This window comes from Triticum urartu, chromosome 4 (genome assembly GCF_003073215.2).
Source record: "Triticum urartu cultivar G1812 chromosome 4, Tu2.1, whole genome shotgun sequence".
Taxonomy (NCBI): domain Eukaryota; kingdom Viridiplantae; phylum Streptophyta; class Magnoliopsida; order Poales; family Poaceae; genus Triticum; species Triticum urartu.
In genome coordinates this window covers 9,476,214-9,548,302 of record NC_053025.1, presented here as the reverse complement: position 1 = coordinate 9,548,302, position 72,089 = coordinate 9,476,214, and the positions used below count along the sequence as shown (strand labels likewise).

At 43.8% G+C, this 72,089-nt stretch overlaps 1 protein-coding gene and 1 pseudogene across 1 annotated transcript; one reads left to right on the top strand and one right to left on the bottom strand.

The window, feature by feature from the left end:
- The first annotated feature begins 25,789 nt into the window (after positions 1-25,789).
- Positions 25,790-28,716, top strand: LOC125553386 (fe(2+) transport protein 1-like). Its single transcript, XM_048717176.1, has 2 exons — positions 25,790-26,569; positions 27,924-28,716. The coding sequence occupies exons 1-2, from the start codon at positions 25,913-25,915 to the stop codon at positions 28,377-28,379; spliced, it is 1,113 nt and encodes a 370-aa protein (XP_048573133.1). The 5' UTR covers positions 25,790-25,912; the 3' UTR covers positions 28,380-28,716.
- A 2,075-nt stretch (positions 28,717-30,791) lies between these two features.
- On the bottom strand, positions 30,792-33,942 carry LOC125553385 (annotated as a pseudogene).
- Between the last annotated feature and the right edge of the window lie 38,147 nt (positions 33,943-72,089).

The following is a 72,089-nucleotide window of genomic DNA, read 5'->3' as shown; positions in this document are numbered from 1 at the left end:
TATCTACTTAATGAAACATAAGTCTGAAACATTTGAAAAGTTCAAAGAATTTCAGAGTGAAGTTGAAAATCATCGTAACAGGAAAATAAAATTCCTACGATTTGATCGTGGAGGAGAATATTTGAGTTACGAGTTTGGTGTACATTTGAAAAAATGTGGAATAGTTTCGCAACTCACGCCACCCGGAACACCACAGCGTAATGGTGTGTCCGAACGTCGTAATCGTACTTTACTAGATATGGTGCGATCTATGATGTCTCTTACTGATTTACCGCTATCGTTTTGGGGATACGCTCTAGAGACGGCCGCATTCACGTTAAACAGGGCACCATCAAAATCCGTTGAGAGGACGCCCTATGAACTGTGGTTTGGCAAGAAACCAAAGTTGTCGTTTCTGAAAGTTTGGGGCTGCGATGCTTATGTGAAAAAGCTTCAACCTGATAAGCTCGAACCCAAATCGGAGAAATGTGTCTTCATAGGATATCCAAAGGAAACTATTGGATACACCTTCTATCATAGATCCGAAGGCAAGACTTTTGTTGCTAAATTCGGAAACTTTCTGGAGAAGGAGTTTCTCTCGAAAGAAGTGAGTGGGAGGAAAGTAGAACTTGACGAGGTAGCTGTACCTACTCCCTTATTGGAAAGTAGTACATCACAGAAACCTGTTTCTGTGACACCTACACCAGTTAGTGAGGAAGCTAATGATAATGATCATGAAACTTCAGAACAAGATACTACTGAACCTCGTAGATCAACCAGAGTGAGATCCGCGCCAGAGTGGTACGGTAATCCTGTTCTGGAAGTCATGCTACTAGATCATGATGAACCTACGAACTATGAAGAAGCGATGGTGAGCCCAGATTCCGCAAAATGGCTTGAAGCCATGAAATCTGAGATGGGATCCATGTATGAGAACAAAGTATGGACTTTGGTTGACTTGCCCAATGATCGGCAAGCAATTGAGAATAAATGGATCTTCAAGAAGAAGACTGACGCTGACGGTAATGTTACTGTCTACAAAGCTCGACTTGTCGCAAAAGGTTTTCGGCAAGTTCAAGGGATTGACTACGATGAGACCTTCTCACCCGTAGAGATGCTTAAGTCTGTCCGAATCATGTTAGCAATTGTCGCATTTTATGATTATGAAATTTGGCAGATGGATGTCAAAACTGCATTCCTGGATGGATTTCTGGAAGAAGAGTTGTATATGATGCAACCAGAAGGTTTTATCGATCCAAAGGGAGCTAACAAAGTGTGCAAGCTCCAATGATCCATTTATGGACTGGTGCAAGCCTGTCGGAGTTGGAATAAACGCTTTGATAGTGTGGTCAAAGCATTTGGTTTTATACAGACTTTTGGAGAAGCCTGTATTTACAAGAAAGTGAGTGGGAGCTCTGTAGCATTTCTGATATTATATGTGGATGACATATTACTAATTGGAAATGATATAGAATTTCTGGATAGCATAAAGGGATACTTGAATAAGAGTTTTTCAATGAAAGACCTCGGTGAAGCTGCTTACATATTAGGCATTAAGATCTATAGAGATAGATCAAGACGCTTAATTGGACTTTCACAAAGCACTTACCTTGACAAAGTTTTGAAGAAGTTCAAAATGGATCAAGCAAAGAAAGGGTTCTTGCCTGTGTTACAAGGTGTGAAGTTGAGTAAGACTCAATGCCCGACCACTGCAGAAGATAGAGAGAAAATGAAAGATGTTCCCTATGCTTTAGCCATAGGCTCTATCATGTATGCAATGCTGTGTACCAGACCTGATGTGTGCCTTGCTATAAGTCTAGCAGGGAGGTACCAAAGTGATCCAGGAGTGGATCACTGGACATCGGCCAAGAACATCCTGAAATACCTGTAAAGGACTAAGGATATGTTTCTCGTTTATGGAGGTGACAAAGAGTTCATCGTAAATGGTTATGTTGATGCAAGCTTTGACACTGATCCGGACGATTCTAAATCGCAAACCGGATACGTGTTTACATTAAACGGTGGAGCTGTCAGTTGGTGCAGTTCTAAACAAAGTGTCGTGGCGGGATCTACGTGTGAAGCGGAATACATAGCTGCTTCGGAAGCAGCAAATGAAGGAGTCTGGATGAAGGAGTTCATATCCGATCTAGGTGTCATACCTAGTGCCTCGGGTCAAATGAAAATCTTTTGTGACAATACTGGTACAATTGCCTTGGCAAAGGAATCCAGATTTCACAAGAGAACCAATCACATCAAGAGACGCTTCAATTCCATCCGGGATCTAGTCCAGGTGGGAGACATAGAGATTTGCAAGATACATACAGATCTGAATGTAGCAGACCCGTTGACTAAGCCTCTTCCACGAGCAAAACATGATCAGCACCAAGGCTCCATGGGTGTTAGAATCATTACTGTGTAATCTAGATTATTGACTCTAGTGCAAGTGGGAGACTGATAGGAAATATACCCTAGAGGCAATAATAAAGTTATTATTTATTTCCTTATATCATGATAAATGTTTATTATTCATGCTAGAATTGTATTAACCGGAAACATAATACATGTGTGAATACATAGACAAACAGAGTGTCACTAGTATGCCTCTACTTGACTAGCTCGTTATCAAAGATGGTTATGTTTCCTAACCATGAGACAGAGAGTTGTATTTGATTAACGGGATCACATCATTAGGAGAATGATGTGATTGAACATGACCCATTCCATTAGCTTAGCACCCGATCGTTTAGTATGTTGCTATTTCTTTCTTCATGACTTATACATGTTCCTATGACTATGAGATTATGCAACTCCCGTTTGCCGGAGGAACACTTTGTGTGCTACCAAACGTCACAACGTAAATGGGTGATTATAAAGGTGCTCTACAGGTGTCTCCAAAGGTACATGTTGGGTTGGCGTATTTCAAGATTAGGATTTGTCACTCCGAATGTCAGAGAGGTATCTCTGGGCCCTCTCGGTAATGCACATCACATAAGCCTTGCAAGCATTACAACTAATGAGTTAGTTGCAAGATGATGTATTATGAAACGAGTAAAGAGACTTGCCGGTAACGAGATTGAACTAGGTATTGAGATACCGACGATCGAATCTCGGGCAAGTAACATACCGATGGCAAAGGGAACAACGTATGTTGTTATGCGGTCTGACCGATAAGGATCTTCGTAGAATATGTGGGAGCCAATATGAGCATCCAAGTTCCGCTATTGGTTATTGATCGGAGACGTGTCTCAGTCATGTCTACATTGTTCTCGAACCCGTAGGGTCCGCACGCTTAAGGTTTTGATGACAGTTATATTATGAGTTTATGCATTTTGATGTACCGAAGTTTGTTCTGAGTCCCGGATGTGATCACGGACATGACGAGGAGTCTCAAAATGGTCGAGACATAAAGATTGATATATTGGAAGCCTATATTTGGATATCGGAAGTGTTCCGGATGAAATCGGGATTTTACCGGAGTACCGGGAGGTTACCGGAACCCCCCGGGAAGTATATGGGCCTTAGTGGGCCTTAGTGGAAGAGAGGAGAGGTGGCCAGGGCTGGGCTGCGCGCCCCTCCCCCCTAGTCCGAATAGGACAAGGAGAGGGGGGCGACGCCCCCCTTCCTTCTCTCTCTCCTCTTTCCCCCTTCCCGAATCCTATTCCAACTAGGAAAGGGGGGAATCCTACTCCTACTGGCGCGCCCTCCTCCTGGCCGGCCGCACCCCCCCCCTTGATCCTTTATATACGGAGGCAGGGGGCACCCCATAGACACAAGTTGATCCATGTGATCATATTCTTAGCCGTGTGCGATGCCCCCTTCCATCATAATCCTCGATAATATTATAGCGGTGCTTAGGCGAAGCCCTACGACGGTAGTACATCAAGATCGTCACCACGCCGTCGTGCTGACGGAACTCTTCCCCGACACTTTTCTGGATCGGAGTACGGGGATCGTCATCGAGCTGAACGTGTGCTAAAACTCGGAGGAGTCGTAGTTTCGGTGCTTGATCGGTCGGGCCGTGAAGACGTACGACTACATCAACTGCGTTGTGCTAACTCTTCCGCTGTCGGTCTACAAGGGTACGTAGATCACACTCTCCCCTCTCGTTGCTATGCATCACCATGATCTTGCGTGTGCGTAGGAATTTTTTTGAAATTACTACGTTCCCAACACTGAACTTATCACAAGCAAATACAACCGGTAAAAGTTCTTTTTCAGTAGTAGCATAATTTCTTTGAGCATTGTCTAGAGTCTTACTAGCATAATGGATAACATTTAATTTCTTATCAACTCTTTGCCCTAGAACAACACCTACAGCATAATCGCAAACATCACACATAATTTCAAAGGGTAAATTCCAATCAGGTGGCTGAACAATAGGTGCAGAGACTAATGCTTTCTTAAGTATTTCAAATGCTTCTACACAATCATCATCAAAGACAAATGGTATATCTTTTTGTAATAAATTAGTCAGAGGTCGAGAAATTTTTGAGAAGTCCTTAATGAACCTCCTATAAAATCTAGTGTGACCAAGGAAACTTCTTATACCTTTGATGTCCTTGGGACATGGCATCTTTTCAATAGCATCAACCTTGGCTTTATCAACTTCAATACCTCTTTTAGAAACTTTATGCCCCAAGACAATACCTTCAGTAACCATAAAGTGGCACTTTTCCCAATTCAAGACAAGATTAGTTTCTTCACATCTCTGCAAAACTCGATCAAGATTGCTCAAGCAATCATCAAAAGAAGATCCATAGACGGAAAAATCATCCATGAAAACCTCACAAATCTTTTCACAAAAGTCAGAGAATATAGCCATGATGCATCTTTGAAAGGTAGCAGGTGCATTACATAAACCAAAAGGCATACGTCTATAAGAAAAAGTACCAAAAGGGCATGTAAAAGTAGTCTTTGATTGATCTTTAGCCGACACAGGTATTTGAGAGAAACCAGAATAACCATCTAGAAAGCAGTAATGTGTATGTTTGCATAATCTTTCTAGCATTTGATTGATAAAAGGTAAGGGGTAATGATCTTTCTTAGTAGCCTTATTTAATTTGCGGAAATCAATTACCATCCTATAACCTGTAATAATTCTTTGTGGAATCAATTCATCTTTATCATTAGGAACAACAGTAATACCTCCCTTCTTAGGGACACAATGAACATGACTTACCCACTGACTATCAGCAACGGGATAAATTATACCTGCCTCCAGAAGCTTTAGTATTTCTTTTCTTACCACTTCTTTCATTTTAGGATTCAGACGTTGTTGAGGATCACGAACTGGCTTGGCATCTGCTTCCAAATTTATTTTATGTTGACATAGAGTGGGACTAATGCCCTTAAGATCATCAAGAGTATATCCAATAGCATCACGGTGCTTCTTCAGAGTTTTCAATAGTCTTTCTTCTTCATGCTCTGAAAGGTTAGCACTAATAATAACAGGGTATATCTTCTTTTCATCAAGATAAGCATATTTAAGATTATCAGGAAATAGTTTAAGCTCAAACACGGGATCACCCTTAGGTGGAGGGGGATCCCCTAGGATTTCAACAGGCAAATTGTGTTTCAGAATTGTTCCTGTTTAAAGAATACTTCATCTATTTCCCTTCTTTCATTCATAAACATATCATTCTCATGGTCTAGCAAATATTGTTCTAAAGGATCACTATGAGGTACAGCAATAGAAGCAAGACCAATAATTTCATCCTTACTAGGCAATTCTTCTTCACGGTGTTGTTTACTAAATTTAGAGAAATTAAATTCATGAGTCATATCATCAAAGCCGACAGTAACAACATCCCTTGTGCAATCTATGGGAGCATTAACAGTATTCAAGAAGGGTCTACCAAATATAATGGGACAAAAACTATCTTTTGGGGAACCAAGAACAAGAAAATCAGTAGGATATTTAGTTTTCCCACACAAGATTTCAACATCTCTAACAATTCCCATTGGAGAAATAGTATCTCTATTAGCAAGTTTAATTGTGACATCAATATCTTCTAACTCAATAGGTGCAATGTCATGCATAATTTCGTTGTATAAGTCAATAGGTATTGCACTAGCACTAGCACCCATATCACATAAGCCATGATAACAATGATCTCCTATTTTAACAGAAATAACAGGCATGCCTACCACATGTCTAGGTTTATCTGTACCACGGGGTTTAGCAATTCTAGCAGTTTCATTACAGAAGTAAATAACATGCCCATCTACATTATCAGACAAGAGATCTTTAACAATAGCAATATTAGGTTCTACTTTAACTTGCTCAGGAGGTGTATATGTTTTAATATTGTTTTTACGAACCACAGTTGAAGCTTTAGCATGATCCTTTATCCTAACAGGGAAAGGTGGTTTCTCAACATAACAAGTAGGAACAAAAGGATCATTATAAGTGACAGTCTTTTCTTCAACTTTAATGGGTGCAGCTACTTTTACTTCTACGGGAGGATGATATTTAAACCACTTCTCCTTAGGGAGATCAACGTAAGTAGCAAAATATTCACAGAAAGAAGCTACTATCTCAGAATCAAGTCCACATTTAGTGCTAAACTTACGGAAAATATCGGTATCCATAAAAAATTTAACACAATCAAACATAGGTGTCATACCTGACTCCTTACCTTTGTCGAGATCCCAATCTTCAGAGTTGCGTTTAATTCTATCCAATAAATCCCATCTAAATCCAATAGTCTTCATCATAAAAGAGCCAGCACAAGAAGTATCGAGCATGGTGCGATTATTTTCAGAAAGCCAAGCATAAATTTTTTGAATAATCATTTCTCTTAAGAGCTCATGATTGGGGCATGAATATAACATTGATTTAAGCCCCCCCAAGCTTGAGCGATGCTTTCTCCTTCGCGAGGCCAAAAATTATATATATAATTGCGATCACGATGAACAAGATGCATAGGGTAATACTTTTGATGAAATTCCAATTTCAATCTTCTATAGTTCCATGATCTCGTATCATCACATAGCATATACCATATCAATGCGACTCCCTTCAAAGATAAAGGGAAGACCTTCTTCTTAGCAACATCATTGGGTATACCCGCAAGCTTAAATAATCCACAAACTTCATCCACATATATTAGGTGTTCATCAGGAAATGCTTTGTTCATACTTACTGTGAAAGTCCTCTCAACAATAATAACATATTGGATCATAAAACTATCCCTCAACATGCAACAAAGAGTCACTCCAAAGTCACTAATAGCGGAGAACGAACGAAGAGATTATGGTAGGGTACAACCACCTCAAAGTTATTCTTTCCAATCAATCCGTTGGGCTATTCCTATAAGTGTCACAAACAGCCCTAGAGTTCGTACTAGAATAACACCTTAAGACACAAATCAACCAAAACCCTAATGTCACCTAGATACTCCAATGTCACCTCAAGTATCCGTGGGTATGATTATACGATATGCATCACACAATCTCAGATTCATCTATTCAACCAACACATAGAACCTCAAAGAGTGCCCCAAAGTTCTACCGGAGAATCACGACGAAAACGTGTGCCAACCCCTATGCATAGGTTCATGGGCGGAACCCGCAAGTTGATCACCAAAACCATACATCAAGTGAATCACGTGGTATCCCATTGTCACCACAGATACGCACGACAAGACATACATCAAGTGTTCTCAAATCTTTAAAGACTCAATCCGATAAGATAACTTCAAAGGGGAAACTCAATCCATTACAAGAGAGTAGAGGGGAGAAACATCATAGATCCAAACTATAATAGCAAAGCTCGCGATACATCAAGATCGTATCACCTCAAGAACACGAGAGAGAGAGAGAGAGATCAAACACATAGCTACTGGTACATACCCTCAGCCCCGAGGGAGAACTATGACCCACAAGTATAGGGATCTATCGTAGTCCTTTCGATAAGTAAGAGTGTCGAACCCAACGAGGAGCCGAAGGAAATGATAAGCGGTTTTCAGCAAGGTATTATCTGCATGTACTGAAATAAGTGGTAACAGATAGTTTTGTGATAAGATAATTTGTAACGAGCAACAAGTAACAAAAGTAAATATAGTGCAGCAAGGTGGCCCAATCCTTTTTGTACCAAAGGACAAGCCTGGACAAACTCTTATATAAGTAAAAGTGCTCCCGAGGACACATGGGAATATCGTCAAGCTAGTTTTCATCACGTTCATATGATTCGTTCGGTACTTTGATAATTTGATATGTGGGTGGACCGTGCTTGGGTGCTGTTCTTACTTGAACAAGCATCCCACTTATGATTAACCTCTATTGCAAGCATCCGCAACTACAACAAAAGTATTAAGGTAAACCTAACCATAGCATGAAACATATGGATCCAAATCAGCCCCTTACGAAGCAACGCATAAACTAGGGTTTAAGCTTCTGTCACTCTAGCAACCCATCATCTACTTATTACTTCCCAATGCCTTCCTCTAGGCCCAAATAATGGTGAAGTGTTATGTAGTCGACGTTCACATAACACCACTAGAGGCTAGACAACATACATCTCATCAAAATATCGAACGAATACCAAATTCACATGACTACTAATAGCAAGACTTCTCCCTTGTCCTCAGGAACAAACGTAACTACTCACAAAGCATATTCATGTTCATAATCAGAGGGGTAATAATATGCATAAAGGATCTGAACATATGATCTTCCACCAATTAAACCAACTAGCATCAACTACAAGGAGTAATTAACACTACTAGCAACCTACTAGCACCAATCCCGGACTTGGAGACAAGAATTGGATACAAGAGATGAACTAGGGTTTTGAGATGAGATGGTGCTGATGAAGATGTTGATGGAGATTGCCCTCTCCCGATGAGAGGAGCGTTGGTGATCGATGGCGATGATTTCCCCCTCCGGGAGGAAGTTTCCCGGCAGAACAGCTCTCCAGCCCTAGATTGGTTCCGCCAAGGTTCCGCCTCGTGGCGGCGGAGTTTCGTCCCGAAAGGTTGCTTTATTTTTTCTCGACGAAAGACTTCATATAGCAGAAGATGGTCATCGGAGAGCCACCAGGGGGCCCACGAGGTAGGGGGCGCGCCCTAGGGGGGCCCACCCTCGTGGAAAGGGTGTGGGCCCCCTGGTCTTCATCTTTGGCGAGGATTTTTCATTATTTATTATAAGGTATTTCGTGGAGTTTCAGGACTTTTGGAGTTGTGCAGAATAGGTCTCTAATATTTGCTCCTTTTCCAGCCCAGAATTCCAGCTGCCGGCATTCTCCCTCCTTATGTAAACCTTGTAAAATGAGAGAGAATAGCCATAAGTATTGTGACATAATGTGAAATAACAGCCCATAATGCAATAAATATTGATATAAAAGCATGATGCAAAATGGACGTATCAAGGGAGAACTACTCCCTCCTCGTCATGGAGAGCACCGGGATGATGAAGATGGCCACCGGAGAGGGATTGCCCCCTCCGGCAGGGTGCCGGAACGGGTCTAGATTGGTTTTCGGTGGCTACGGAGGCTTCTGGCGGCGGAACTCCCGATCTATTGTGCTCCCCGATTTAGGGTATATGGAGATATATAGGAAGAAGTACGTCAGGGGGGCCACGAGGGGCCCACGAGGGTGGAGGGCGCGCCCCCTGCCTCGTGGCCTTCCTCGTATCCCCTGACGTGCACTCCAAGTCTTCTGGGCTTCTTCTGATCCAAAAATAAGTTCCGTGAAGTTTCAGGTCAATTGGACTCCGTTTGTTTTCCTTTTTTGCGATATTCTAAAACAAGGAAAACAGAAACTGGCACTGGGCTCTGGGTTAATAGGTTAGTCCCAAAAATAATATAAAAGTGTATAATAAAGCCCATAAACATCCAAAACAGAGATATATAGCATGGAGCAATTAAAAATTATAGATACGTTGGAGACGTATCAGCATCCCCAAGCTTAATTCCTGCTCGTCCTCGAGTAGGTAAATGATAAAAACAGAATTTTTGATGGAGTGCTACTTGGCATAATTTTAAATGTAATTCTTCTTAATTGTGGTATGAAATATTCAGATCCATAAGATTCAAGACAAAAGTTTAATATTGACATAAAAACAATAATACTTCAAGCATACTAACTAAGCAATTATGTTTTCTCAAAATAATATGGCCAAAGAAAGCTATCCCTACAAAATCATATAGTCTGGCTATGCTCTATCTTCACCACACAAAATATTTAAATCACGCACAACCCCGATGACAAGCCAAGCAATTGTTTCATACTTTAGTAATCTCAAACCTATAAACTTTCACGCAATATATGAGCGCGAGCCATGGACATAGCACTATGGGTGGAATAGAATATGATGATGGGGGTTATGTGGAGAAGACAAAAAAAGAGAAAGTCTCACATCAACGAGGCTAATCAATGGGCTATGGAGATGCCCATCGATTGATGTTAATGCAAGGAGTAGGAATTGCCATGCAACGGATGCACTAGAGCTATAAATGTATGAAAGCTCAACAAAAGAAACTAAGTGGGTGTGCATCCAACTTGCTTGCTCACGAAGACCTAGGGCACTTGAGGAGGCCCATTGTTGGAATATACAAGCCAAGTTCTATAATGAAAATTCCCACTAGTATATGAAAGTGACAAAACAAGAGACTCTCTATCATAAAGATCATGGTGCTACTTTGAAGCACAAGTGTGGAAAAAGGATAGTAGCATTGTCCCTTTTATTTTTTTTATTTTTTTTGGCCTTTCTTTTTTTCTTTTTTTATTTGGCCTTTTTTTGTTGGCCTTTCTTTTTTATTTGGCCTTTCTCTTTTTTGGGACAATGCTCTATTAATGATGATCATCACACTTCTATTTATTTACAACTCAAAGATTACAACTTGATACTAGAACAAGATATGACTCTATATGAATGCCTCCGGCGGTGTACCGGGATTGCGATGAATCAAGAGAGACATGTATGAAAAATTATGAACGGTGGCTTTGCCACAAATACGATGTCAACAACATGATCATGCAAAGCAATATGACAATAATGATGCGTGTCATAATAAACGGAACGATGGAAAGTTGCATCGCAATATATCTCGGAATGGCTATGGAAATGCCATAATAGGTAGGTATGGTGGCTGTTTTGAGGAAGATATAAGGAGGTTTATGTGTGAAAGAGCGTATCATATCACGGGGTTTGGATGCATCGGCGAAGTTTGCACCAACTCTCAATGTGAGAAAGGGCAATGCACGGTACCGAAGAGGCTAGCAATGATGGAAGGGTGAGAGTGCGTATAATCCATGGACTCAACATTAGTCATAAAGAACTCACATACTTATTGCAAAGATCTACAAGTCATCAAAAACCTCGGCACTACGCGCATGCTCCTAGGGGGATAGATTGGTAGGAAAAGACCATCGCTCTTCCCCGACCGCCACTCATAAGGAGGACAATCAAATAACACCTCATGTTTCAAATTTGTTACATAACGTTTACCATACGTGCATGCTACGGGACTTGCAAACTTCAACACAAGCATTTCTCAATTTCACAACTACTCAACTAGCACGACTTTGATATTATTACCACCATATCTCAAAACAATCATCAAGTATCAAACTTCTCTTAGTATTCAGAACACTCATAAGATTTTTTTACTAATCTTGAATACCTAGCATATTAGGATTATTTAAGAAAATTACCATGCTATTTGAGACTCTCAAAATAATCTAAGTGAAGCATGAGAGTTCATCTATTTCTATATAATAAAACCACCACCGTGCTCTAAAAGGATATAAGTGAAGCACTAGAGCAAATGACAAACTACTCCGAAAGATATAAGTGAAGATCAATGAGTAGTCAAATAATTATGAAACTATGTGAAGACTCTCTAACATTTAATAATTTCAGATCTTGGTATTTTATTCAAACAGCAATCAAAACATAAGTAAGTAAAACGACGCTCCAAGCAAAACACATATCATGTGGCGAATAAAAATATAGCTCCAAGTAAAGTTACCGATGAATGAAGACGAAAGAGGGGATGCCTTCCAGGGCATCCCCAAGCTTAGGATTTTGGTTGTACTTGAATATTACCTTGGGGTGCCTTGGGCATCCCCAAGATTAGGCTCTTGCCACTCCTTATTCCATAGTCCACCGAATCTTTACCCAAAACTTGAAAACTTCACAACACAAAACTTAAAGTAGAAAACTCGTAAGCTTCGTTAGCGAAAGAAAACAAAACACTACTTAAAGGTACTGTAATGAACTCATTATTTATTTATATTGGTGTTAAACCTACTGTATTCCAACTTATCTATGGTTCATACCCTCCGATACTACTCATAGATTCATCAAAATAAGCAAACAACACATAGAAAACAGAATCTGTCAAAAACAGAACAGTCTGTAGTAATCTGGATCAAACGTATACTTCTGGAACTCATAAAATTCTCAAATACATTTCTGGACGTGAGGAATTTATCTATTAATTATCTGCAAAAATAATTAACTAAATAGCACTCTCCAAATAAAAATGGCAGCAATTCTCGTGAGCGCTAAAGTTTCTGTTTTTTTTACAGCATGATCAACAAGACCTTCCCCAAGTCTTCCCAAAGGTTCTACTTGGCACAAACACTAATCAAATGCATAAAAACACATCTAAACATAGGCTAGATGAATTATTTATTACTAAACAGGAGCAAAAAGCATGGAATAAAAATAAAATTGGGTTGCCTCCCAACAAGCGCTATCGTTTGACGCCCCTAGCTAGGCATGACGATTTCAATGATGCTCACATAAAAGATAAGAATTGTAACATAAAGAGAGCATCATGAAGAATATGACTAGCACATTTAAGTCTAACACACTTCCTATGCATAGGGATTTTGTGAAAAAACAACTTATGGGAACAATAATCAACTAGCATAGGAAGGCAAAGCAAGCATAACTTTGAAACTTTAAGCACATAAGGAGGAAACTTGATATTATTGCAATTCCTACAAGTATATATTCCTCCATCATAATAATTTTCAGTAGCATCATGAATGAATTCAACAATATAACCAGCACCTAAAGCATTCTTTTCATGATCTACAAGCATAGAAATTTTATTACTCTCCACACAAGCAAAATTCTTCTCATGAATAATAGTGGGAGTAAACTCAACAAAATAATTATCATGTGAGGCATAATCCAATTGAAAACTAAAATCATGATGACAAGTTTCATGGATATCATTATTCTTTATAGCATACAAGTCATCACAATAATCATCATAGATAATAACTTTGTTCTCATAATCAATTGGAACCTCTCCCGGAATAGTGGATTCATCACAAAATAAAGTCATGACCTCTCCAAATCCACTTTCATGAATATAATCATCATAAATAGGAGGCATGCTTTCATCATAATAAATTTGCTCATCAAAACTTGGGGGACAAAAAATATCATCTTCATCAAACATAGCTTCCCCAAGCTTGTGGCTTTGCATATCATTAGCATCATGGATATTCAAGGAATTCATACTATTGCAATCATGCTCATCATTCAAATATTTAGTGCCAAACATTCTAATGCATTATTCTTTTGGCACTTGAGCACAATTATCGGAATCCTTATTCTCACGAAAGACATTAAAAAGATGAAGCATATGAGGCATCCTTAATTCCATTTTTTGTAGTTCTCTTTTAAACTAGTGATAAAACAACAAACTAAAAGACTCGATTGCAAGATCTAAAGATATACCTTCAAGCACTCACCTCCCCGGCAACGGCGCCAGAAAAGAGCTTGATGTCTACTACACAACCTTCTTCTTGTAGACGTTGTTGGGCCTCCAAGTGCAGAGGTTTGTAGGACAGTAGCAAATTTCCCTCAAGTGGATGACCTAAGGTTTATCAATCCGTAGGAGGCGTGGGATGAAGATGGTCTCTCTCAAGCAACCCTGCAACCAAATTACAAAGAGTCTCTTGTGTCCCCAACACACCCAATACAATGGTAAATTGTATAGGTGCACTAGTTCGGCGAAGAGATGGAGATACAAGTGCAATATGGATGGTAGATATAGGTTTTTGTAATATGAAAATATAAAGACAGCAAGGTAACTAATGATAAAAGTGAGCGTAAACGGTATTGCAATGCGTTGAAACAGGGCCTAGGGTTCATACTTTCACTAGTGCAAGTCCTCTCAACAATAATAACATAATTGGATCACATAACTATCCCTCAACATGCAACAAAGAGTCACTCCAAAGTCACTAATAGCGGAGAGCGAACGAAGAGATTATGGCAGGGTACGAAACCACCTCAAAGTTATTCTTTCCAATCAATCCGTTGGGCTATTCCTATAAGTGTCACAAACAACCCTAGAGTTCGTACTAGAATAACACATTAAGACACAAATCAACCAAAACCCTAATGTCACCTAGATACACCAATGTCACCTCAAGTATCCAGGGGTATGATTATACGATATGCATCACACAATCTCAGATTCATCTATTCAACCAACATATAGAACCTCAAAGAGTGCCCCAAAGTTTCTACCGGAGAATCATGACGAAAACATGTGCCAACCCCTATGCATAGGTTCATGGGCGGAACCCGCAAGTTGATCACCAAAACATACATCAAGTGAATCACGTGGTATCCCATTGTCACCACAGATACGCACGGCAAGACATACATCAAGTGTTCTCAAATCTTTAAAGACTCGATCCGATAAGATAACTTCAAAGGGGAAACTCAATCCATTACAAGAGAATAGAGGGGGGAAGAAACATCATAGGATCCAAATATAATAGCAAAGCTCGCGATACATCAAGATCGTATCACCTCAAGAACACGAGAGAGAGAGAGAGATCAAACACATAGCTACTGGTACATACCATTAGCCCCGAGGGAGAACTACTCCCTCCTCGTCATGGAGAGCACCGGGATGATGAAGATGGCCACCGGAGAGGAATTCCCCCTCCGTTAGGGTGCCGGAACGGGTCTAGATTGGTTTTCGGTGGATACAGAGGCTTCTGGCGGCGGAACTCCCGATCTATTGTGCTCCTCGATCGTTTTAGGGTATATGGAGATATATAGGCGGAAGAAGTACGCCAGGGGAGCCACGAGGGGCCCACGAGGGTGGAGGGCGCGCCCAAGGGGGGTGGGCGCGCCCCCTGCCTCGTGGCTTCCTCGTAGATCCCCTGACGTGCACTCCAAGTCTTCTGGGCTTCTTCTGATCCAAAAATAAGTTCCGTGAAGTTTCAGGTCAATTGGACTCCGTTTGGTTTTCCTTCTCTGCGATATTCTAAAACAAGGAATAAACAAAAACTGGCACTGGGCTCTGGGTTAATAGGTTAGTCCCAAAAATAATATAAAAGTGAATAATAAATCCCATAAACATCCAAAACAGAGGATAATATAGCATGGAGCAATCAAAAATTATAGATACGTTGGAGACGTATCAGGGTCCTCCCAATTCGGCTTCCCCCTTTCCTATTCCTATTCGGAGTAGGAAGGTAAGAGGGGGAAGGGGGAATCCTATTCCTTTTTTCCTTACCTTCTTCCCCTTTCCTTCTCCAATTTGGCCAGCCCATATGGGGAGCGTACCAGCCCCTTTGTGGCTGGTGTGTTTTCCCTCTTGACCAATAAGGCCCATATCTTTTGCCGGGGGTGCCCGGAACCCCTTCCGGTGACCCGATAAGTACCCGGTGCATCCCGAAACACTTCCGGTGTCCGAATACCATTGTCCTATATATCAATCTTTACCACTCGACCATTTTGAGACTCCTTGTCATGCCCGTGATCTCATCCAGGACTCTGAACAACATTCGGTCATCAAATCACATAACTCATATAATACAAAACTGTCATCGAACATTAAGCGTGCGGACCCTACGGGTTCAAGAACTATGTAGACATGACCGAGACACCTCTCTGGTCAATAACCAATAGCGGAACCTGGATGCTCATATTGGTTCCTACATATTCTACAAAGATCTTTATCAGTCGTACCGTAATGACAACATAAGTTATTCCCTTTGTCATCAGTATGTTACTTGCCCGAGATTCGATCGTCGGTATCTTCATACCTAGTTCAATCTTGTTACCGACAAGTCTCTTTACTCGTTCCATAATGTATCATCCCGCAACTAACTCATTAGTCACATTGCTTGCAAGGCTTATTATGATGTGCATTACCGAGAGGGCCTAGAGATACCTCTCCGATACTCGGAGTGGCAAATCCTAATCTCGATCTATGCCAACCCAACAAACACCTTCGGAGATACCTGTAGAGCATCTTTATAATCACCCAATTACGTTGTCACGTTTGATAGCACACAAGGTATTCATCCGGTATCCGGGAGTTGCATAATCTCATAGTCGAAGGAATATGTATTTGACATGAAGAAAGCAATAGCAATAAAACTGAACGATCAACATGCTAAGCTAACGGATGGGTCTTGTCCATCACATCATTCTCCTAATGATGTGATCCCATTCATCAAATGACAACACATGTCTATGGTTAGGAAACTCAACCATATTTGATTAACGAGCTAGTATAGTAGAGGCTTACTAAGGACACGGTGTTTTGTCTATGTATCCACACAGGTATCAAGTTTACGGTTAATACAATTCTAGCATGGATAATAAACATTTATCATGATATAAGGAAATATAAAATAACAACTTTATTATTTCCTCTAGGGCATATTTCCTTCAGGGCCTAGCTATGGAGGAACGTCCGAATCGACCGTTTTTTGCGAGCCAGGCTCGCTCGAGCCACATGTGGCGAGAGCCTGCATGCCTGGGGAAGCGCGGGAGACGAAGCGATGACTCATAACCCCCCATGCCCCTCCTGTCACCCCCTCGTCAGTTCACACCCACTCCCTCTCTCTCACCTCACCGCCCGTTCGGTTTCCCCGATGGACACATGATACATCAACACTTTTCCTCTTGTTTTGGACTCTAATTTGCATGATTTGAATCAAACTAACCCAGGCTGACGCTGGTTTCAGCAGAACTACCATGATGTTGTTTTTGTGCAGAAATAAAAGTTCTCGGATTGAAACGAAACTTTGCGAGGAATTTTTATATGAATATAGATGATTTCTGGAGCCAAGAACCACCGAAGGGGGCACCTGGGTGGGCACAACTCACCAGGGCGCGCCCCTCCAGGTGCGCCCAGGTGGGTTGTCCCCACCTGGTGGCCCTGCAGACCCTGAAATGACACTATAAAATCACATATTTCCAGAAAAAATCAGGGAAGAAGAATTATCGCGTTTCACGAGATGGAGCCGTCGTCACCTCCTGTTCTTCACCGGGAGGCCAGATCTGGAGTCCATTTGGGGCTCCGGAGAGGGGGATCTTCGATCTTCGTCATCACCAACCCTCCTCCGTCACAAATTCCATGATGCTCTCCACCGGGAGTGAGTAATTCCTTCGTAGGCTCGTTGGTCGGTGAGGAGTTGGATGAGATTCATCATGTAATCGAGTTAGTTTTGTTCGGGCTTATCCCTAGTATCCATCATGTTCTGAGATTGATGTTGCTATGACTTTGCCATGCTTAATGCTTGTCACTTTGGGCCCGGGTGCCATGATTTCAGATCTGAACCGTTATGTTATCACCATTATATCCATGTTCTATATACGTTCTTGCAAGTTATAGTCACCTACTACGTGTTATGATCCGGCAACCCCGAAATGACAATAGTCGGGACACTTCCCGGTGATGACTGTAGTTTGAGGTGTTCATGTATTCACCGTGTGTTAATGCTTTGTTCCGGTTCTCTATTAAAAGGAGATCTTAATATCTCTTAGTTTCCAATAGGACCCCGCTGCCACGGGAGGGTAGGACAAAAGATTTCATGCAAGTTCTTTCCATAAGCACGTATGACTATTTACGGAATACATGCCTACATTATATTTATGAACTGGAGCTAGTGTCGTATCGCCCTAGTTTGTAACTGTCACATGATGAATATCATCCAACAAATCAGCGATCCAATGCCTATGATTTTCCTACATATTGATCTTGCTAAGTTACTACTACTGCTGTTATTATTGTCACTGCTACAAAACTATTGCTATCACTGTTACCGTTACTATTGCTGTTGCTACTACTATCAAAATTATCATACTACTTTGCTATTGATCACTTTGTTGCAGATAATTAATCTCCAGGTGTGGTTAAATTGACAACTCAGCTGCTAATACTTACAAATATTCTTTGGCTCCCATTGTGTCGAATCTATAAATTTGGGTTGAGTACTCTACCCACGAAAAATGTCGCGATCCCCTATACTTGTGGGTTATCACCACGCAGCCATCTCGCCATGCCCCACCCATTCCGGTCATCGCCGGTAGCAATCCCATCGAAGAGAGGTGGATTGCCGACCTCTCCGCAGCCGAAGTAGATCTGGCGACGGCACTGTGAGCTCCCTCCCCTTTCTGCACCATGCCGCCGCCCCAGGCCAATGCAGCGCCGACGTTGGTCGCTCTGGCTTCGCCACCGGAGCCGGTAGACCTCTCCTTCGGCTAAAACCACCCACCGACGCCGTCCTTTGTAGGGCCCTCTTATGGGGTTATTTTTACCCCCATACAGGGGTTTTCTCCTCTGCGTCCGGTGCAAGGGGAGGGGAGCTCCAGGACGCCGACATCATCTTCGAGCCGGCGCAGGACGAGGAGCACTGCCGCGGCCCTCGAAATGGCCGGGTCCTCTTCATCAGCGGCGACAACACCCCTCTTCCTGCCCGGCTTTTCACCATGGCCGATGTACGCTACACCGGCAACCCCCGCTATAAGCTCTCAAATCTCTCTTTGCTTCGTACTTAGGGTTGTTAAGGTAGTTCTAAGTGTGTTAGATTAGATTGTGGCCCGTACATTGGACCCGATTCGATCCAATTCAAACCGATTTGACCAGATTCGATCAGAATCTATTGTTTTGGGGATGAACCAGAGTGTATGCATACTTTGTTCATCCCACATGGCTAGATTGTTCATAGTGCAATGTTAGTTTGCATAATTTTAGCACCATATTGTTACTTTTTACTACCAAATTATTAGTTTGTAGTGGCACATTGTTACTTTGTACTGCCACATCGTTAGTTCTTAGTGTTGTTACTAGTGTATATGATACTGTTCTTGCTACTATTGTTAGTTCTTAGTGCTCCTCTTGCTCTTGTTGCTAGGGTACGTGAGTGCATGTGGCATGCAAGTGGGACACACCTGAATGCCAAAAATAATAGGTGCAAGTAGGACATGTGAGTGGTGCCTTGATCTGATCAGTGTTAGCACTGATAACTGTAAGCATTGATCAGAGTAGCACTGATCATGTGTTAATAGTGATCATTGTAAGATGTGTTTAGTGAGCATAGATGATGCCTACTTGTTAGTTTTGATCATATGTCATATGTTGCTAACTGATGTCCATCTTGCTGACAATATAATGAAGACGGAGTGGGACAGAGCCGGCGATGGTGCGCAGGTCGTCGCAGGCGCGGAGGGGGCAGAGGACCTCATCCCCACCATCCAGTGGCTGAAGAGGGTGGTGCTCCCTGGCAGGGTGGACTACATGAGGATGTCGTTGAGCGCTGGCAGGTGGCTGAGGACCGGCCACGAGGAGGGTGCACGGGAACCTATCAGGTTCTACGTGCAGACCAGTGACGAGGAAGACATCGCCATGCTCATCACCCCACGTAAATTCAGGCCGGTGATGAAGCAATGACCGGTCAGCGGCGACCTTGTAGTCTTCAAGCTCTCCAACAAGTGGCCGGTGATGAAGCAATGGCCGGTCAACATCGTCAGCCTCTATGCCAACAAGTGGTGAGAGTTCTGGGTCCAGGTGCAGATGTTCAAGGGGCACATAGTGTTGTGGCGTGGCTGGGAGTACTTCTGCTGCTGACACAAGATCGTCCCCGGTGACCTTGTAGTCGTCAAGCTCTCCGGCATGGGGCTGAAGGTGCAGATCTTCAACGCCAACAACTCCAACATCTGCATGGTCCGGTGCTCTACGCACAGATGCGTTGGCGACATCACTCAGGCCCTCTAGTTCGGCTGTCAAGTCTGAAACTCTGAACCGAAGTAGTTTAGGTTATGTTTGAACTTGTCTTTTGCTGTGAACATGTCCATATTTTGCCCAGGGAGCAGCACCCTAGGGTCCAGGAGGGGCATGGGATGCCCCCCTCTTTAAACTTATGTCTAGTACTGTTATTATCCTACTTATGCCTAGCTTAGCTACCTATTTTCATGTTTTGTGCTCTGTTCTTCATGTTCTTCTGCTGCTGTTCTTGTGTTGATCATCCCCTCTATGTTGTGTGTTGTCAAATGGGTGGTAAGTCCACCACATTTAAAAGGGATGAGCAGATCAAGTACTTGCACACAACCAAACAACTGTGCTTTGCATCTGCTCACACCCCAAGCACAAGCACAGGCAACCAAACAACATGCACCCACCCAGGCCTTGATGCAATGTAGGCAACCAATCAACATGCAAATGTTGGTTTTTTGCTTGCATATGCTCAGCCAGGCCCTACTGGGACAAGTATGCAAAGTGGCAAAAAACGATGCAGGTAACTAAACGCATCCCAAATACTTTGTGTCTAGCGGGCATCAACAATAGGATTGCTACAATGTACGTGAGATGCTAGATCAAGTAAGCTTAATTACTACTTCTGGGACTAAGGAGCAATGCATAGACACACACAATTGAATGACGGTCTATGGTTTTAATAAAAAAATATACGGTAATGTTCCTTGGCGAACGTTCACTGGGAAAAAGTTGCCACTTTCGAACGATTTTAAAGGTATTTTTAGTTATGTGCGGGTGACAGTTTTATCAAAGCGGCATGCCATTTTTTCTCGAAAGATGGTAATTTTGGGTCTTTAACCCAGAAAATGTCATGTCGTTCTAAAAAAACTGTCACCCACGCAATTAAAAATGCCATGAAAACATTCGCAAATGCCATATTTTCCGGCGAACGTTCGTCAGAAAAGAGGGTCCAAAATATAATGACTATATGCAATCATTCAACATATTAATTTTCTGGGTAGGCATATGTGCCCGTGGCGTCTTTGACGAGACCAGCAACGACACAGAGTTGACCAACAGCGGTGGCATATAAACGCACGAAACAGAAGCATCTATCTATCCACATCCATCTATATCCGCATGACAAAATAAAAAGTCAGCTCCATTATTTTCTCAGAAAACAGGGTTGTTTATGATTTTGCCACAAGTCACAGAAGCTTACTATAGCGCTATCACGAACAGTTCAAACATATACACAAGTCCAAATAGCTTATCTATGTATCCGCTGCTTATATTTCTCATTATGCTGTCATCCATCGTCCAAATTTTTTTAGAGATCGAGGGTCTAAAGTGACTGCAGAACTAACAAGACAGAACTTGTCCTTTGCATAGCGCAATCACGACGTCATTTTGAGCTAAGACAGAACTGACACTATCCTAGTAGTACAACATATATAGCGCAAAGTCAAAACAGGGTTAGTAGGAGTGGTACTAGCATTATATAACCACTATAATATAATTATAATGGAAGCCGCAGCCGGCCGACACGAACAGCTCAACCGCACGGTGCTGTGCACCCATCGAGCCTAGATTAGCTTAATCGTCTCACAAATTCCTTGAGCATATCGTCGTACCCGCATCCGTCCCAAACTATACGGAGATGCTTCATTTTTCTCTTTTTTATGGCATGAGATGTGCCTGATGTTGATTTGATGCACGGCTTGCCGCAAATGCCCTAGAGACCACTGAGAAAAATATAGTAAATCAATCAATCGATACTTGTACAAAGTCAGCTGCTAAGATTTGATCGAGCCATCAAGGGCAGTTAGTTACCCACGTCATGCGGAAGCAGCATGATTAGAGTCGGCCGGGTGTACTGGTGTGCCTGTGGGATGTACTCTACTAGCCGTGTACTTCAATTGTACTCAGGGTGTACTTCAAAAGTTGCTTTCAAGTTCGACGCTTGGAGGTAGGTAGTGAGCATTGTAAAGTTTGTACAATAATAAAACCATTATCAGCTGCTGGCACCATGCGAGGGAAAAAACAAAAATGCTAGACTTACGCGCAAATTCTTATGTACTGAGCTTACGTGCCGACTTGTCCTATTCTTATTTGTCAAATTTTTATGTACGGTGTGTCCCGGCGGGATGGTTTCGTGACTTCCTGTAGGTGTAGCATTGCTCGAAAAAAAAAAGATATGCTCTGTTTGCTGGATGATTGTAACAAGCTAAAGGAGACTGATCTTAGTTCTATGTGTGCAAAATGCCACTGTTGTTGCTCCTGAGCTCATGTGGATTCTGAATTTTCGATTTTTGTGTTTGTGTTCTGGGGTCTGTTTAGTGTTTATTGACTATGAGCCCACTGCCCACGTGAGTCCATTATCGACGCCTCGTTAAGAGGCGCTATGCTTTCCTTTTAGATTCAACAGGTTGCTAAGCGCGTGGTTCCATTAATGAAATTGACTGTCGTGTCTCCTTCACAACAACAACAGCAGCAAAAGCTTACAAGTAGAGTTAAATGGTCCGTATATTAACAGCGAAATCTACCACTTTTGTAAGGCTGAGGAGAAGAAGCAACAAATGTACTTAACTGTTTGGTTGCGACGTTGCTATCTTTCCATTCATTGCCTTGAAAGTTGAGGAATAGTGATCAAAGAAGCATTGGAGATGGAACGGACAAAAATTTAGTAGTTATATAACTAGAATTTTCACGAGAGGGTGGCTAACTCGGTTCTCTAACGCTGCCATGTTCCTGCTTCCCTTCTTCAAGTTCTCATAGGAGAGCGCAAATGTTTATACTTTTACTAGTCCAAATATTTTTCAAGATCCGGCTATTTAAGTCGGACGGCGAGGCAACCCTAGCCCCGCTGCCATTTCCCTCCTCTCCCTCTTCCAGTTCAATCCAAGATCGTCCTCTACCATGGTCTGGCAGAAGATTATCATATAACATGTTGACGTGATTTCCTGCAAATGCACATGGTTTAGTTGTAGCCTTTTCGAAGTAAGAGTATAGATCCCACATGGACCACAGGAATTTAGCGTTGCTTCTTGTTGTGAATTATGGATTTGTGCATGCAAGTGATTGTAGACTACAAACAAAGTGGGGCCGGAAGTAAATAGTGATTTTGATGTAGAGCGATCTGAAAGTAAATAACATATAAGTAAATAGAAAACAACAACACGAGTAACAAGTGGAAATCATAGAGGGTTAAGGTGTCCTCAGGGTGTCTGGAATCCCCATTGGTATGTTTCTAGCGCAACTTATGCATCTACATAATATGATCCGGATACTTGAGCCACTCTTGATGATTATGCTGGGCGGAGCCGGGTACAGTACACATTCTAGTCTGAGTAGACTTCGTGCCACACACGCCATCACCATAGTCTCCCACCTGCAGGTTATGACCAAGGTAATTAAGAGTTACCCCATGGACGCGGCCTCTCTAAGGGTTCTTCATAAACCCCCTATCAATTGCAAAGGCTTTTTATTGTCACCTTGAATTACCTTCACATCCCAATCTCTACAACGACAATGATACACTTCGTGGCCTTTCGGCGATAATGCTGAGTAGGGACCCTTCACATCATCCACGAAGTTTATTAAACTAAGCATTCAACAGAGGATCTCATATCCAATATAACGTTTCAGCTTCTATACATACCAAGGTTCATCCATATCCCCAAGAATCAGGGTCTACTCACACATGGAGACAACAAACATCATAAGGATGGTGATGGAAAACATGAATGAATCACACACGTAACAACTAGGGTTCCTGATGTTACAATGAGATGGATGTGGATGATGATGGCAGTGGTGATGATGTTGTAGCCCCCTTGTGCTCGGTGGTGAAGATGGCGATCTCCTCCTTGCTAGTTCCTCCTCCGGATGATCTCCGGAGGCTAGGGTCCTACCTTCTGGACAAGTTTCTGCTGTCTCTGCGCGTCTGATCCCTGATCCGATTTAATACGGTGGAAGTAGTGGACAAGGCAGCGGCACATGAGTATCATACAACCGCCCATATGAGCGGGCGTGCTTGTATGGAGCGTCGTCTTTTGCTCCGGAGGCTCCACAACAACTCCTCCTTTGGCTGCTTTTCACCATTCTTTTATGGTAGATGATTATCACATTAAATACATGATTTCACTACCATTTTCAGAGATTCCTTTCCTAAATTATTATTTGCTCCAAAAGATGTTACACGGAATACCGACAAAAAGAGGTGCGCGAACGCGATAAAACTCCACAAAGCCTACCATGAAGGCACAAAATAAGTATTGAAATCCTCACATAAATTGGACACATCATCACACTTGAGCACCGAACGGAGATCCAAGCCAAGATGCTCGCCTCGAAGGAGGCACACAACGCCTGCGAGCTTGCGGTGATGGAGGAGGAGGAGCGGGTGCCAAAAGAGGACGTGCCAAAGGAGAAGCTGCCAGAGGAGGAGGAGGAGGAGGACACTGCCATGGAGGATACGCGGACGAGGTGCCGGGCATGGAGGTCCCCGATGTCTTTGGCATGGCAGAGGTGGATTTTGAGACGTGTTGGTTTGCCACAAAGGCGACCACAGTGTTCGAGGCAGAGCAAGCCGCCATCCTTGACTCGATTCGGTCCAACCGGGAGATGGCGGCCAATCAACACCGTATCTACCTCGTGGACGTGAGGCTGGAGCAGCTGTTCGCAGACCTCTAGGATGATGACAAGGAAGATAAGCCGGAGATGCTGCCCGCCGCCAATGATCACGAGGCCAGTCCATCCGGCACGGGAGTCATCTACATCTCCAACAATGAGTAGAAGTACATTAGTTTCTTTCAAATGTAGATCGTTTGATCTAGTACGTAGATGAATTCCACATGACATGCATGGTGTAGTATGGAAATATGGGTTTACATTTGAGGATTGTGCTTGCAACATCATCGATGAAATGAGGGGTTACTTGCTCCTGTCTGTGGATGTGCTCGAATACGTCTGCGGACATATGAGGTCGGATTGAGGGTTGTGATTATAGATGCTGCGTGAATATCAGGTGATACCGTATGCTCCCATGACACCAATTTAAAAAAAAATCAAATTTAGATGTTTCAGAAATTTAAAAAAGAAGAAGAAGTGGATGTTCACAACACATGTGTCTACAATCTGTAAAAAAAATCAGATCAAAGTTCAAAGTCAAATTACATGTGTAGAAAAAAAAGATAAATTCAGCATAATAGTGTCAATAAAGACAAAAAGCATGAATACTGTCATAACCTACATTATTGACATCCAGTTTTGTCTTTTTTGTTTCTCTCTGTGTACTTTGTATTTCGGTCTGAATTTTTTAAGGTTTGTACACATATGTGTTGTCAACGTTCACATTTTTTTGGAATATTTTAAACCTTTTAATTAATATTTTCAAATTGGTATCATGGGAGTATACACGTGATGGTATCACCCGATATTCTCTCTGAAGATGCTCTTAGGGCATCTACAATGGTTGATAAGATAATATTATCTTAAGTCTTGCATGTAATTTACAGATGACAAAAAAACATATCTACAAAGGGTCATCTCTCAGTGTTATTTCAATAACTAGCTATTCGTAAAAACATGGTGAGACATATTATGCTAAGAGATCATCTCTTGTCTTCTCTTAAATATGAGAAGATAAATTTTTTCTTTTAATTTTTTTCCTTCATCTCATCATTTATCCTACGTGGCATTTCTAAAATAGAACCATTGTACATCTACATGCTCTAAGGTAACCCACGTACACCGCGCGGGCTAGTTGGAAGGATCACTCTGGTCTCCAGCTTCCATCAACTCCAAACTCTATATAATCCCGCCATCTACACATCCTCAAACCACACTACTCATCATCATCGGCAATCAGTGCTAGTAAAGCAGTTAGCCGTACGACAAGTACAACCAGCTCCACACCAAAAGTAAAGAGGAGACGCACGGCGGGATCGAGCAATGCCGTCGTCGCAAGCCCTAGCGCTCGTCTCGCTCTCGCTCGCTCTCCTACTCTGCTGCACCTCCCCCCTCCTCGCCCATGCCCAGACACCGGCGACCGACCCGGCGACCGACGTCTGCGCCGCCCTGGCGACGGACGACGCCTGCCACAACGTCCCCAAGGCGCTGCGCCTCAAGCTCATCGGCATCCCGACCATCCTCGTCTCCAGCGTCATCGGCGTCTGCCTGCCGCTCTTCGCCAAGTCGGTGCCGGCGCTCCAGCCCGACCGCAACCTCTTCTACGTCGTCAAGGCCTTCGCGTCCGGGGTCATCCTCTCCACCGGCTACATGCACGTGCTCCCGGACTCGTTTGACAACCTCAACTCGCCATGCCTCCCCGAGAAGCCCTGGAGGCAGTTCCCCTTCACCACCTTCGTCGCCATGCTCGCCGCCGTCTTCACGCTCATGGTCGACTCCCTCATGCTCACCTTCTACAACCGCAAGAAGACGGGCCAGGATGCCGGGGCTCCCAGCAGCGCCGCCGTCGCCAACCTCGAGAGCCCGGAGCCGGAAGCACACTGGCACACCCACGGTCACGGCCACGGGACGGCGTTGGCCAAGCCCGACGACGCCGAGGCCGGCCAGATGCAGCTCCGCCGGAACCGCGTCGTCGTTCAGGTATATAATCTTGTGTGTTGCACTCGCACAATTAATTCCCGCTTGCACACCGTCGTTCAGATGGTTTTCAACTCAACCATGGATCCATGCATGGCCGCCAATCAAATCTCTCAAGGACCGGCTCCGTACGCCCGTGCTGTACTTTTTCTTAGTTTTTACGCCATAGGTGCCGGCCGATCGACTCCAAATGTCGAGGCCTACGCTACTCGTTGACTTCATCTCACATGGAATATTAAATATGTAGATCATCTCCGTGATTGCATCAGTACTTAAGATTGTTTTCGTCTCAGTGCCGTACTTGGTTGTCGCGGCTAGCTAGAGATCGACAACGAACTGAATCAAACATAGTGGCTAATCCTCCATTTGTCTAGCTACCTAATAGTTTATATCAGATGTGAACATCCAGATAAGTTTTAATTAGCTCAACTAAGTTACATGCATGCATCATGTTTGACTTTAGTTTGCCAAAAACAATCAAGCTTACCAAGCATGACCACGCAAATCTGACCTTCTACTTCCCGAATGGCTACTAACTGAGGCTTCATGCATGTAGCTACCTCCTTAGGCTGGCCATAATGAGGGTAACATAACTAGTATCATATACTTGGAACTCGCAAACATGTTTACGTGGCAGGAAATTAAAGAAGAGAGAGAGGGTCATACTAACATAAGTAGATATGTTATGCTACTATGTGTCATGCATGGCAATAAATGAGACCACCTATGATACTACTTTATGATACTATGCACTATGGATGTAGTATCATACACTAGTATCATATGCATGATACTAGTATATGTTACTCCTCACTATGACAGCCTTATATTAGTTATTAAGCAAATACAATGACTTAGTCCTGGTTTCTCTAAAATTATTGTGAATTGTGACTTTCTGCGTAGGGGAATCCTTTTATTCAAGAGTAGGCATGTACTCTACTGTAATGTGAAGACAACTAGTACTCAGAAAGTCACAATTCACAATAAAAATGAAACAAAATCTTCAAAAGTACAGTCAGCACTTTAAGCTTTCTTTCCGAAACAAAATCATGCACAGAGCAGAAATTGCCACTGGATCCGTTTCAAAAAGAAGAAGTTTTCTAGTTCTTGTTATTCAATATTGACGTATAAATGCATAGCCCGTCTTTCTTCATCAGCTTAAGCTTTTAGATGAACTGGTTGATGCGTGCAGTTTTAAATGATATCGAAGTCAAAAGGTCTTGAGTTTAAGACACGACTGACATATAAATGCATAGTCCACCTTCAAAGCTAGAGCTTTTGGATGAATTAGCTAGTGCTGCAGTTCTACACTCAAGTTTCTATGGATGCTTGATTAATTTTGTGCATATATGTGCAGGTTCTGGAGATGGGCATCGTGGTGCACTCGGTGGTGATCGGGCTGGGCATGGGGGCGTCGCAGAGCGTGTGCACCATCCGGCCGCTGGTGGCCGCCATGTGCTTCCACCAGATGTTCGAGGGGATGGGGCTCGGCGGCTGCATCCTCCAGGCGGAATACGGCACCAAGATGAAGGCCGGGCTGGTCTTCTTCTTCTCCACTACCACGCCGTTCGGGATCGCGCTTGGGCTGGCGCTCACGAAAGTGTACCAGGACAACAGCCCCACCGCGCTCATCGTCGTCGGCCTGCTCAACGCCGCCTCCGCGGGCCTCCTGCATTACATGGCGCTCGTCGAGCTTCTCGCCGCCGACTTCATGGGGCCCAAGCTGCAGGGCAGCGTCAAGCTCCAGCTCATCTGCCTCACCGCCGTCCTCCTCGGCGCCGGCGGCATGGCCGTCATGTCCAAATGGGCGTGAGCTAGCGCGCCCGCGCGGGAACGTGCCTACTCGTCCAGCCTCGTCGATCGCGCTACATTATCATGTGCATGTGTGTTGCATTGCGTGTGTTTGCTCCCTAGTCCATAGAGTAGTAATTAAGCTTGCTTGATCGATCGCTCTCAGCTAGCATCCCTCCTACCTCTGTAAAGAAATATAAGAACGTTTAGATCACTAAAAACGCTCTCATATTTCTTTGATGGAGTACGTTGTAGCAATCTTAATGTTGATGTCCACCGGACACCTGTTATAGTACTACTATGTGTGTACAATGCCATTGCTTTTCTGGTAATGTTAACTGGGCTGTCGTGTCAAATTATGTTCCTTGTCTTTTTTTCTTTCTTTAATGAAAGGGTAGTGCATATTAACTGCTGGCTATCTTTTTGAAAAGCTGGATACCTGGCCACACAGTTATTTTTTTAATTTTAGATAAAAATAACTCATGGTCCCATCAAGACCGTACACAACCAGAGTATCAGGATATTTATCCTCATCCCATCTAGCCCGGTCCTCATGAAAATTTGAAACATGAGTATTTGTTAGAATACAACTTGTAATAGGATTATGACTCCTATTCGGTTTATAATAAGACTAGGTAGGTGCGGCTTAGCTCTTATATATACTTCTTGTACCGGTAAAATATTTTATTTTTTCGAAAAGGAGGTATACCCCCGGCCTCTGCATCTCACCAGCAAAATATTGCATCAACAATTATTCAATATAATTCTACATGGTATCAGACTTTCGATCTTAGGGAATGGCTAACCCGCCAACCCCACCACCGCTGCCGCCACCCGACTACTTCAGGCGGGGCGCCACCATCGTCGCCGCGGCCACGGCCTCCTCCGCCTACCTCTACTCTAGCTCTACCTCCACCAATACCCCCTTCCATCTCCTTCACCGACACCATCTCCGGTATTAGCCCCTACATCCCCGTAACCCTAGACCTTGCTGCTCACAACTACATCCCCGTAATTCTAACAAGTGGGATCATGAGCAATGTTCGATTTGAGGATGCGGTTGTTGATCTGGAGGAAAAGATTCGATGTTGTGGTCAGGGAATCATGTGCATGAAACTCAAGATACGCCATGAGTCAATTAAACGATCTGGAGAAGCGTGCACCGATTTTCGGGGTGATCGATTGGGAGAGGCAATTTCGGCAGATTTGATCGGATGGTGCTTCTCGGCGAGATCTGAAAACGGTGTCATACGCGTAAGCGTGGAGCAGCAGGAGATCAAGCAGCGCAAGGAAGCATGCGACCCAGGGCATGATCTATGATGGCATATGGATACATATGCACCATGAGGAAAGGTAACATGAGACATCTACAGATGCCCCATGAGAAAAAGGAAACATGAGGCATCTGTAATAGAAAATAAAGACTCTAATACATATGCATCTCTACTCTTCACTCAAACATTTTTAGCTTTTTACACCAGACCATATTTTTTCTCCCCAAGCACCCGCCTCTTACAGAGGATCCCGCTTTCCCCATCCAAACCTAATTTTTTTGACACCCGGTCCTACATGACATGTGAGGAATCATCCTGAGACTATGCATTTGTCATGCCCTCAGTGGCGAGGGGCAGGCTAACAGCAGGGGATCTGACGAGCCAGCGGCGGCGGGAGCGTGCAGCGGCACAGCAGCGGTGGCCACCGCGTGCAGCAGTAGCGGGCAGCAGCAGCGGCCACAAGCAACTGCACAATGACGGCGCAACCAAGGCCGGAGCAGCCACGATCGGTGCCACCACGCCGGCATACGCAAGAACTTGATTGCTTTTCTAAAAAAAACTAACAGGACCGATTGCTTTTCTTAAGTTACAGGGACTTGATTGTGTATTGTCCGCGTAGATATTCCGCGTTGACATGACATGTGGGTCCAACCGGTCAGTTTTGTGCTTATTTGCGGCTTAGTTTCGAAGCAGTGTGATTTGTTACTCACATGGCACATAAGTTTTGGAGTGCCCTAGCCACAAATGTGATAGTTTTGAGCAATTTACTCGTCAAAATTGGATATAAGAAGTGTTGCATAATGACATGTGGAGCACGTTTGAAATTTTTTCCGTCCTTTACGGGCATTTGTACTAGTTCAATAATAAAGAAACAAAGAAAAGGAACATAATTTGTCACAACAGTTCAGTTGACATGACCAGAAAACCATGACATTTTTACCCATAATAGTAGAACAGTACATCGTGTCCTGTGGACATCAACATTAGGATTGATCCAATGTAGTAAGTGATGCTAGCAGAGGAGATCGATCAAGCAAAACTTAATTACTTCTCTAGGGAGCAATGCATAGGCTCATAGACACAAGATACATTATCCTAAAAAAAGACACAAGATACACGTACATCATCATAAAGTAAAGTGGGGTGCGGGATCGACGCAGTCATGCCCATTTGGCCATGACGGACATGCCGCCGACGCCCAGGAGGACGGCGGTGAGGCAGATGAACTGGAGCCTGACGCTGCCCTGCAGCTTGGGCCCCATGAAGTCGGTAGCGAGGAGCTCCACCAACGCCATGTAGTGCAGCAGCCCCGCGGAGACGGCGTTGAGCAGGCCAACCACGATGAGTGCGGTGGGGCTGTTGTCCTGGTACACCTTGGTGAGCGCCAGCCCCAGCGCGATCCCGAACGGCGTCGTGGTGGAGAAGAAGAAGACTAGCCCGGCCTTCATCTTGGTGCCATACTCCGCCTGGAGGATGCAGCCGCCGAGGCCCATCCCCTCGAACATCTGGTGGAAGCACATGGCCGCCACCAGCGGCCGGAGTGTGCACACGCTCTGCGACGCGCCCATGCCCAGCCCGATCACCACCGAGTGTACCACGATGCCCATCTCCAGAACCTGCATTACGCGTAGAAATTAATCAAGCGTCCATGCACGCTCCCTGGAAATAACTATAAGTAGACGTGGCAAGAAGATACAGTTTAAACTTTTTTTGAGGGGAAATTTCTGCTATGTGCCTCACTACGTAGAAATTTCCCCTCACTACGTAGAAATTTCTAATAATTCTTAAGTAGTGATAAAATTATGCACAGAGATGATCTAGATATCGCGGCAGATAATCAGAGCGGCTGCTCACTCGATGCTAGGCAATGGGAGGACACCCAATTTTGGGAGGATAGGTGGCTGAATGGGCAGAGGATTGAGGAGCTTGTGCCGACCTTATACGCTCACGTTAAAACTAGGGTAAGATCAACCCGCTCGGTCGCTCAGGCTATGCAAGATGCTGCATGGGCAAGGGACGTGGGACCGGAAGTAACAACGCCCATGCTAAATGAATACCTGACACTATGGATGCGGACTATGAGGGTGGAGCTCGACCATGCATAGCAGGATACCGTTGTTTGGTCATGGGAGACGAACGGCTGCTTCTCGACGAAGTCTGTGTATGTTGCCAAGTTCTGGGGCAGGGAAGTTTTTTTTTTTTAAACGAAGGCAAAAGATTTGCCTCTTTAATTAAATAAGGGAGAGAATAGTTTAGAGTTTTTTACAACGCACTCACAAATGCGGCATGGCAATTACTCGGACACTATGATGTTTCCTAGTTTCTTTGCGCCGGCGGTCACTCATAGTTTTGCATCTTCTAAAATGTTGAAAAGAAGAATCGTCGGCGGTGCGCTTTTGTGGCGGAAAACGCGGGCGTTTCTCTCGTTCCAAATTACCCAAGAAACGAGCATGGTGAGGAAGGCCATTGCGTCTCGGTTAGGAATATTATTGTCGGTTCTTTTTTGCCACCACGCGTTGACGGTTTCATCCAAGTGCCACTCGGAGGTGTCCATGGGGCAGGGAAGTTATCCCAACGGCAGAGTTCACCTAAATGTCTACGGCTCCACTTCAATGCTGCTTCTTCACTTGGCTCGTATTCAAAATAGATGTTGAACTTCCGACCGGCTAGTGCGGCGTGGATTGGACCATCAGGAGTGATGCCCCTTGTGTAGCCAGGAAGAAGAGAGCATCAACCACCTGCTGCTCCATTGTGTGCTTGCACGCGAGATTTGGACTGCGATCCTCCATTCTTTGGGCAAACCAGAGTGGTTGCCGGCAACGGGTGAGAGCCTCTCGGACTGGTGCAAAGATAAGGGAGGCAACTATAGCACCATGTAGGTGCAGAGTTTGGTATCTCAGGTTGTAGGAGTTTATTCACCTGATGCAAAGATGTTAGGCAAAGATGTAGCGACGGTGCTTTGGAGCGGTCTTTTGTTGTAGCATCCTGTAGGTGCTGTCGAAGTGCCTCAAGATATAGGAGTAGTTTTTTTCATGATGCATATGTTAGGCATCGAAAAAAGTTAAGTCTGTATGAAACTTGATTTGTATGCTGTGACTCCATTTCCGTAATGAAAATGGGGGCCGTGTGGCCCTTTGATCGGAAAAAAATATAGGAGGCAGCGGACAGTTCAAAAGGAATACAAGTGCACTATCCATCCTAGTCATGTTTTTTTAGGCGTTTCATCCTAGTCATGTGGGAGATATAGAAGCATCGCAACGCCGTAGTCTTCGTGCCATCAAAGAACTATGTAATCCTTAGGAACGGTAAGGAGGGTCGAACATGAAAGCAAGTGGGACTGCTGAAAGACGAGCTGAACAACTTCTTTCGAGAAGTGGAAGGGTGGGCTACATTGGCGAGTTAGTTGGTAGACTAGCGTGGGCGTTGTGTTGGTGTTCATTTACTTATAACACTAACATAGTTGGTAGACTAGCGTGGGCGTTGTGTTGGTGTTCATTTACTTGTAACCTAGGTCTGGCCATTTGGAGTCTTTGATTGGCAGCCATGCATGGATCCAAGGTTGAGTTGAAAACCGTGTTAGATTCAATTAGAAGTATGAGTTGGTTGGTTAGTGAGAGCAAGTGGGAATATTAACTGATTGTGCAAGTGCAAACACAAGACTACATACCTGAACGACGACGCGGTTCCGGCCGAGCTGCATCTTGCCAGCCTCGGCGTCGCCGGGTTTGGCCAACGCCATGCCGTGGCTGTGCCAGTCTGCTTCCGGCTCCGTGCTCTCAAGGTTGCCGACGGCAGCGCTGCTGGGAGTGGGAGCCCCGGCGTCGTGGCCCTTCTTCTTGCGGTTGTAGAAGGTGAGCATGAGGGAGTGGACCATGAGCGTGAACACGGCGGCGAGCATGGCGACGAAGGTGGCGAAGGGGAACTGCCGCCACGGCTTCTCGGGGAGGCACGGCGAGCCGAGGCTCGCGACGCGAGCGAGTCCGGCAGCACGTGCATGTAGCCGGTGCCGAGGATGACCCCCGACGCGAAGGCCTTGACGATGTAGAAGAGGTTGCGGTCGGGCCGGAGCGCCGGCACCGACTTGGCGAAGAGCGGCAGGCAGACGCCGATGACGCTGGAGACGAGGATGGTCGGGATGCCGATCAGCTTCAGGCGCAGCGCCTCGGGGACGTTGTGGCAGGCGTCATCCGTCGCCAGGCCGGCGCAGACGTCGTGGGCCGCCGGCGTCTGTGCATGGGCGAGGAGGGGAGAGCTGCAGCAGATCAGGAGGGCGAGCGAGACGAGCGCTAGGGCTCGCGGCGACGACGGCATTGCTCGATCTCGCCTTGGCTCGGTTGCGATTTAGCTATCTAGGCGGCCGTGCGTCTGGGCTAGCTGTACGGCTAGCTGCTTTGCTAGTATTGATGATTGGTTGATGATGATGATGAGTATTGTGGTTTGACCATCCGTAGCTGCCGGGTTTATATAGAGTTTGGATGAGTTGATTGATGGAAGCTGGAGACTCGAGTAATCCTAGCACTTGCTGGGTTACCTAACAAACCGTATTTGTTTTTGTTAACGAGTAAAATACATTGAAGGTCCTAAAAGTATTTCAAGTGTGTTAAGTAGGTTTTAAAAGTTTGAAATCGTTCACCGCGGGTTCTATATGTGTATTTTACCCGTGACTTTTACGACCTACTTCACACACATGAAATACTTTTAGAACCTGCGGTAAACGACTTACACACATTTAGGATCTAGGGTCAACGATTTTAAACTTTTAGAACCTACTTGACACACTTGAAATACTTTTATGACCTCCAGTGTATTTTACTTGTTGTTGGCGGCAGAGGGCTTGTCAAGCCTGTTAAAAAGCCAGTGTGAATCATCAGCTTTTCAAGGATTAAGGGTGTTCTTCAAGGCAGACTCGGTGAGTGCGTATCATATAGTGCTACATACCTATTGCAGTGCCCCCTGCCAAAATCTATATAATCTCTATATACGATATTTATGATGTACGGATATATGTGAAAAACCAGGACAAGTACATTTGAAAAGTTATTCATATTCTCATTTTAATATGAACCATAATATCTGGGGAATGTCAGATCTGAGGGATCTCCCAATGAAGAATTCGTTTGTACCGAGAGGGTCAATCCACCAAAATATTCCCTTGTGTGAAACGACCCCTCCTTGCCGAAAAAATAACGTCGCAAGCAAAAAAAATGGGCCAAAAAAGCCTAGTTTCAGCTCCACAAAAAACAGGCCTTAGAAAGAAAACTAATGTTTTTTCACCCAACTTAATTTTTGTTGCGCCATCCTTTTATAATGAAACTATCGCATAGCCAGCGATTCAAAAAAAATACATATATTGTATGTATTTTACGTGTCTAGATAAAAAAGAACTAGCTACAGAAGTTGCCGTGCATCTAGATAATAAAGTGCCACATAATCCTGATTTCAAACATACAAAGTGTATGTTGATAAAAAATAATCCAGATAGTTCCCGTATTGTAGATAATAAATTTGCCATGAATGTAAAAGTAGCATGTCCAGCAATGCAATTTTACATGGCTAGGGAAAAAATAAATTTGTCATGTCAATAAATTTGATAGGATATAGAAAAGCTATTTTACCATGGTATGTTAAAAAAATTATCATGATAAGTCCAACAAAATTTGACATGGTCCAAAATAAACAAAAAAAGGTTTTAAGACAATTAAAATCACCTTCAATAACTACCATGGTCTAATTAATTTGGCATGAGATAGATAATAAATTTGCCATGTTCTAAATAATTGAATTGCCATGCTACCTAAAAAAACTGCCATGGTCTAATTAATAAAATTTTCATGGTCTCAATAATATAATTGCCATGCTACCTATAATAAAATTGCACATGGAAAATTTATTATTCCGCCACCACTTGAACCGTTTAGTAGTGGCAGGCCACTGGAAGGTGGTGTTGACATTTCTTGATTATTTTTGTCAAATACTACTCCATTATCTTCCTTCTTTTTCTCAGCCAAATCACTGAAATACTAATTGTGAAAGGTTCAGATACAAAGTATGCTAGTAGCAGCAGGCTAGCACACAAGTACTAGTTCTGTATTAGTCATGAATGGCTTACCGATAGGTCCTGTTGCCAGATGGAATTGCATAGAAAATTTGATTAGAACAAAGTATGCTAGTTGTAGCTAGGGATGACAACCCGCGTACCCTGCGGGTAAAAACCCTATTAAGGTAAGGGTATGGGACAAACATTCACTCATGGGTACTCAAATGGGAAAATATCATACCCATCGGATAGAGAGGGTACGGGTATGGGATCGCGTACCCATATACCCATCTAAAATGTTGGCAACTGATTTTCCTTTAATATTCTAATGTATGACTTTTCCTCCTAATCGCGCTAGGTAAAAACTCTAAATGTGCAGTCAAATTATCTCTATAATTTATCTGATTTTGTGAACTTAAAGTGTATGACTATGTGTTGTTATTTATGATTATGTGTTGTTGTTTACATTTTTATGGGTTGCTTTATGGGCAATTTTTTTTTGAGAATGTGTTTTTGTACATGTTGTTTAAAATGTGTTGCTATTAATAATTTATGATTATATGTTGCTTTTCACAACTATTTTCTACTCAATTTGATGTGTTGTAAATGCGGGTATTTTTACCCGCGAGTATCCATATACCCTGTCGGGTGACGGGTATGGGAAAAAGTTGTACCCTTGACGGGCATGGGTATGGTTGATAGGTAAGTTCAGGATGGACAGGTAAGGGTATGGGGAGCCTCCACCCGTACCCATATCCTGCGGGTGCCATCCCTAGTTGTAGCAGACTAGCGCTCAAGTACTGCTACTGTATTCCCAAATAGTAGAAAACATCATCTTGTAAGAAGTTTTTCAATTAAAATTACTAAAAAAACTATTTCAGATCAACTATGTCACATGAGAGATTGTTGGAGCTTGTATCATAATCCTATAATCCTATGTGTTATATCCATGATATATTAAGACCATATTTGCTAATGAAATTCACACTTGCTTTTATAATTACTTTTGTGTGGTATACATAGATGTGGAAGTAGTTTTTTTTTGTTTCTTATACTGTATATGGGCTCATCATATGGAGTTCGCACAAGGGCCCCTAAAATGTCAGGGCCGGCCCTGCGTATAGGGACCCGGATTAGGCAATTTCAGTTGTAGATGCTTTAAGGTTCGAGGTTGGCCACCTCCTATATTTAATATGAGAATAGCATTTTCTATGCCCAACTTTTTTTTCCGCTTCCTACAACATATTTTTATAAATTTTGGCCGGAAGAAAACTAGCATTTTATGCGAATGGAAAACAAGCTCATTTAACAAACCCATATTTTCAACATGATCTCGGTAGCAAGAACAATGGCATTTTACACCCACAAAACTAAGACCAGTCTCCTTTAGCTCGTTACAATCATCTGGAAAACTACAGGAGTATATCCATTCCCTCGCACTCCGGTTGCCCTGTGCCTTTGTTTTCCTCACATGGCAGCAGACGATGGTGATTTTATGCTTGTACAAACTCCAGGGTTTGGGCGACGCCAGGTGCCCGAAACCTAGCTCCGCCAGTCCCCGATCCCATGCACTTCTGCCGCCGCCGCTGCAAGCGTGGGCCACGACGGCGGCGGGCCCAGTGCCAAAGGCACCAGGGCGGGTGGATCGCAACGGGACTCCCCTTGAGGCGACTGGGGTGCCTCTTGCGGAGCTTTCGTGGGTAGCAGATCGGTCGACGCCCTTGATCTGTGCGATAGGCCCGGCGTTCCATGGTCGGAGGGGTGGCTTGCCTGCTGTAGATGGGTGGCATCGGTGGCCAGCGCTCCATGGCCGGCGGGGTGGGATGCTCTGCTGGGAGATGGGACGAGGTGGTGACCACGGATCTGGCGTCTCGTCTAAATCCGTCGTGGAGTGGCCTTGATCGGCTGGCGACGCATGGAGGGGTCAGTGGGGGGCGGCTGGAGGCTCTCTGTCGGTGTGCCGGTGGCAGCATACGTCTTATACTGAAGCTCTGCATGGATCCAGTCAGCTGCGAGATTGGGGCGACGTGACTTCCGGTGAAAATCGCGCCGACTGCGGTCATGGCGAATGATGGCGGCGTCTCTGACATAATTTCTGTCTCGAGGCATCGTCGTTGCAGTTTGCGGCACCAAGCTCAGAATGTTCTGGGGGAAACCCTAGATCTGGGACTTCCGGATGGGACGATGACGGTGCCTTCGGTGCCGTTCTTCCTCCTGGGGGCATCTTTTGGAGCAGGAGCTGGCTAAAGAGGACAACAGAAGAAACGGTGTTACATCTACCACATTGAAGACAACGGGTGTCGGCAGCGTGAAGTACCGGCTAAGATACACAATCGCTATGGTCAGCCTTACACCCATGAAATCAATGCACGCGGCCCACCCAATGATGATGCTTCCACATAACATGCAGGTAACTGATTTCCCTCGATGGCTCGATCAAATCTTAACAGATGACTGTGAGTAATCAAGAGGCAAACCTAGTGTGCGACCTCTTTCCTCTCGTCTCCTGTGTCGCCTCCCTGGCGGCACAAGGGAAACCCTAGATCGGTGCCGCCAACCCACCTTTCCACCCTCCCCTTGGCTCGCCGCCACCGGAGGAGCGACCGGCAAAGCCCGCGCCGGCTCCGGTGAAGGTGGCAGCGGGGCCCTTTCATCTCCCTCGTCTGCTAGCTTGGCGAGGGGGGTGCCATGGACGGCGCAGGGCGGGGCCATCGCAGCACGGGGGCTCGCGTGCGCGACGCGGGGCGACAGGCTTGCGGCGGCGGCGGCTCGCGAAGAGAGGCTGGCTGCAGCGGCCGTGCGGGACGGGGTCTAGGCAGTGCGGGGGATTGCGTGCTCGCGAGGTAACCCCGGGCGATGCGGTGGCTCTCGGTGGCGCGAGGCGAATGGATTGTTGTAGTGGTGGCATGCGGCGGGAGGCTGGCTGCAGCGGCAGGGCGGACAAGGCGGTGCTCTCTCCCTGATTTGGTTGGGCTTGGTGGTGCTCCTCCTGCCCGGCCCTACCTCTGCACGCTTGCGATGGGAGGAGGTGCGGGTGGGGCCTCCTTGGCAAGGTTCCACCCAGGTCCCACACATGGTGACGCGGGCTAGTCTGCTTCTGCGCATCCCGGCCCGATCTTGAGCGCAGCGGTGCGGGCCTGCTTGATTTGGCGTGTTCCCGCTCAATTCCGGCGAGCGGCAGCATGGGCCAGTCAGATTTCGACGTGGTCCCATCCAGATCCAACGCGTGGCGGTGCGTGACGTTTTCCGCCCAGTGCCTGCTTGCGGTGGCGTGGGTCGGTCAGATATGGCGGGGTCCCAGCTTGTCGTGCGCACGGCCAGTCGGTGTAGCTTCCACCTAGCTCTGGCGTTCAGTTCGGTCTCGGTGGTGCGTGTTCGGCCTCATTTTTGCTCAGTGGCGTTTGGGTGTCCCGAAGGTTGAGATGGTCTGTTGGAAGGCTCGACTCCAGATGAAAATCTCGCATCAACCTTATCGATGCCGGCAGCAATGACGTTTGTGGATGTCGTTATCCTTCTTGAAGGGGCTGTTGTGGATCTTGTTGTACCTCGACATCTCGTGTCTAGTGGTCTTCGGGTGAAAACCTAAGATTTGGATATGCCGGATCAGGTGACAATGGTGTCTGCAACATCGCTTCCTCCTTAGAGGCGTCACTTTGGAGACCTCGACGACGGCCTTGGTAGATGTGTGTGGCTGTGGGTGGAGCTTGGGTGTGTGTGGTTGTCAGGAGAGTAGCGTGTAGCTGGCCGTTGGCCGGTGGTTGCGACTTGCGGTTCTCTTGACCTAGTTTAGCTAGTGTTTTGCCCGTTTGTTAGGGTTTTAGCCTGATTTTTCTTTAAGTAACCGAGGGATCTCTCTGTATCATTTTTCTTTGATCAATGAATATAGCAGCTCTCCTGCTATCGTTCGAATAAAAAAAGAATCTTAACAGCTGAGGGTAGTATTCCATGCCTTAACAGCTGACGGCTTGCCGCATGGAGTACTATTTTTCTCCATGCCTTAACAGCTGACGGCTTGCCGCATCCGTACTATTTTTCTGTGTGGTCTCATCTAGCCTTAGGGCCTTCGCGGCAAGCCACCAACGGGGACATCTCTCGTGCTCTATAAAAATGAAAAAGAAAATGAAGCATCTCCGTATAGTTTGGGACAGATCTTTATTAGAACACCTGTAATCCAGATAGGTTTGGGATAGATGTGCGTACGACGAATGCTCAAGGAATTTGTGAGACGACATCTCCGCATAGTTTGGGACAGATTTTTTTTAGAACACATGTAATCCAAATAAGTTTGGGACAGATGTGCGTTCGACGAATGCTCAAGGAATTTGTGAGACGACTGAGAGCATCTACAGCTGTGCCTTAAACCACCCTCAAATGACCGGGCAGACGGTCGGTCACTGAGCGGTCAAAAGAAAGCGATCCAGAATGGCGCTTCAAACTAGTGTTAAACGTCCGGATTGATTGACATCTCTCATATCTAGTTTAAATCTGTGGCGGATAAAGGGTGGCCCGGACGCGACCGGGCACATTCGTCATGTAGGACCCGACAGCCCAATCCCACCACAAATTGCACAACTCCACCTCCAAGCTAACATTCCACTTGCTCCTCTCCTCTCTTCTTCCTCCTCCGCGTCGGCCTTCTCGTAACTCTGCCACCACCCTTGCTTCGCCGCCGTTCTGAGCCTTAGCTCCGCCAGCATCGGCACTGCAGTCGTCCCATCTGTGCTCGCCGCCACGGACATCGTTGCCGGCACGGACACCACCAAAGTACGCCTGACAACTCTCGGGCTACACCCGCCCTCTATTTGTTTAACACATCGTCTGATTAGGTTTTTTGTGATTTATTCATAGGAAAAATGATACATTCGGATACTTCATCGGACGAGGAGTATGGACCCACAGAGCTTGATAAAATGATTGGAAATGAGTTATACGATTCGTCGGATTTATACGAAGAAGTCGGTATGATCATGGTCATGAACATGCAACTGGAAATGAACCGGCAGGTGGAGCATATTCTCAACTTCAGGGGCTCAATCAAAAAGAGAAGAGTTATTAATTGTGATAGGGTCTCTGGAGCACGGATACTCTGCAAGGACTAATTTGATCCGGACCCAACTTTTTCAGATGATCCATGGTTTTGTCGCCGTTTTCGTATGTACAAATCATTGTATTTGCGTGTTGTGGAGGGAATGGAGGCACACGATGACTAGTTCAAGCTCACTAGGGACATGCATGATGGGGTAGGCCAAACCAATGATTTTGAAGCGTCGGGAGAACAAGTTTAAATCCCAAAAGATCAAGATACAAATCACCTTATGAGCTTTCTGCAGATGCATGATAATCTTCGAGACCATCAAATGTACGCGGAGCTACTCAATGATCTTGTGAAGCATATACAGACTCACAATGAAAAGCAAAGAGTTAATGTTAAAGTTGTGCTTAAAATAAATTTGATGTAAGAACTATGCAATTTTTGCTACAAACATTTGTTATTTATATGCGATATTGACGTATATGATGGTTATGTATGAATTTGTATGTATTTAAGAATTTATGTTTAAGATAAATAACTATCGGGCACGATATATGAAAGGCGATCCGGCTGCATCCGCAGGCATGACCGGACGTGTCCGCAGAACGATAAAGGGCCGGATTTGTACCGCTAATCAAGCTAAAGACTGGATGGGTGCACATTGCAATTGAGCTGTTCGTGTCGGCCGGCTGTTAATCAAGCTAAAGGCTCGATGGGTGCATAGTGTGGTTGAGCTGTTCGTGTCGGCCCGCTGTGTCTTGCATAGTATTTATATATAGGGGTTAATGGTACCACTACTCTTTTTCTTTTGAATACAGTGTAATTAAAGTCTCGCATATACAAATATACACTCATTTTTATAAATGCAAGCATGCACACTCTATTTCTATGAGCACCTTAAGAGACTGAGTCGGCATAGTATTTTGAGATTTTATGAAGTCAGCACAGACGTCTCACAGTCGAGGAAAACATTTTCTTCCATTAAACGAACATCGCCGGAAGCTTGAAATAAATCCAAGAATAATATAAACACTAGGAACTCTGATGGGTTGAAGATACCATTGTTCTTTTGATTATCCAAACATAGATTGGTTTGCACGGTAGCACTACTTGTACTAACCCTGTTTTTGACTTTGCGCTTTAAGTATATGGTAGGATAGTGAGCTCCGTCTTAGCTCAAAGTGGCGTCGTGATTGCACCTAAGCAAAGGACATGTTCTGTCTTATTAGTTCTGCAGTTACTTTAGACCCTCAATGATGAAGTGCGCAACACGAGTACACGACAGCATAATAAGAAATACCAGCAGTCGTTCATACATAAACTCCATGTCCTACTTGGACTTGTTTAGGGCATTTCCATTGCAAGCCGCTTCCGTAGACGCTTAAGAAAGGAAAATATAATGTTCTGACATAAAAAATAAGCCACGCGCCTGTAGTCCAACGCTGGGCGCTAGTGGTAGGCGCTAATTTTTTTTGAGCATCAGTACAGACACAAGCACTCATATACACGCGCATACACTCACCCCTATGAACGCACACACGCACACCCTACTTCTATGAGCACATTCGAGAGACTGAGCCGGCATATCATCTTGAGATTTACGAAGTTATCGTAGGCGCCTCGTCGTCGACGGGAACGTCTCCTCCCACTGAAAGCGCATCGCCGGAAATCCTGAAATAAATCCAGAAATAATGCGAGTATCAGGATTTAAACCCTGATGGGTTGGGAATACCACTGTCCACCTAACCAACTCAACCACAAGTTGATTCGCAGTGATAGGCACTAATTAATCGTGAAACCAGCCAGAAATCGATCGCTGGACTCAGCGTTCCTACTCACGCAGGAAGAAAAATAAGCTGAGCGCCCCCCTCCTGATTTCGCGTCGATGCTGTGGTAAGCGCGAGGATTTATTAGCTTAACTACTGATTGGGGAAGATATTAATCCTAGTGCCTAGTCCTAGCGCCCCTCATTGTAGATGCCCTTATATGTTTGAACTGTTCGTGATAGCACTATAGCAAAGCTTGTGTGACTTGTGGCAAAATAATAAACACCACTTCCCTGTTTTCTGGAGCGGACTATTTATTTTGTCACGTGGATATAAATCGACGGCGATGGATCGATAGATGCTCATGTTTTCGTGAGTTTGTATGCCGCTGCGGTTGGTCAACTCTGTCGCTGCTCGTGTGGTCGGAGACGCCTACCAGTCGAGTAATCTGTTGCCTCACCTATGCGCCCGTTCGTGTTGTACTACAGTATTGTCCATTCAGAATCTGTCAGCGCGTCCTCTTGACGCTGTCCATGGAGAACACCATGTTCGGCAGGTGTTCAATCAAATGTCGTTGAGCTTATTTTCAAATTTTATTTTATTTTTTTTACGGTAAGGAGGACGGCAAAGTACTCGGTAAAAAAGGATGAGTTGATGTGCGAGTAGTATCGCGTACTTTGTAAGCACGAGTAGAAGAGGGTCTTTTGGCGGTGTGTGCATGGTTCGTTTCATGCGCGAAAGAAATTGTGCACTATGACATGCACATCATCCATGAACGGGATATGAAGTCGTTAGCGTATCGATGGTACACCATCCAGAACTTCATCATGAAGTTTTATGGCGCGGTCGATCGGCTAGAGGCAATGTATCCATTACACGCGGCGACCATGAAGATCGAAAGTTTTGCTTCTTCTTGCTCTATATGTTAATTAGGTTCATTCGTTCACTCAATGGTGCTCTACACGTTGTGTATGTAGTCTGCATGCGTTTTCATGATGTACTACAGGTCAGAGGGCGGACCATTCACGCACAAACATTGATGCATGAGGCTCAAGGGGCAGTATGTGTGGTATAACATGATTCATCCATAAAAAACTTGTTGGACCTCTCGTTAATCTCGTTGAATTTAAACTATTGTTGTACCATACATATCTGCACGCTATTTGATAGATGATTTGTGCTACTTTTTATCCGAACTTTTATGAATTTGGTCGTGTTTGACGAAAATCATCTGGTTAGTTGAAATCCAGTTTAAAATGTATGCGGCTATGTTGGATGACCGGCTCCCACATTAGTGTTCACGGACTATCCTCCCTCCCTCGCCCCCAGTCCGCGGACGAATGTGCTGCCCGGTTTGGGGTGAACCTTGGAGATGCCCTAAACCAACAATGCTACGCTGAGAGAATCTACAACCGGAGTTGCTTAATCCAGCCCCTATACGTACGTGTGGGCGCATTCGCGAACACTGATCGGGCATGCATCCAAAGTCTGAGTCCACAATCAGATCCATCAAATCAAATCCTCAAATCTATACTAAACAAAATATGACTCTATATAAATGCCTCTGGCAGTGTAACCGGATGTGCAATGATCTAGCATAGCAAAGATATCAAAAAACAGACAAGCCATGAAAATATCATGCTAGCTATCTTACGATCATGCAAATCAATATGACAATGAATTCTCAAGTCATGTATACGATGATGGTGGAATTGCATGGCAATATATTTTGGAATGACTATGAAAATGCCCTAATAGGTAGGTATGGTGGTTGTTTTGAGAAAAATATAGGGAGACTTATGTGTGATAGAGCATATCATATCACGGGGTTTGGATGCACCGACAAAGTTTGCACCGACTCTCGAGATGAGAAAGGGCAATGCACGGTACCGAATAGGCTAGCAAATTGCAGAAAGATAAGAATGCGTATAATCCATGGACTCACATTAGTCATAAAGAACTCATATAGTTATTGCGAAATTTTATTAGCCCTCGAAGTAAAGTACTGCTACACATGCCCCTAGGGTGATAGATTGGTAGGAAAAGACCATCGCTCGTCCCTAACCATCACTCATAAGGAAGACAATCAATAATAAATCATGCTCCAACTTCTTAGCATAACGAGAGACTAAACGTGCATACTTCGGGAATCACAAACCTTAACACCAATATACTTACTAAGCCACAATCATTCTCTAGTACCTCCCACATATTACCATCTCTATATCGCAAACTATTGCAAGGAATCAAACATATCATATTCAGTGATCTACAAGTTTTATGTAGGATTTTATGACTAACCATGTGAATGACCAATTTGTGTTGACTCTCTAAGTAGATATAAATGAAGCAAAAGAGTTTAGTTCTTTCTACAAAACATTTTCCCATGCTCTAACAAATATAAGTGACGCAAAAGAGCATTCTAAAAAATGGCAGTTTCTATGTGTAGAGAAATAGGCAATCCAAACTTCAAATGATATAAGTGAAGCACAAGAAGCATTCTAAAAAGTCATACTCAAAAAATATAAGTGAAGTGCAAAGAGCATTCTATAAATCAACCAAGGACTATCTCATACTATCATGGTGCATAAAAGAAAAGGAAAAATAAACACAAAAGATGCTCCAAGAATTTACGCATATCATGTGAACAAAATAAAAACCGAAACATACTGATAACTGTTGAAGAAAGATGGGATGCCTTCCGGGGCATCCCTAAGCTTAGACAGGCTAAGTCTCCTTAAATATTTACTCGGGGTGCCTTGGGCATCCCCATGCTCTTGAAATCTTGCCTCTCCTTATTCTGCTCATATCGATACCTCTTCGATCTTCGAACACTTCATCCACACAAAACTCAACAAAAGTTTTATTAGCGAGGTTAGTACATATAACATCAAATCCCATCATGTACTGCTATAACATTATTGTATAATTATAATAAATCATGACCCGTTGTATGCTATCACAATTCTATGGCCCCAAGTCAAAGGAGGCTCAACAAGATTTCAAACATTCGCAAATAATGAAACTCTAACAACTCTGTCAAAACAAGACAATCTGTAAAGATGCAGATGGTACATATACTTCTGTAACTCAGTATTTTTTGAAACTTAGGAAAAAATAAACAATTTGCATAGCATTACTGTGTAAAAATTTCAGAAATTTTGACGTTCCAGTAAAAAATGTAAATTCACACAGTACAACCAAAGTTTATGTTTTTCCACCGCACATACCAAACAATCAATCTAACCAAAGTTCCAGTAAAAAAGGCAAATCTTGGCACATTATTTTTATAATACAATGGATTTGTACAAGGGGATAATTATTTTGGTTGAGAAGTTTCTGTAATTCAAGATTTGCAAAGTTTTCATGGGCATGAACAAAGTTCAAGGAGCTCCCCCACTTCAACGGTGCTCGTCTTTCTTACATTCACTTTCTTTTTTGAAGAGTTGTAAGTTACCCTCTATATTTTTTTGTTTTTTAACTTTTCTAAAAGCACATAACAGAATAAAATGACTCTCTAAGACTTCCGGGTTGTCTCCTTGGCAGCGCTTTTTTAAAGCCATTAAGCTAGGCATAAAGTGCTCAAGTAATTGATCCACCTGGATCCCAAGATATATCAAAGCCAATTTTAATTAACAATGATTTGTATTTTAGTATTGAGCACAAAGTAATATATATCATGCAACAACGAAGTCTAACTCCCTTCCTATGCATTGACATGTCATAAAAGTGAAGGAAATATGCCCTAGAGGCAATAATAAAGTTGTTATTTTATATTTCCTTATACATGATAAAGGTTTATTATTCATGCTAGAATTGTATTGATCGGAAACTTAAATACATGTGTGAATACATAAACAAATATTGTGTCCCTAGTATGCCTCTACTAGACTAGCTCGTTGATCAAAGATGGTTAAGGCTTCCTAACCATGGACATGTGTTGTCATTTGATAACGGGATCACATCATTAGGAGAATGATGTGATGGACAAGACCCATCCGTTAGCTTAGCATAATGATCGTTCAGTTTTGCTGCTATTGCTTTCTTCATGTCAAATACATATTCCTTCGACTATGAGATTATGCAACTTCGGGATACGGAAGGAATACCTTGTGTTCTATCAAACATCACAACGTAACTGGGTGATCATAAAGATGCTCTACAGGTATCTCTGAAGGTGTTTGTTGAGTTGGCATAGATCAAGATTAGGATTTGTCACTCCGAGTATCGGAGAGGTATCTCTGGGCCCTCTCGGTAATACACATCATAAGCTTGTAAGCAAATGAATATGGAGTTAGTCACGAGGTGATTTATTACGGAACGAGTAAAGAGACTTGCCGGTAACGAGATTGAACTAGGTATAGAGATATCGACGATTGAATCTCGGGCAAGTAACATACCAATGGACAAAGGGAATTACGTATGTTGTCATAACGGTTCGACCGATAAAGATCTTCGTAGAATATGTAGGAGCCAATATGGGCATCCATGTTCCGCTATTGGTTATTCACCGGAGAGATGTCTCGGTCATGTCTACATAGTTCTAGAACACGTAGGGTCCGCACGCTTAACGTTCGTTGACGATATAGTATTATATGAGTTATGTGATTTGGTGACCGAATGTTGTTCGGAGTCCTAGATGAGATCACAGACATGACAAGGAGTCTCGAAATGGTCAAGAGCTAAAGATTGATATATAGGACGATGATATTCGGACACCGGAAGTGTTTCAGAGGGTACCAGGTACTTATCGGGTCACTGGAAAGGAGTTTCGGAGACCCCCGGCAAAGATATGGGCCTTATGGGCCAAGAGAGGGAACACACCAGCCCACAAGGGGCTAGTGCACCCCTATAGTGGCCGGCCCAATGAGGAGGAGAAGGAAAGAGGGGAGGGAAAGGAAAGTGTGGAGTAGGACTCCCCCTTCCTTCCCTCTCCCCCCTCTTTCCTTCCCCCTTGTTGATACAGGGAAGCGGGCGTCGGGCAAGGCAGGTGCCCTAGGGGCCGGCGGCCAAGCCCTAGGGCGCGCCTGGCTGTCTCCCCTCTCCTCCCACCTATATATATATATATGTGGGGAGGGGGCGCCACACAAGGACACAACATTATCTTAGCCGTGTGCGGCACCCCTTCCACCGTTTACTCCCTCAGTCATATTTTCGTAGTGCTTAGGCGAAGCCTTGTGGAGATCACATCACCATCACCGTCACCATGCCGTCGCGTTGACGGAACTCATCTACTACCTCACTGTCTTGCTGGATCAAGAAAGGCGAAGGACGTCACCGAGCTGAACATGTGAAGAACGCGGAGGTGTCGTGCGTTCGGTACTAGATCGATTGGAGCATGAAGAAAGTTTGACTACATCAACCGCGTTGTGAAACGCTTCCGCTTACGGTCTACAAGGGTACGTAGACACACTCTCCCCCTCTCGTTGCTATGCATCTCCATGGATAGATCATTGTGTGTGCGTAGAAATTTTTTGTTTCCCATGCAACGATTCCCAATAGTGGCATCAAGAGTCAGGTCTATGCGCAGATGATATACACGAGTAGAACACAAAGAGTTGTGGGCGGTGATAGTCATACTGCTTACCACCAACATCTTATTTTGATTCAGCGGTATTGTGGGATGAAGCGGCCCGGACCAACCTTACATGTCCATGCACATGAGAGCGGTTCCACCGACAGACATGCAACTAGTTTTGCATAAAGGTGGCTGGCGGGTGTTTGTTTCTCCTACTTTAGTTGAATCGAATTTGACAATGGCCGGGCCTTGAAGAAGGTTAAAACAGCAAACTTGATGAAACACCGTTGTGGTTTTTGCGTAGGTAAGAACGGTTCTTGCTAGAAGCCCGTAGCAACCACGTAAAACTTGCAACAACAAAGTAGAGGACGTCTAACTTGTTTTTCCATGGCATGTTGTGATGTGATATGGTCAAGATATGATGCGATATGTGTTGATGTATGAGATGATCATGTTTTGTAATATCGACAACCGGCAGGAGCCTTAGGGTTGTCTCTTTATTGTATGAAGTGCAAGCGCCATGTAATTGCTTTACTAGCGCCATGTAATTGCTTTACTTTATCATTATGCGTTAGCAATAGTTGTAGAAGCAATAGTTGGCGTGAGGACCTCAGCGCAATGACGCCGTGATGGAGATCAAGGTGTCAAGCCGGTGACGATGGAGATCATGACGATGCTTTGGACATGGAGATCAAAAGCACAAGATGATGATGGTCATATCATGTTATATATTTTGATTGCATGTGATGTTTATCTTTTATGCATCTTATTTTGCTTAGAACAACAGTAGCATTATAAGATGATACCTTCACTTAATTTCAAGATAAAAGTGTTCTCCCGTATGCACCATTGCTACAGTCCGTCGTTTCGAGACACCACGTGATGATCGGGTGTGATAGACCCTACGTTCACATACAACAGGTGTAAGACAATTTTACACATGCAGAATACTTGGGTTAAACTTGACGAGCCTAGCATGTACAGACATGGTCTTAGAACACTGGAGACCGGAAGGTCGAACGTGAGTCATATCGTAGATATGATCAACATAAAGATGTTCACCATTGATGACTAACCCATCTCACGTGATGATCGGACATGGGTTAGTTGATTTGGATCACGTATCACTTAGATGACTTGAGGTATGTCTATTTAAGTGGGAGTTCTTTAGTAATTTGATTAATTGAACTTAATTTATCATGAACTTAAACTTATAGTTTTGCATATCTATGTTGTAGATCAATGGCCCGAGCTATCGTTCCCCTGAATGTTAATGCGTTCCTAGAGAAAGCTAAGTTTAAAGATGATGGTAGCAACTATACGGACTGGGTCCATAACTTGAGGATTATCCTCATTGCTGCATAGAATAATTATGTCCTTGATGCACCGCTAGGTGAGAGGCCTGCTGCAGGAGCTGAAGCTAATGTTATGAACGTCTGCCAAGTTTTTGCTTGTATTCTTGCCATGATTGAAAACTTCCTATCCACACAAAAGTTTCTTTAGACTAGATTTGATGCAAAATCTTAGGGTTAGGTTTCCGCCGAGCTCATCTCGGACCGATCGAAATGAAGTTTTCGGTCTCACCGATTGGCCCTGGCCATTGCACTTAGTACAACTCGGCCTGACCAAAGCGTACTGATCGGTGAGACCGAAAGCAATTTCTTAGTGAAATCCTGGCATCTCAGAGTCACCGAACTACAACTCGATCTAACCGATATTGCATGTTTAGACTCTGTTAGTGCTTTGGTGTCACTGAGATTATCATATCGGTAGCTCTGAAATGCTTTCTACAGAAAACTAAAATTAAGATTTTGTCTCAACTTTTTGCAAAAACAAGCTGCTTTTGTGATGCTCATCCACTCTACCCATATCCATCTATTCACTGGGTCTGTTTTGCAGAAATGTCTGAGGCTTCTGACAGTCAGAACAGATCAAAGGAACATGTCAACCTCAGTCAGGGCACTAGTCCTAGAAGAAACTATGATGATGGCAGTAGAAGCACTCCTAGCAACTTGCCTAAAGCTGCTACCAAACAGAGGAAGTAGAGGAATTATGAGAGTGAGGATGAAGATTTTGTTGTTGAGGAAGAGGTTACTTCAAAGAAGAGAGTGGTCAAGAAAGAATATGTTGGAGCTGCTGCCACAAAGCCCGGCCTTCAGAAGAAGGCTCCTGCCAAGAGAGTTGCCATGTCCAAAGTGAGAAAATCAACTGGTGCACATGAGACTATGGAATTCACACTTGAGTCAAGAGAGGAAGAGGAAGTTGCTGATGGAAAGAAAAAGAGGAAGAGAGAGTCAAGAAGACCGTTGCCAGAGTCATTGGCAGACCATCCATGATGAGGGATGAGGAGGAGGAGGAGGAGGAGGAATAGGAAGCTGAAGCACCACCTGCCAAGTCTTAGAAATTGATGGCAGATGCCATTAAGACTAGTGCTGCTCCCTCCAAGCCTAAGACAAAACCTCCACCTACTGCACCCAAAACTTCAGCTCCCAAGAGATCTACCAGGAACATTCCTGCTGCAGAAAAGAATAAGACCCCAATGCCAGAGTTTCAAGAAGATGATGAGACACTAGTGCTCAGGAAATTGAAGCCAGAGATTCCAGACCACAATGATGATCATCCAGTTGCTGAGAACATGAAACTGAGAAAGGATGCCGGTCTGAGATTATGGAGGAAGACTGATCCATATGCCACAAGGAGGAGAATTGTTGTTGAGTATCGTTTCACACCAAAGAACAGTAGGACTTCTATGAGACAGTATTGCTTGACAAGAAGCCCATTGTGTGTGACATGAAGTGGGTTGACTGGAAGTATATTGATGCCAATGAGGATTCACTAGTGCAGAACCGGGCTATAGCACCGGTTCGTAAGGCCCTTTAGTGTCGGTTCTGCAACCGGCACAAAAGGGTGGGGACTAAAGGTCCCCCCCTTTAGTACCGATTCAGCACGAACCGCCACTAAAGGGCCACCACATGGCACGAGCCAGCGCCAGGGGCGCGGAGACCTTTAGTACCGGTTGGTAAAACCAACCGGTACTAAAAGGTTTTGGGGTTTATGATTTCTTTTTTCCTTTAATTTTGTGTTTTCCATTTAATTCTTTTTCATTTGTTGGTATTTTACGATACTACATATTGTACACGTTATGCATATATATATATAAATAGAATTTCTCATAGAACCTATATATATATAAACATAAACCACCATTCACACATACACATGTATATATACAATTTCTCCTACATGGAGGCATTACTGCGGTAGCGGGTAATGGAACCTCTCTGATGAACTTTTGCCAAGCCCTGCCCGCCGGCAAAGAAAATGAAGAAAGGAGTTATTAATTAGTTGATATCAGGAAATGACAAACTAAAGAGGCCGACATATAGTTCAATAATGATTGAAATTACCTGTTGACTATCCCCTTCAGGATTGAGTAGTCACTAACGTCTTTAAGTAGTGAGTCCAGTTCTTCAACTTGAATGACTAACAAGATCCAGTGGAAACTACATGCACACACGTTTGCATGTATAAATTAAGCGGGCATGTGCATAACATTCATCAACTACCCTAAACCCTATATACTTATTAACATCTAGCTAGTAAGCAAAAATAGAATTTGTAGTACAAGACAGTGTGACTCACTCAAAGTTGTAAGGAAGTAGTATATCTCGATTGGTATTTGATACGTCTCCAACGTATCTATAATTTTTGATTGTTACATGCTATTATATATATTCTGTTTTGGATGTTTAATGGGCTTATTTATACAATTTTATATTATTTTTGGGACTAACCTATTAACCGGAGGCCCAGCCCAAATTTCTGTTTTTTTGCCTATTTCAGTGTTTCGCAGAAAAAGAATATCAAACGGAGTCCAAACGGAATGAAACCTTCGAGCACCATGAAAACCTAATTCCACCGCCGCAACCTTCTGTACCCGTGAGATCCCATCTCGAGGCCTTTTCCCGCGCTCCGTCGGAGGGGGCATTGATCACGGAGGGCTTCTACGTCAACACCATAGCCTCTCCGATGATGTGTGAGTAGTTTACCTCAGACCTTCGGGTCCATAGTTATTAGCTAGATGGCTTCTTCTCTCTCTTTGGATCTCAATACAAAGTTCTCCTCGATTCGCTTGGAGATCTATTCGATGTAATCTTCTTTTGCGGTGTGTTTGTCGAGCTCCGATGAATTGTGGGTTTATGATCAAGATTATCTATGAACAATATTTGAATCTTCTCTAAATTCTTTTATGTATGATTGGTTATCTTTGCGAGTCTCTTCGAATTATCAGTTTGGTTTGGCCTACTAGATTGATCTTTCTTGCAATGGGAGAAGTGCTTAGCTTTGGTTTCAATCTTGCGGTGCTCGATCCCAGTGACAGTAGGGGAAATGACATGTATTGTATTGTTGCCATCGAGGATAAAAAGATGGGGGTTTATATCATATTGCATGAGTTTATCCCTCTACATCATGTCATCTTGCTTAAAGCGTTACTCCGTTCTTATGAACTTAATACTCTAGATCCATGCTGGATAGCGGTCGATGTGTGGAGTAATAGTAGTAGATGCAGGCAAGAGTCGGTCTACTTGTCACGGACGTGATGCCTATATACATGATCATACCTAGATATTCTCATAACTATGCTCAATTCTATCAATTGCTCGACAGTAATTTGTTCACCCACCGTAATACTTATGCTATCTTGAGAGAAGCCACTAGTGAAACCTATGGCCCCCGGGTCTATTTTCCATCATACAAGTTTCCAATCTATTTTTATTTTGCAATCTTTACTTTCAGTTTATATCATAAAAATACTAAAAATATTTATCTTATTATTATTATCTCTATCAGATCTCACTCTTGCAAGTGGCCGTGAAGGGATTGACAACCCCTTTATCGTGTTGGTTGCGAGGTTCTTATTTGTTTGTGTAGGTACGAGGTGACTCGCGCGTGGTCTCCTACTGGATTGATACCTTGGTTCTCAAAAACTGAGGGAAATACTTACACTACTTTGCTGCATCACCCTTTCCTCTTCAAGGGAAAACCAACGCATGCTCAAGAGGTAGCAACAAGGATTTCTGGCGCCGTTGCCGGGGAGATCTACGCCAAGTCAAGACATACCAAGTACCCATTACAACTCTTACCCTTCGCATTACATTATTTGCCATTTGCCTCTCGTTTTCCTCTCCCCCACTTCACCATTGCCATTTTATTCGCCCTCTTTTCCTTTCGCCCTCTCTTTCCGTTCGCTTTGGCTTCGCCTGTTTGCTTGTGTGTTGGATTGCTTGCTTGTCATGATGGCTCAAGATAATACTAAATTGTGTAACTTTGCCAATACCAACAATAATGATTTTATTAGCACTCCGATTGCTCCTCTTACCGATGCTGAATCTTGTGAAATTAATTCTGCTTTGCTGCATCTTGTCATGAAAGATCCGTTTTCTGGCCTTCCTAGTGAAGATGCCGCTACCCATCTAAACAACTTTGTTGATTTGTGTGATATGCAAAAGAATAAAGATGTGAATAATGATATTGTTAAACTTAAGCTATTTCCATTTTCGCTTAGAGATCGTGCTAAAGCTTGGTTTTCTTCTTTGCCTAAAAATAGTATCGATTCATGGAATAAGTGCAAAGATGCTTTTATCTCTAAGTATTTTCGTCCCGCTAAGATCGTCTCTCTTAGAAACGATATTATGAATTTTAAGCAACTTGATCCTGAGCATGTTGCACAATCTTGGGAGAGGATGAAATTAATGATACGTAATTGCCCTACACATGGTTTGAATTTATGGATGATTATACAAAATTTATATGCCGGATTGAATTTTGCTTCTAGAGATCTTTTAGATTCGGCCGCGGGAGGCACTTTTATGGAAATCACTTTAGGAGAAGCTACCAAACTCCTAGATAATATTATGGTTAATTATTCTCAATGGCACACTGAAAGATCTACAAGTAAAAAGGTGCATGCAATTGAAGAGATTAATGTTGAGTGGAAAGATGGATGAACTTATGAAATTGCTTGCTAATAAGAGTACTCCTACTGATCCCAATGATATGCCTTTTTCTACTTTAATTGCGAATAATAATGAATCTATGGATGTGAATTTTGTTGGTAGGAACAATTCTGGTAACAACGCATATATAGGTAATTATAATTCTAGGCTGTTTCCTAGTAATTCCTCTAATAATTATGGTAATTCCTACAACAATTCTTATGGAAATTATAATAAGATGCCCTCTGATTTTTAATCTAGTATTAAAGAATTTATTAGTTCGCAAAAGAGTTTCAATGCTTTGATTGAAGAAAAATTGCTTGAGATTGATGAGTTGGCTAGGAACGTGGATAGAATTTCTCTTGATGTTGATTATTTGAAACTTAGATATATTCCACCTAAGCATGATATCAATGAGTCTCTCAAAGCCATTAGAATTTCCATTGATGAGTGCAAGGAAAGAACCGCTAGGATGCGTGCAAAAAAGGCTTGCTTTGTGAAAGCGTGTTCTTCTAGTTTTCATGATAATAAGGATGAAGATCTAAAAGTGATTGATGTGTCCCCTATTAAATCCTTGTTTTGCAATATGAATCTTGATAATGATGGGACCAGAGATGAGTCAACTTTAGTTAGAAGGCGTCCCAAAAATTCGAAGTTTTTAGATCTTGATGCAAAAATTGGTAAAAGTGGGATTGAAGAGGTTAAAACTCTAGATAGCAACGAACCCACTATCTTGGATTTCAAGGAATTTAATTATGATAATTGCTCTTTGATAGATTGTATTTCCTTGTTGCAATCTGTGCTAAATTCTCCTCATGCTTATAGTCAAAATAAAGCTTTTACTAAACATATCGTTGATGCTTTAATGCAATCTTATGAAGAAACACTTGAGTTGAAAGTTTCTATCCCTAGAAAACTTTATGATGAGTGGGAACCTACAATTAAAATTAAAATTAAAGATCATGAATGCTATGCTTTGTGTGATTTGGGTGCTAGTGTTTCCACGATCCCAAAAACTTTGTGTGATTTGCTAGGTTTCCGTGAATTTGATGATTGTTCTTTAAACTTGCACCTTGCGGGTTCCACTATTAAGAAACCTATGGGAAGAATTAATGATGTTCTTATTGTTGCAAATAGGAATTATGTGCCCATAGATTTTATTGTTCTTGATATAGATTGCAATCCTTCATGTCCTATTATTCTTGGTAGACCTTTCCTTAGAACGATTGGTGCAATTATTGATATGAAGGAAGGGAATATTAGATTCCAATTTCCGTTAAGGAAAGGAATGGAACACTTCCCTAGAAAGAAAATTAAATTACCATATGAATCTATCATGAGAGCCACTTATGGATTGCCTACCAAAGATGGCAATACCTAGATCTATCCTCGCTTTTATGCCTAGCTAGGGGCGTTAAACGATAGCGCTTGTTGGGAGGCAACCCAATTTTATTTTTATTCCTTGCTTTTTGTTTATGTTTAGTAATAAATAATTTATATATCCTCTGTTTTGGTTGTGTTTTTTGTGTTTAATTAGTGTTTGTGCCAAGTAGAACCGTTGGGAAGACTTGGGGAAAGTCTTTTTGATCTTGCTGTAAAAAACAGAAACTTTAGCGCTCGTGAGAATTGCTGCCATTTTTTATTGTAGAGTTCTATTTAGTTAATTATTTTTTCATATGATTAATAGATAAATTCCTCACGTCCAGAAATTTATTTTAGAATTTTTGGGGTTCCAGAAGTTTGCGTTTGATACAGATTACTACAGACTGTTCTGTTTTTCACAGATTCTGTTTTTCCTGTGTTGTTTGCTTATTTTGATGAATCTATGGCTAGTAATGGAGTTTATAAACCATAGAAAAGTTGTAATACAGTAGGTTTAGCACCAATATAAATAAATAATGAGTTCATTACAGTACCTTGAAGTGGTGTTTTGTTTTCTTTCGCTAACGGAGATCACGAGATTTTCTGTTAAGTTTTGGGTTGTGAAGTTTTCAAGTTTTTGGTAAAGATTTGATGGATTATGGAACAAGGATTGGCAAGAGCCTAAGCTTGGGGATGCCCAAGGCACCCCAAGGTGAAATCCAAGGACACCAAAAATCCTAAGCTTGGGGATGCCCCGGAAGGAATCCCCTCTTTTGTCTTCGTTCATCGGTAACTTTACTTGGAGCTACATTTTTATTCACCACATGATATGTGTTTTTCTTGGAGAGTCTTGTATGATTTTAGTCTATGATTTTTAGTTTACCACAATCATCCTTGCTGTACACACCTTTTGAGAGAGACACACATGAATCGGAATTTATTAGAATACTCTATGTGCTTCACTTATATCTTTTGAGCTATATAGTTTTTGCTCTAGTGCTTCACTTATATCTTTTAGAGCACAGTGGTGGTTTTATTTTGTAGAAATAATTGATCTCTCATGCCTCACTTATATCATTTTGAGAGTCCTTTAGAACAACATGGTAATTTTCTTTTAGGCATAATAAAAACTTTCATATAAGTGCATTGAATACTATGAGAAGTTTGATACTTGATAATTGTTTTGAGATATGGAGATGGTGATATTAGAGTCATGCTAGTTGAGTAGTTGTGAATTTGAGAAATACTTGTGTTGAAGTTTGTGATTCCTGTAGCATGCACGTATGGTGAACCGTTATGTGATGAAGTCGGAGCATGATTTATTTATTGATTGTCTTCCTTATGAGTGGCGGTCAAGGACGAGCGATGGTCTTTTCCTACCAATCTATCCCCCTAGGAGCATGCACGTAGTACTTTGTTTCGATAACTAATATATTTTTGCAATAAGTATGTGAGTTCTTTATGACTAATGTTGAGTCCATGGATTATACGCACCCTCACCCTTCCACATTTGATAGCCTCTCTATTACCATGCACTTTTCGCCGGTATCATACACCCACCATATACCTTCCTCAAAACAGCCACCATACCTACCTATTATGGCATTTCCATAGCCATTCCGAGATATATTGCCATGCAACTTTCCACCGTTCCTTTTGTTATGACACGCTTCATCATTGTCATATTGCCATGCATGATCATGTAGTTGACATCGTATTTGTAGCAAAGCCACCTTTCATAATTTTTTCATACATGTCACTCTTGATTCATTGCATATCCCGGTACACCGCCGGAGGCATTCACATAGAGTCATATTTTGTTCTAAGTATTGAGTTGTAATTCTTGAGTTGTAAGTAAAAAGAAGTGTGTTGATCATCATTATTAGAGCATTGTCCCAGTGAGGAAAGGATGATGGAGACTATGATTCCCCCACAAGTCGGGATGAGACTCCGGACGAAAAAGAAAAAAAAGAAAAAAAGAGGCCAAACGAAAAAAAGGCCCAAATAAAAAAATGAGAGAAAAGAGAGAAGGGACAATGTTACTATAATTTTCCACACTTGTGCTTGAAAGTAGCACCATGATCTTCATGATACAGAGTCTCCTATGTTGTCACTTTCATAAACTAGTGGGAATTTTACATTATAGAACTTGGCTTGCATATTCCAATGATGGGCTTCCTCAAATTTCCCTTGGTCTTTGTGAGCAAGTAAGTTGGATGCACAACCACTTAGTTTCTTTTGTTAAGCTTTCATACACTTATAGCTCTAGTGCATCCGTTGCATGGCAATCCCTACTCACTCACATTGATATCTATTGATGGGCATCTCCATAGCCCGTTGATACACCTAGTTGATGTGAGACTATCTTCTCCTTTTTGTCTTCTCCACAACCACCATTCTATTCCACCTATAGTTCTATGTCCATGGCTCATGCTCATGTATTGTGTGAAAGTTGAAAAATTTTGAGAACATCAAAAGTATGAAACAATTGCTTGGCTTTTCATCGGGGTTGTGCATGATTTAATATTTGTTGTGATGAAGATAGAGCATAGCCAGACTATATGATTTTGTAGGGATAACTTTCTTTGGCCATGTTATTTTGAGAAGACATGATTGCTTAGTTAGTATGCTTGAAGTATTATTATTTTTATGTCAATATTAAAATTTTATCTTGAATCTTTCGGATCTGAACATTCAAGCCACAATAAATCAAAATTACATTGAGAAATATGTTAGGAAGCATTCCACATCAAAAATTCTGTTTTTATCATTTACCTACTCGAGGACGAGCAGAAATTAAGCTTGGGGATGCTTGATACGTCTCCAACGTATCTATAATTTTTGATTGTTCCATGCTATTATATATTCTGTTTTGGATGTTTAATGGGATTATTTATACACTTTTATATTATTTTTGGGACTAACCTATTAGCCGGAGGCCCAGCCCAAATTGCTGTTTTTTTGCCTATTTCAATGTTTCACAGAAAAAGAATATCAAACGGAGTCCAAACGGAATGAAACCTTCGGGCACCACGAAAACCTAATTCCACCACCGCAACCTTCTATACCCGTGAGATTCCATCTCGGGGCCTTTTCCCGCGCTCCGCCGGAGGGGGCATTGATCACGGAGGGCTTCTACGTCAACACCATAGCCTCTCCGATGATGTGTGAGTAGTTTACCTCAGACCTTCGGGTCCATAGTTATTAGCTAGATGGCTTCTTCTCTCTCTTTGGATCTCAATACAAAGTTCTCCTCGATTCACTTGGAGATATATTCGATGTAATCTTCTTTTGCGATGTGTTTGTCGAGATCCGATGAATTGCGGGTTTATGATCAAGATTATCTATGAACACTATTTGAATCTTCTCTAAATTCTTTTATGTATGATTGGTTATCTTTGCAAGTCTCTTCGAATTATGAGTTTGGTTTGGCCTACTAGATTGATCTTTCTTGCAATGGGAGAAGTGCTTAGCTTTGGTTTCAATCTTGCGGTGCTCGATCCCAGTGACAGTAGGGGAAATGACACGTATTGTATTGTTGCCATCGAGGATAAAAAGATGGGGGTTTATATCATATTGCATGAGTTTATCCCTCTACATCATGTCATCTTGCTTAAAGCGTTACTCCGTTCTTATGAACTTAATACTCTAGATGCATGCTGGATAGCGGTCGATGTGTGGAGTAATAATAGTAGATGCAGGCAGGAGTCGGTCTACTTGTCATGGACGTGATGCCTATATACATGATCATACCTAAATATTCTCATAACTATGCTCAATTCTATCAATTGCTCGATAGTAATTTGTTCACCCACCGTAATACTTATGCTATCTTGAGAGAAGCCACTAGTGAAACCTATGGCCCACAGTTGTCGCATTGAAGTAATGCTCTTCCTTGACTTTCATCATGAGGGACTCTCGATTGGTAGTCTTGGCAATTTTCATGTACCATTCATGCAATTCATACATTCTCGTTGAGAGTTTCTTGACCTCCTCAGGCTTGACCAAAGGTTCGTCGCGGGAATATTTCCGTTTTATGTCCTCCTCTCTAAGCGTATCCATGGGCTCGATCTCTAGGAGTTGATAAATAGTGATACTGAGCTCTGCAGCCTGCCTTCTATGCTTGTCGGTTGTTACCAGCTGATCGGCGGCGGTACTCGCATGTGTTGGTACAATGAGCTGGGGGTCGATTGCACCGCCTGTTCTCCCAACTGGGTAACAGTTTTCCCGCTTTTTTGGCAGCTGCTTGGCTCGAGCTCGACCCCTTCTTTTGTTGTGCTCGATGTGCCTTCATGATTTGGCGCTCATAGTCTGAGTCAACAGGCTTGGGAGCTGGTGCTTTAGCCATACGAATAAAGTGGTTGAGGGAGTCCTGGATTAGGGGGTCTCCGGATAGCCGTACTATATCCTTTGGCCGGACTGTTGGACTATGAAGATACAAGATTGAAGACTTCGTCCCGTGTCCGGATGGGACTCTACTTGGCGTGGAAGGCAAGCTAGAAAATACGGATATGTATATCTTCTCCTTTGTAACCGACCTTGTGTAACCCTAGCCCCCTCCGGTGTCTATATAAGTCGGAGGGTTTTAGTCTGTAGGACAACATACAATCATACCATAGGCTAGCTTCTAGGGTTTAGCCTCTATGATCTCGTGGTAGACCAACTCTCGTAATACTCATATCATCAAGAATAATCAAGCAGGACGTAGGGTTTTACCTCCATCAAGAGGGCCCGAACCTGGGTAAACATCGTGTCCCCTGCCTCCTATTACCATCCGCCTTAGACGCACAGTTCAGGACCCCTACCCGAGATTCGCCGGTTTTGACGCCGACATTGGTGCTTTCATTGAGAGTTCCACTGTGTCGTCACCATAAGGCTTGATGGCTCCTTCGATCATCGCTAGCGATGCGGTCCAGGGTGAGGCTTTCCTCCCCGGACAGATCTTCATATTCGGCGGCTTTGCACTGCAGGCCAATTCGCTTGGCCATCTAGAGCAGATAGAGAGCTACGCCCCTGGCCATCAGGTCAGATTTGGAAACTTGAACTACACGGACGATATCCACGGAGTCTTGATCTTCGACGGATTCGAGCCCATGCCAGACGCGCCGCGCAGTCACGACGAGCAAGACGTAGCTCTACCGTCGGACAGTGTTCGGGAGATCGCATCCGCAGCTACTCCGGCCTTTAATCCGGAGCAAGTAGCACCATCCGAGAGCGTAGGGATGGACCCTGCCATGGAGGCCACACTCTCAGTGGCGATAGAGCCGGATACTGACTTCACCTCATACAAGAGCCGTGTCGCCGAACCACTGGATTTATCCCTGGCCACGGACTCCGAGCCGCCTACATCTGTGCATGTCGAAATCGATGGGGCACCGATCATGGAGTTCACCTCCCCGAATATCTTTCAGCACTCACCTTTCGGAGATGTGCTAATTTCATTAAGGTCTCTCTCCCTGTCCAGAGAACCCTGGCCGAACTATGTCTGGCTAGAATGGGATGCGGACGACGAAGAAATTCGTTGCCCACCCACCACCCACTTAGTAGCCACTGTCGACGACTTAACCGACATGCTCGACTTCGACTCCGAAGACATCAACGGTATGGAAGACAATGCAGGAGACGAACAAGAACCACCGCCCACAGGGCACTGGACCGCTACTTCATCACATGACGTATACATGGTGGACACCCCCAAAGAAGCCAACGGCGATGAGACAGCGGAGGATGACACCTCCAAGAAGCAACCCAAGCGCCGACGTCAGTGGCGCCGCTCTAAGTCCTGCCATAGCAAGAACAACGATAATAATAGTCCACGCGACTCTGGAAGAGACGACAACTGCACCACCCCGGTGGCAGAACACGATCAAGACGCAAACTGCAAACATAGTACGGATCCGACGTCCGAACACGATGACGCCAAAGATAAGCCTCATCAATCCCCATCTAGGGAAGAAAACAGTCCGGACGAAGATGCACCCATCATCCCGGAAACACACTTGGAGCAAGAGAACCTCTGCAGAAGGCTTATTGCCACAGCGAGAAGCCTAAAGAAACAGAAGCAAAGGCTCAAGGTCGCACAAAATATGCTCACCAACAAATGGAACAAAGTAACAAAGTATGGTGGAAGTTACCATCCAAATAGCTATCCAAAGCGCAAGCTATTACCGGAATTCGACGATGAGCCCTTAGTGCCCATACATCCGAAAAGTGATACGGCCAACCGGCCGGATCCACCACCCTGTGAACGCGATAGAGCGGCTAACAAAGTCACGCATAAGTCAACACACGATCTACGTGAGAACTTGCGTCAAAAATCCGGCGCGACCAGATCTATCTATGGATCTAGGAAGCGCGCTACGGTACACAACCACCACCAAATACTACAACCTAGCCGCTCCAACCAGACGTACAGTTGTCACAGCAACTGGAACTGGTTCAACAAATCATTGTCTTCAACGAGTCACTGGTTTCATCTTCACTTCACTTTACTTACTATTACTCCTTGTGAAGTCATTTTATGTTTGCTCTATCATTTGTCTTCACTGAGTGACTGCGTGTTCTGTTTGGCTTCACAATATCTTCCTACCTGATCCCTACTACCTAGCCGCTATTAGTCTTTGTGCTTTCACTTCATTGAATACTTGACTATGGTTTGCCTAGTGTAGTCTACCTTCCGCTGCATGGTAATAGGTTCAATTTTATCGTTTGTCTTCAAAACTCCCATGTTCTGAAGACTTTCATAAAAATCGCCTATTCACCCCCCCCCCTCTAGTCGATATAACGCACTTTCAATTGGTATCAGAGCAGGGTGCTCCCTTGTTCTGTGTGATTCGGTTTAACCACCTGGAGTTTTAGCTATGTCGACTGCAGGGATAATTAAAGTCTCTGCTGCGTGCCCCGTCTTCGATGGAACTGAATATCCCTACTGGAAGAATAAGATGCGCATGCATCTTGAAGCCATTGACGTCGACCTATGGTATGTCGTCGAGAATGGCGTTCCCAAGGCTGGAGAAGGTGTCACTGCTGCTGATGTCAAGAAATTCGTTCAACTGGACTCTACTGCCAAGAATATCATCTGTGGTCATCTTACCAAAGGACAGTATGGCCGTGTGAGTGCTTTGAAGACATCCAAGCTGGTCTGGGACTGGCTCTCCAAGGTCAATGAAGGCATCTCAACCCAGAGAGATCATAGAATCAGTGTCCTTCGCAACCTCTTCAATCGCTTCAAGCGAAATGACAATGAGAATGTCCAGCACACATTTGACCAACTCACTGACATCACAAATGAGCTTCAAGCCCTCGGCGCCACTGAGATTACCAAACATGAAGTCGTCAAGACGCTGCTGAGATCACTTGATAGTTCGTTTGACATCCTGGCCCTGATGATTCAAGAACGTCCTGATTTCAAGACACTCGATCCGTCTGACATACTTGAGAGGCTCAACACACATGAGTTTCAGCTTTCAGAGAAAAGAGATATCTACGGTCCAAACTATGGGCAAACTCGTGCCTTGAAGGCAAAAGCTGTCTCCTCATCTGAAGAAGAATATGACAGCAGTTCTGATGATCCTGAAGACATTGGAAGGGAACTTGCTATGCTTGTCAAGAAGTTCCAAAAATTCATCAAGAAGAAAGGCTTCAGAAAGTCTTCCCGATCAAGTTCAAGGAATGATGAAGCTCCTGCTCATGACTACAAGAGGAAAACATGTCACAAGTGCAAGAAACTTGGCCACTTCATCTCTGAGTGTCCACAGTGGGACAATGAGAACAAAAAGAAGAAGAACAGCAAGGAATATGACTCTGACGACAAGAAGAAGAAGAAGAAGAAATACTCAAAGTCTTCTTCCAAGTCTTCCTCAAAGTCTTCATCACACAAGAAGAGCTCATCTGGCAAGGCACGTGCGTTTGTTGGCAAGGAAATGGATTCAGAGGAGGAGTCTGCTTCTGAGGAGGTGGAGGTGGAGTCTGAGGAGGAATCCGACTCAGGCGTCGCAAGTCTGGCTACAGCATACGTTGCCAAGTCCATCTTCAACACTGAAGACAATGACTTCATCACCGACACCAATGCAAATGACAAGGACTACTCTGCTTCTACCTACTGCTTCATGGCACGCGGTGCCAAGGTAAACACATGCACTACTCACTATCAAACATCTAGTGACGATGACTCTAATTGTGGTTCAAAACCTAGCTACAAAACACTTGCTAAAATTGCAACTGAACAACAGAAAGTTATGGAACATATTCAAAAACTGTTAGACAGAAGCGATGATCTGTTAGGTGCTGAAATGACTCGATCGGAATCCTTAATTGAAGACATAAAAAATCTTCACGTTAAGTATCAGGAACTTGAAAGTCGTCATGAAACTCTCTCAACAACTCATGAAAAGCTTTCCTATGATTATCTTCAAAGGAAGCAAGATCTTGAGAAATTGAGAGCGGTTCATGAAGATCTTCAAACGGAAAACGAGTCACTTCACGCCAAACAGATCAGTCCCGCTCAGGAAGGATTTGAACCACCATGTCTTAAATGCATTGAGCGTGATAATGCTACTTCTGTTGCTGAATGTTCTACTGCTACTGCTGTTGCAATATCTTCAACTGTTGATGTGGTAACTAAATCCTCTGCTGAGGATACCACCGCTATTGCTGATGAGAATGCTAGGTTGAAGACATTGCTTGAAACAGGGATGTACAAAAGTCTTCAAGGGCATCAGACACTATGTGATGTCCTCAAAAAGCAGATTCTGAACCGAAACCCTAGGAAAGAGGGTGTTGGGTTCGTAAGGAAAATGAATGCAGATGGCTCTTACTGGAAACCTGAGCAGTACCCCAAAACCATGTGGGTTGCTGCAAAGGAACCTTCAGCAGATCCATCCAATCTAACTGGCTTCACTTGTGCTAACCCCATTATCATTGATGAATCCTTTGATGCAAACTATATACTGTTTAAGAATCAGAATGGTAAAGTGTTTGCCAGGTACATTGGTACTAACTGCAGGAATGGACCGCCTATGAAGAAGATCTGGGTTCCGAAAAGGTGTCTGGAAAATCTTCCTGTGAATGTCTTCATGACACCTCACGTGAAGAAGACAAACCTCAGACCAAAGGCTTCATACGGTCCAAAGGCTTCATACAGACAGAGGACTCACCTGAGTCGCACTAACGCAAATGTTTTGCAGGGAAACCATACTCAGGCATATGAATATGAGAGCGGTTCATCAAACCGCCATGTTCATAAGACCAAGAACTATTCTGCTTAGTCTTATGAGTACTATTGTCCGCCTGCAAGACTGTTTGCTAGGGCTTCAAAGCCAAAATTCTCAGATGCTGCACTTAGACTTATTGCTTCTAAGCCACCCTTGAAGATGTGGGTGGCTAAGAAAGCTTAACTCTCTTTTGCAGGGAAAGGTCTCCAGCAGAAAACCAAAATCGTCTGACGCTATTGCTGGGGACCTTAAACATCTTGTAGGACGCAAGATCAAATGCCCAAATGGTATTACTATGTACTTCGTACCTGAATCGCTTGCTACTCTCCCTATTAGTCCTAACCTGGATCTAAGCTTTCATAACCCACTGGTTCGTCAAATGTTTTTGCTTCACAATGCTCTTGGTGAAGCCTATCCCCCTAACTGCACTGTAGGGTACGACACCAGCGTCTTCAGAATGGATTATTGACAGTGGGTGTACAAATCACATGACTGGCAAAAGAAGTCTTCTTATGGACTCAACCTTACGTCCATCCGACAAGAGCCACATCACATTTGCTGACACTGGTAAATTAAGGTATTGGGTCTAGGTAGAGTTGCAATCTCAAGGGATCAACACATGGATAAAGTCATGCTTGTTGAATCCCTTGGCTTCAACTTAATGTCTGTCTCAATGCTTTGTGATTTGAACATGATCGTAATGTTTGGAAAATATCATTGCCTTGTACTAATGGAATCTGACAAGTCTCTATTGTTTGAAGGGTATCGAAAAGATGATTTGTACGTGGTAGACTTCTCAGCAGGACCACAGCTTGCAATATGTCTTCTAGCAAAGGCTTCAGAATGCTGGCTCTGGCATCGGAGGCTTGGACATGCTGGCATGAGGAACCTCCACACCCTTGCGAAGAAGAAGCATGTCATAGGCATCGAGGGCGTCAAGTTCAAGAAAGACCACTTATGCGGTGCCTGTGAAGCAGGGAAGATGACGAGGGCCAAACATCCCTCGAAGACAATCATGACCACAACTCGACCCTTCGAACTGCTTCACATGGATCTTTTCGGTCCCACTCATTACTCAACTCTTACTACTACTTCTTGCCTCTATGGCTTCGTTATTGTTGATGATTATTCTAGATATACTTGGGTGCATATAATCCTTTACAAGATTGAAGTGCAGGATGTCTTCAGGCGTTTTGCCAATTGAGCTATGAACAATTATGACGCTAAGATAAAGCACATCAGAAGTGACAATGGCACTGAATTCAAGAACACTGGCCTTGATACATATCTTGATACCTTGGGCATCACACATGAATTCTCAGCCCCGTACACGCCACAGAAGAATGGCGTCGTCAAACGCAAGAACAGAACACTAATTGAGATGGCCAGAACGATGCTAGATGAATACAAGACCCCAAGAAAATTCTGGCCCGAAGCCATTGATACTGCATGCCATACAATCAATCGTGTTTATCTTCACAAGCTACTGAACAAGACATATTATGAGCTCCTTACTGGCAAGAAGCCAAATGTCAGTTACTTCAGAGTATTTGACGCAAGGTACTGGATCAAGGACCCACATCATACCTCAAAATTTGCACCAAAAGCACATGAGGGTTTTATGCTTGGATATGGAAAGGATTCGCACTCCTACAGAGTCTTCAATCTCTTTCATTACAAAGTGATTGAAACAGTGGATGTGCGGTTCGATGAGACCAACAGTTCACAAAGAGAACAGCTGCCAAATGTGCTAGATGAAGTTCCATCCAGTGAATCAATCAAGCTAATGGGAACTGGAGAAATTATACCTTCTGAAGCACATCCTGAAGAAGAACTTATCATTTCAGCACCTGATCAACATGAAGACAATGCTCAGCCTGAAGACATTCCTTCCAACAACGACAATGAACAGCAAGAGCAAAGTCTTCGCCCTGTACATCCTCGCGTTGCCAATGAAGTGCAGATTGAAAGAATAATTGATAGCATCAATGCACCTGGTCCACTCACTCGTTCAAGGGCAACTCAGCTAGCAAATTTCTGTGGGCACTTCGCATTCATCTCAATAGCAGAACCCAAGAAAGTTGAAGAAGCCTTCATGGAACCTGAATGGATTCAAGCTATGCAAGAAGAGCTTCAACAGTTTGAGCTGAATAATGTATGGGAACTGGTTAAGCGTCCTGATCCACGGAAGCATAATATAATAGGCACCAAATGGATATATCGCAGCAAGCAAGATGAGCATGGTCAAGTTGTCAGAAACAAAGCTCGTCTCGTTGCTCAAGGATATACTCAAGTGGAAGGCATTGACTTCGATGAAACATTTGCTCTTGTGGCTAGACTTGAAGCCATACGCATACTGCTGGCCTATGCAAATCATCATAACATACTTCTATATCAAATGGATGTGAAGAGTGCCTTTCTCAATGGCAAGATTGAAGAAGAAGTGTATGTTGCACAACCGCCTGGCTTTGAAGATCCAAAACATCCTGACATGGTATACAAGCTCAACAAGGCACTGTATGGCCTCAAACAAGCCCCTCGGGCCTGGTATGACACACTCAAATACTTCCTGAAGAGCAAAGGCTTCATACTTGGTTCCCTAGATCCCACTCTTTTCACGAAGACATATGATGGTGAACTGTTTGTGTGCCAAATATATGTGGATGACATTATCTTCGGCTGCACCAATCAGAAGTACAGTGAAGAGTTTGGATATATGATGCAAGAGCAATATCAGATGTCCATGATGGGGGAGCTGAAGTTCTTCCTCGGTCTTCAAATACGACAACAATGCAATGGCATCTTCATATCTCAAGAGAAGTATCTCAAAGATTGCCTGAAGAAGTTCGGTATGCAAGACTGCAAAGGCTTCACAACACCAATGCCAGCCAAACATTATCTGGGTCCTGACGACAATGGTAAAGAGTTCGATCAAAAGGTATACCGCTCCATGATTGGTTCTTTACTTTATCTATGTGCATCTAGGCCAGATATTATGCTTAGTGTTTGCATGTGTGCTCGATTTCAAGTGGCACCAAAGGAGTCGCATCACTTAGCTGTGAAGCGAATTCTTCGATATTTGGCTCACACCCCAACTCTAGGATTATGGTATCCAAAGGGCTCAGAGTTTGATCTGGTTGGATGCTCGGATGCTGATTATGCTGGTGAAAAAGTTGATCGCAAGTCTACATCAGGCACATGTCACTTTCTGGGACGATCACTTGTATGTTGGTCTTCAAAGAAGCAGAACTGTGTATCTCTCTCCACTGCTGAATCTGAATACATTGCTGTTGGATCTTGCTGCGCTCAGCTTTTGTGGATGAAGCAAACACTCAAGGACTATGGCATTCATCTGAAGCAAGTTCCACTTTACTGCGACAACAAAAGCGTCATCAAGATTGCTAACAACCCAGTTTAGCACTCGAAGACAAAACACATTGAAATTCATCATCACTTTCTCAGAGATCATGTTGTGAAGGAAGACATTGATATCATACACGTCAACACTGAAGAGCAATTGGCAGATATCTTCACCAAGCCCTTGGATGAGAAGAGGTTTTGCAAGTTACGGTGTGAGCTAAATATCCTGGAATCCTCAAATGTCCTATGATCAGGCACACATTCTAACCCTTATGCATATTGATGACTTAGATGTGCAACACACAAAGTAAAGTATATCTTCAATCAATGAAGACATACATTCTAAGTGTGAATACATTAATGTGGAATTTGACTTCGGAGCGCCACGATAATTGTGCGCCGTGTCTGGGTCTAATACTTCCTATACGGTGGGTAACGCCACCACCAAACGTTCTATTTTGAAGTGTTTCACTCATGGCGTTACCTTGCAACGTCTTCACATTTGGTTTGGCTTCGATCTCAACTTATATTCATGATTATCTTCACTATGTTGATTATAGATATGTATATATACTAGTGTTCTGTCCTCTACAGCATTCACTTATAGCTATGTCTTCGTGTTGAATCTTTTGAACTAAGTGAATGTGATCGGACCCTAACCTCTCTATGCTTTCTATCTCAAACTCTATCTCCCCAAGTCATATGCATTCTATTGAAACTGTCGAATGTCTTCTCTGCGTCCTTGTCAGCAGAAGATACAGAGACAACCATTAAGTCCGTTTTCAATGCTCATTCCTCCACATGAAATCCGGAGAAGTAGGAACGACCACCCGACAATCCAGGCATGCGTGGGACGTGGAACAAACCCCAAAATTCCGCATAATGGCCACGTGTTCCTCAGATGTGAATCGCCAGGGGCACCTGTGTAATAGCACAGTGCCGCCCCTGTGCCTATAAATACACACTTAGAGCGGTCATTATCTCTTCCTCCCCCCTCGCACGAACCCTAGCGCCACCGCTATCCCTCGACGACGCCGGCGACGAAGCGCTTCGCGGCCGCAACCTCTCCGACGCCGTCTTCACGCCGACCGCGGACATCGTCCTCTCCGCCGTCGCCGTAGGTGTCCTCCGTCGCCAAGTTAGGGCATGGAAGATCGAACTGCTCGGCCTCATCTTACACTCCGTCTAGCAGTTCTTAGTGTGGTAAATAAAACTCCCTTTTGACAGCACCGTTGATCCTATTGATCTGTCACTTTCTACCACAAGCAGGTTTTGTTCACACAAGCTAGATCTCTCTCATACTGCATCTCATAACATGCCTAGTATATTCACTTGTGCTTCACAAGGTAGTTAGATTCCTCACTTGTACTGATCTGTGGATTCGTACAAATCTGGAACCAACTTCTTATCTATGAGCAAATGTCTTCGCACGATGAGGTCAATGTCTTCTAAACAGATTTATCTTTAAAATCTTCTGAGAATGCATATGACCTCTTCCCCTTCCCTCGCACCTTAATGCTGTCACAGGTACATGTCTGTGGGAGAATCCTTTGGTTCTCATAGTCTGCATTCATTTGCAGAATTCTTACAGCATCACATAAATTCTCCCGAAGCCAGTTCCTGTTGGTCCAGCAAACGAAAACCTTTGAAGCCTTTGAACGTCTTGAAGCCTTTCAAGTTAAAGTTTATGGCTTCAGAGAAAGAAGCAAGGAAGGCTGGTAGAAAGTGTCGTGGTGAGACCTCCAGAGATCTGCCAGATGAACTCTCAGAAATGTACAAGGCAGATCCTGAAGAGGATTACAGTCAGCGCAAGACCTGAATCCAATGGATTCAAAGATATTGGGCAGAACAATGGTTCAAATACAAATTTGTGACCCAGGAGTATGCTGAGAAAAACGCCATCAAGAGACCGTGGGGAGACATCCTATTCAAGAATCTTCTACCCAGGTCCAGAGATGAAGCCATTGCTCAAGGCTTCTATCCATGCATGGTCCGTGGACCACAGCCTGCTGATGCACACTCGTCATCACTGCTATGGTGTCGTGACGACAATCTGTTCAAGCAAAACTTCCAGTTTGCTCAGAACTCAGTGAAGCAGAACAATAAGACTTTTGGGTTAGACTTCAACCCTGGTCCCTCATCTCCAAGGGCAGATGGCACACGACATGCAGAACCCAATGTCATCGGTCCTTTCGCCAACCTTGAAGGCCTCATCACCTACATCTTGGTTCAAGGGACTGCAGTGAATGAGCCTGCAGCTGACACTGAGTCTGATGACGCGCCTGCAGTGCCGAAGCCAAAGCAGTTGAAGAAGCCAAAAGCTTCAAAGCCGGCCCCTTCACCAAAAATCTCAAGGGCGAAGCCATTGGCAACTGCACCTCCTGAAGACAGTGTGCAGTCTGAAGACTTATCACGCGTCTCCAAGCCCCAGAAGGCCAAGATGCCTCTGTCTCACACTGGCAAAGAGCTAACAGCTGTTGCCATTCTGCGCAACGACGACATTGATCTGTCAAGTGATGAAGATCTTGCAGATGACGCTCTTGAGCAACTCATCAAGAGCAAAGAAGAAGCAGAAATCTTCAATGATCTGCCTCTCTTTGATGTCACCATCATCCACAACTTCATTGACAAGTGGTTTGACACGCCAAACATCAGCTTTGAAGATCTGCAGCTACCCATTGGCCTCAGTGTCGCCTTCCAAGGCGCCATTGCTTCAGAACTTGCTATTGCCCAGCGCATTGTTGAACTGAAGCAGAAGATTGACTATGAAAAGGCTTAGTTCAAGAAGCATATGGCCAAGCTCAGCGTGCAAGAAGTGAAGAACTTCAAGACAATGATGCACGAGCTCAAGGAAGCCTTTGTGAAGAAGTGTGCAGAAGCTCAGGGTTCGCGTGAGCGCATGAAGACTCTGGCTGACAGATGTGTGCAAGCCTATAATGAGGCTGAGAAGCGCAAGGCACTTGGGCGTCCTGGCATCGACCCCAGGATGGCCGCAAAGAAGAAGAAGAAGCCTGCTACGGCTGAACCTGATGCACCAAGGCAAGAAGCAAGTTCAGATTGTCTTCCCAACTAGACTGACTGGCTCGAAGCCAAAAAGCCGGTCAACAGCTTCAGAGCTCAAGAAGACAAGAATTGCTGAGGATGAAGCCAGGAAGAGGAAACACTCCGAAGCCTCTCCTACTGCCCCCACCAAGAAAAAGAGAAAGACCAAGAAAGCTCGGGCTGCTCCCACAGAGCCCTTGATAGTTGAACCCATTTCTATGGTTCATCCTGACGCAGAACGTCAACTGACAGTTCATGAGCCTGCTTCCACAAAGGCTCCTGAAGCTGAAGACATTCCATCAGCTGATCCCATCGCTGTTGAAGACATTGGTCATCATGACAATGTAGAAGATGATGCAGTCCTTCCTCAGTTTGAAAACAGCGAACTCATCAGCATTGGTCGTCCACTGACGCCAATTGCACAGGATGCTTCATGGGCGGATCGCCCACAAGAGGAAGAAGATTATGAGGCCCAGCCCACTCCAACTCCACAGGCGTCGTCTGCGTTACGCAGGCTTCGCAAAGGTCCAAGGCCTCAAGTCTCTGCTGAAGACATTCCGGCTGCATCAGCCGCAGAAGAAGAAGTACCACAAGATCCCACTCCCCTGTTCCACCAAGAAGCAGTTCTCCAGGAGAACGTGCCTGTGACTGACCCTCCAGCTAGTCAATTGGAGGATGAAAATCTTGAGGCTGCCACAACCAACAATGAAGCTAATGTGGAGCCCTCCCCGGCAAAAGCTTCAGAAGACAGCGAAGCCACTGATCCCGCCACTTCTGTTCCTAAGTCTGCTGCCGGTCCCCAATTCAACTATCATGTTGAGCACAGGCCTCAGTCCAGAAGCCAATCCCAAGACTGCCAAGGTTTCCAGGTCCTGCATCAGCACATGGCTCCTTCAACATCAATGGCTTCAGGGCAGACAACACGTTCTTCAATAGCTCCAGGAACCCCTACTCAAGGGAAAGGATATCATCTGATCGGTTCTGGAGCTATCCTCAGCGAAGCTATTACTCTTGCATTCTTTACAACCAAGGTCGCATCTTCCCACACAAGCGCCTTGACATTGAAGCTATAGCTGGTCTGCCCTGTCTAGAGGAAGCGTTGGATTGCTTCAAGCAAGTGGGTCTGCTGCAGT

Bases quoted from the DNA above. Each gene is read 5' to 3' on its own strand.
- LOC125553386 (XM_048717176.1), top strand. From the start codon at position 25,913: ATGCCGTCGTCGCAAGCCCTAGCGCTCGTCTCGCTCTCGCTCGCTCTC. The intron at 26,570-27,923 runs GTATATAATCTT...ATATATGTGCAG, and splicing joins GGAACCGCGTCGTCGTTCAG to GTTCTGGAGATGGGCATCGT.